This window comes from Diachasmimorpha longicaudata, chromosome 2 (genome assembly GCF_034640455.1).
Source record: "Diachasmimorpha longicaudata isolate KC_UGA_2023 chromosome 2, iyDiaLong2, whole genome shotgun sequence".
NCBI classification, from domain to species: Eukaryota; Metazoa; Arthropoda; class Insecta; order Hymenoptera; family Braconidae; genus Diachasmimorpha; species Diachasmimorpha longicaudata.
In genome coordinates this window covers 3,377,518-3,431,942 of record NC_087226.1, presented here as the reverse complement: position 1 = coordinate 3,431,942, position 54,425 = coordinate 3,377,518, and the positions used below count along the sequence as shown (strand labels likewise).

At 37.7% G+C, this 54,425-nt stretch overlaps 3 protein-coding genes and 1 long non-coding RNA gene across 5 annotated transcripts; 1 reads left to right on the top strand and 3 right to left on the bottom strand.

The window, feature by feature from the left end:
* Positions 1-2,219: 2,219 nt before the first annotated feature.
* LOC135170714 (multiple epidermal growth factor-like domains protein 11) lies at positions 2,220-10,453 on the bottom strand. 2 transcript variants are annotated; one of them, XM_064136753.1, is made up of 6 exons: positions 10,259-10,453; positions 9,572-9,668; positions 7,488-9,511; positions 4,529-4,731; positions 2,543-2,689; positions 2,220-2,444 (listed from the first exon to the last, which is right to left on the bottom strand). In XM_064136753.1, the coding sequence occupies exons 1-6, from the start codon at positions 10,369-10,371 to the stop codon at positions 2,356-2,358; spliced, it is 2,673 nt and encodes an 890-aa protein (XP_063992823.1). In that variant the 5' UTR covers positions 10,372-10,453; the 3' UTR covers positions 2,220-2,355. The 2 variants fall into 2 exon arrangements, with proteins under 2 accessions (XP_063992823.1, XP_063992832.1); XM_064136762.1 differs by having other exon boundaries at positions 4,529-4,713; positions 10,259-10,451.
* A 168-nt stretch (positions 10,454-10,621) lies between these two features.
* LOC135172993 (mitochondrial sodium/calcium exchanger protein-like) lies at positions 10,622-38,082 on the top strand. Its single transcript, XM_064139567.1, has 10 exons — positions 10,622-10,724; positions 19,134-19,297; positions 19,413-19,630; positions 21,600-21,925; positions 27,661-27,741; positions 27,857-27,976; positions 29,507-29,842; positions 29,973-30,088; positions 31,655-31,808; positions 37,724-38,082. Exons 2-10 carry the CDS (start codon positions 19,244-19,246, stop codon positions 38,080-38,082), a joined length of 1,764 nt encoding a protein of 587 aa, XP_063995637.1. The 5' UTR covers positions 10,622-10,724; positions 19,134-19,243.
* Positions 38,083-42,346: 4,264 nt separating this feature from the next.
* LOC135172831 (ribonuclease Oy-like) lies at positions 42,347-45,360 on the bottom strand. The gene is made up of 3 exons (XM_064139231.1): positions 44,554-45,360; positions 43,185-43,689; positions 42,347-42,559 (listed from the first exon to the last, which is right to left on the bottom strand). Exons 1-3 carry the CDS (start codon positions 44,616-44,618, stop codon positions 42,431-42,433), a joined length of 699 nt encoding a protein of 232 aa, XP_063995301.1. The 5' UTR covers positions 44,619-45,360; the 3' UTR covers positions 42,347-42,430.
* Positions 45,361-49,087: 3,727 nt separating this feature from the next.
* LOC135172589 (uncharacterized) lies at positions 49,088-52,130 on the bottom strand. Its single transcript, XR_010301136.1, has 3 exons — positions 51,562-52,130; positions 51,129-51,443; positions 49,088-50,282 (listed from the first exon to the last, which is right to left on the bottom strand). It is a non-coding gene; the product is annotated as an uncharacterized LOC135172589 (long non-coding RNA).
* Between the last annotated feature and the right edge of the window lie 2,295 nt (positions 52,131-54,425).

Sequence of the window (54,425 nt, the reverse complement as noted above, 5' to 3'; positions counted from 1 at the left end):
CCGGTTAGAATAGGTCCCGTAGAGATAGACCCCGCAAATCCGCGCGTTACTGACAGTGGTCGCCCGATTGAGGCCGTCGAGGATATAAAGGCAGAGATTCGAAATCTCTGGAAGACTAGGTAAGAAGAGAAGGTTTGAGCGGGCTCCAACCGGGAGGAACGTCTTTCCCTCCATCCCCGATACTACGGCGCGCCTGGACGCTAAGTGGATCGAGTGCGACCACTGGATCTCGCAGGTCCTGACGGGGCATGGACAATTCCGGTCCTATCTTCAAGACCGGCCCCTTGCCTAATCAAGCAACTGCGAGTGCGACCAGGCTGAAGAGACAGGCCAGAATTTCGTTATGGACTGTCCGATATATGCACCACAGCGGGACCGCAGACATAATCTCTCATGGCCCGAGGCGTGTCGTCGGGGGAGTCATTCGCCGTATTCGGGGATTTTTGCAGGGAGTGTATGTGACTGAAATGCGTGGACGCGTACGCGGAAATCAGAAACGACGACGACGATGAGTGAATGAATGAATGAGACCAACCAACTCTCGTTGTCGGAGATTAGAGTCTTGGGGCAAGGACCCGGTAATCTCCTCCGGGTAACCCTGGCCCGGTTGGAGATATGAATGGGAATGAGAGTCTCGTCTTCTTTTCTTCTTCCTCTTCTCCTCTATTTCTTTTAATGTCAAATACCCTTATCCACCTTTCACATGCTGGATATCAGGTTGACACCAGAGACCACCGCCCCGAGGTTCCCCGCGGGAGCTATGTCTGTGTCGATCACTTGGGGCTCGTCGCAGTCATGGTTGCCAAGTGTCCTTCGTTGATGGGAACTAGCCGAGAGTATGAATTCCCCCCCCCCCCCGCTCCATGGCAGTGGGTAATGGCCTAAGTTTTTGATATTATGTAAGTAGAGTAGTTTAATAGTCCATGCAAGGTTTTCGAAAACGATAACCTAGCAAGGTTGTTTTCACAATAACATATTGAATGTCATTACGGACCTCATATCCGAGGTGAAGGTCACCATGAACCCCCGAATCCTCACCTTGTGACTTGTCTACTTCGTGCGTTTGTTGGGGCAATTGAGTCCCCTTCTGCTAGCAAGTCCTCTGGATGTACCGCACTCCGGCCACTCTAACCTCCAAAGGGGGCGGTACTGATTTCGCGTTCCACTGCGCCTTTCCTGCGTTATTTCTATTTACCTGCTGTGTAGTAGACTTTTTGTTGGTACTTGAGACTTCTTTCACTGTTCTTCATTACTCGTAACAAACTATAAATACGTAAAAATATCGCCTTCCAAAAAAAATGCGCGTATTTACTTTCCCTATCTCGTTACTTCCTATTTCAACATACTCAATATATAAACTACGTTCCACGAAAGTTTTTTAGAATAAATTGACCGCTTTAATAATCAAAATTCGATGTTTTATTACAGAAATGACACGAATTACGCGAGACGCCAGGACGGACGAGGACGTGCAGCCACCTTCTTCCTAATAAAAATTTCAATAGGTCGATATTGTATGACCAACTCGGCTATCATAATTTCGTTTTTCCGTGGTACCTTCACCCGGTAATGAAAATTATTTTTATGGGATTGATGAAATAGTCAAGAGTGAGTGTTTTGTTCTTTTGTATAATTGTGCAGTTGTGAGAGAGCGATATGACACCAGTGAAGGGTAAAATTTGTTTAGACGCTAGGTTTTCAGTTTACATTATGTGGTTGTTCCTAGCATGAGAAATGTGAGTGTAAAAGGAGACGTGTTGCGAGCTATGACAGTTTTATTACGGTTATGTTTAGGGTTTTTGAGGATTTTCTGTGGCCCATAAAGGTAGCTTTTGTCCGGCCATATGGGGTCATCGTTAGGACAGAGCTTGTATTGATGAAGACTGAGCGAGGAAATTGGTATAAAAAAAGAAGGCAAATGAGTGCGTTTTCGGGTCTGGAAAATCAGGATGAGTGCAGTTCGGATTTGATTGATTGGGCATGATCATGCTCTTCCTTTTTTGTTTTTATAAGTTAAACTGTATTGTGTTTGGAATAAATTTAGTTACCTCTTTAAAATAAATAAATCCTATCCCTTTATGATCTTGATCCTATATTTTCCGATGAAATATTTATTCCATAACAAAATTAATTAATTGCCAACGCGTGTCATCTTGTTCTACTCCAACGTAACTAAACAGAAAAAATGCGAAGAGGATAAAATTGCAAAGAATAACACCATAGATAAAATAAATTTATTGAAGTCAGTTGCTACTCTGAAAATGTCAAGAGATGTAAGGTCGTTTGTTCTGTTAATTTGGTACGGTAAAGCAGCCGTGCGATTATCACCGTAAAAATCAACTTCAATTATTCGGTTCACAGGTAAGAAGAGTCGTCGCTGAGAATCAACGCATCCGTAGCGTCTGAGTGCTCCAACAGGTTGTCATTATTATTATTCTCGATAACTAAAAAATACAGAGAAGAGGAGATAGAATTATGCCGCATTGTCGTCAAGTTCGTTAAAATCTTGATCCTGTGATGCATTAAACCAAAATCTACTCACCACTACGATTGGATTGTCGGCGTCTTTTAGCAAACAGTAAAACCGCTGCTACCGTACTTGCAAGAGCAATTATGAGGACGATAGTACCGGCTATTCCAGAGTAGAGCAGATTATCTGAATGTAGATCTGCGGCATTACAGAGTGAAGCTGAAAATAATTGAAATTTTGTAATTATAGGGATATAAAGGACTACTATCCACGCACTGACAAATTCTGAAGGAATTTCAACTTGAAGCCCATTGTAGGTAAACTCAAAATGAAACACATCGGGAGTGTAGTATTTTTTGTGTTTTTATTTTCCACGTGCATACGCTTGCCGCCCTTTACCCTCTTGCTCCCATCCTCTGGGGTGTCATGAGATTGAATTTTGCCCCAACTGTACTGGAATTGCACGAGGGGTGAGGGAAACCATGGAAGACCCCAACGGTACCGTCAGTTGATTACGCAGGGGCCTAGTGTATCCTTCTAGTCAGTGTGACAGAAGGATACACTAGGCCCCTGCGTCCTATCCTTCTGTCACACTGACTAGAAGGATACACTGGGTCTCGTACAGAAAATTCTAATCCGAGATACGTCATTAAAACAGAAAGTGACTATTTTACCCTTACTTTGTTTAACTACGCCTCATAAAAATTCAAACAAAGGCTATGGAGCAAATATTTTAAATGATCAAAACCTTAATAGTTTCACGAGTATTCTTGTGTTTTTCGTATGTGACTGCTTTGACTCAGCTTTGAAACCAGTGAGAGGAAGTAGGAACGTTTTAGAAAATTGGCTTCTATGTGTTTTATCAGGAAATCGGAGGTGTTATGATTATCATCGCAACCAAGCCATTTAAAATGATACCGCGCTGATATCTAAATCCCATTAGATGTTTTAATAATGAAACATCTGTTATAGATTCGGGAAGTGGACCATTGAGTGGCACTTTTCACTACTGTAGGGTCCTACATATCTGAGCCTATACCATGGACTACCTTTCCGAGGTTTCCCATAGGTGCAATATCGGCACTTCGGAAAAAGTGGCGCCATCGTAGCGAAAACTCCAGAATATTTTGAAAAAGAAAAATTGAAGAGAATTAGAATGAGAGAGAAAAAAATTCCGCATTAACTCAGCCGAGAATGGAACCCAAGTCTCCCCGCCTAACCTTCTTTAGGCATCAAATAATTCGAAGAGCATTGGAATTAGAGAGAAAGAAGCATACCTCCAGCTTGCTAGCAGATCTGGATTTTTCCAAGACCAACGAGATCCTGTAGGAGTTTCGTTGATTCGTTGGAAAACTCTGGCCCGCGAGTTTATTCTCATATACGGATCGCCCAATCACACTTCCATTTAAATGAACTCTCTTCCATGTAGTATCACGAATAATTATGGGGAACTCCCCAGTGTAGAAAGAATAATCTGGCAGATATTTTAGACGGATGTTCTTCGTGTTTTAGTAAGATAGTCTAGGGCTATAAGTTTATATAGTAGTTTTAGCGTAGGTGCTATTTGTGGGGAAACCCACAAATGCAAGCCTGTACCATGAAAGCACTTAGAGGGTCATATTTTGTGGGTTTATGAAGCCCACAGACGTGACAGGCGGAGATCGGTGCAGCCAGCGTGGTCCAGGGATGCTAGGACCACGTGATGCGATTGGGGCCCAGTCCAGGGTCGAGAAGAGGGACAGGGTCAGAGTCGTGTTTTAGCAACGTTAGACGATAGACGTTTTTTAGACGTTAGACGTGTTTTTAACGTAGACGTAGAATTGGACGTTTTTGTGTTGTGTGTTGAAGAGGCTGATCAAGAGTACATTAAGTGAATTGTCAAGTGTATTAAATAGCCGATATAGAATATAGTGTAGAATCAATTGTACACCTTTTTGCTAAAAAATAAACTGTTATATCTTTTTAAAAGTAACCCTACATCCATATTGACAAATTCATTTCTATCCACTGAAACTATCGGACTTATGGACGAAGAATTCTTTGATACGCAATACTCACTTGCACTCATGAAGCACACGATCTTCGTATCGTTGTCGAATTGTTTATCATCCGAAGAGAGATGAAAGCAGCCACGAGTGGAGTTGGTCGATTCCAGTTGACATTTTTCGTGGCATGTAGATCCTTGCCACTTTATGGTCTCAAAGCTTCCTCTGGTGTCGTTCGTTTGATTCCTATCAGAAATCCTGCGAAAATGATGCGAACTGCCGAATAATATGGTCGTTCACCCGTCATGCGGTTTCGGTCCATCGTCATCAATTGATTGAGAATAGAAAAAGAAGAAGCTGACAGGAAGGGACTGTATTATTGCTCAACAGGTTAATGAATTCGAGTCTTGTAACCATCACTATCCTCATTCACTCTCTTTCAAAGGATGGAAAAAAAATTATTATCGATAAAATATCAGCAATTCCGCAGCTAATAGAAATAGTAAAATCCCATAAGCGCCAGAGAATTAAGAAATAAGCAAAAAACATACACTGAGAGAAATAACGAGTGACAGTCAAAGAAATATTTCTTCCCCAGTAGTCCTGAAACAATATTTTCCTCAATCAATGCAAATTCATTTGCTTCGATTTATTGTTAGCCATTTCGAAAAATTTGTTGCCTGAAATACCACAAATACCAGCAACATGAAAAATAATTCATTTAGTTTTCTAAAAAATATTTCTTTGCCATTGTGGAGAAAAATATTTTTGATTCGCTCATTTTTCTGCTCAATGTGTCTATTGAATTTTACATTAGTTTGATTCAAGCACCAGCTGAAATATGTAGATGTGAAGATAAATCATACAACCAATTTTATTTTCACTAGCCAATCTCCTACACCATCAAATGATGTATCCAATCATAATGATTTCAAGAAATTGCAACTAGTACATTACGCAGTATCGACAGAATTTCCCAAAACCTAACGCCCAAAGTAAAGCTAAAAATTCGGGGCTTAATCTTCAATCAAATAGTTGGCTGCAACTTATCTAAGATAAGTAATCTTTTCAGGCTATTCGTAGTTGAAATTGCACAAATCAGGGGCGTCGAATGACCGGGTGGCTATCGGTGAGTAGAATGCAAGAGTTTCGTGTTATCCCCATCATAGGGCCCTGCTCTCTGAGGTGTGCAAAATAAGTGAGGGCGTTTTCGATTCGATCATTATCAACTGTCCGATATATGCCCCGTCGTGGAAATGCATTATGGAAATAATCGAGAATCTCCCATCGCCCCAGTGGGCAGCACAAGCTCTTGTGTCATCTAGGAAGTCAAAGATATTTTTGGAAAATATCCGTTTCCTTCAGAGAAGTATCCATTTTTTGAAAATTGTATTTCTCTGATCTAACCACTGCCAAGACCAAGTTGTATTTGACTATTTTGATGAGTATTTTCTACGTGAACTTGAATGAACTCTATTAATAATTATTTAGTTTTTCTAAATTTCTGATTTTCTTGAGGGAAGAATTTCGATGAATTATTTAATGCTCATAATTATTGCAGGAGTTCACTCGAAGTTACATATAACATGATCAGGTCCTAGAACAATATAATTGACGCAACTGAAATCTAATCATGATTGTCAGGGAGTTACTCGATTTCTGATATGAAGGATTGAAAGAATAAATATTTCCCTGATGTAAATGGATATTTCGCAAAAATCATTTTTTTTTCTCAGCGTGTCCCCCGTCTATACGACTATATATCGGTAAAGGCGACCTCGTGGAAGAGCGAGAGTATGAATGGAAGCAACCAACCCCCGACGTCGGAGACGGGGGTCTTGTGGCATGGATCTGATCATCTTCCACAGGCAATCCTATCCTAGTCGGTGATATGAATGAGAATTAGCTTGAAAGCATTCCCCGTTACGGTAGTGCCGGGGTTTGACCGTGGACTATTTCCGGAGAGTGAATTCCGAAAATGTTCCCACGTGGAATGTCAGTCGTGATGTTTTCCCCAAAAAAATTTTTTTTTTTGACTTTCCCCAGAAGGATCATTTTTTTGTCTACTTTCATAAACAACCTTTCCCCAAAACTTTATTTTCACTCCGCTCTAATTCTCAAACCTCACTTCCTTTATAGTTTACTGTTTTATTGCTGAGACGCTAATCCTTTGTTTCCCCGACCTTTCGACCTCTTGGAGGTTTGGACCTCCTCTTCGCCCTCTCAATACAATTTCTTCAATGAAATAATTCCCTTCAATTCGTAAATACTCGATCATCGTTCCTAAATCTATCCCTCTCCTTTGTCCAAATTTCCTTAAACATTTCGACAGTTTCCCAATAGTTAATTAAAAATCCAAGTTCATCGAGAACAGTTCACTTTTTGTTATTCCTCACGGTTCCCTATCCGATCATTTACTAAATATTATTTCAATTTAATTCCAAAGACTTTTCACACTTCCAACAGTTCGCGTCTGATAATCGTTTCATCCAGCAAACTGAAAGCGATAACCTTAAATGGTTATTGTCATAATTATGAACTGACATTTTTGGTTCGAAAGATTTGAGCAACCGGAGGATAAAGGAGCGGGAGAAATGTGATTTTGTCACGATAATTTCTGTCCTTTCGTCCATGAGTGCATTTTTCGAACGACAAACTTATTTATGTGACACGCGTGAGGAGAACAGAGCCGTAGAATGGGGGCAACACCGATACTCTTATATGCCCACCACGGATAAGTGCCCGTCCATGCTGCGCTTTTGATTGGCATAACCTCAACATTTAATCATTTGAAAAGTGTCCTTCCCATTCAAAAGTTCCAGAGGACCTTTGATTCAGAATTATTCTCTTGACTTTCCTTCTCAGCTTGGAAGTTATATTCTAAGACATCCTGTGTTAAGTTTTATCTATCAATCAGTATAACACTATTCCAAAACTACTATGTCATGTTTGTCATAGTTCCTGAGTGTATTGATAATGACTAATCTTCTATTTTTAAGAAAAAATGAAATAAAAATAGAATAATTTCTCACCATGAGGGTAAATCCACATCATTTTCATGAAAGATAATCCCGCAGTATATCGCGGTTTCACAATTATTACCACTCCAGCCGTAAGAACAGCGACACGTCCGGTTATCCAAATGGCAAATCCCATGATCTCCACAACCACCATCACAAGCATTGACACAGGTACTTCCCTGACCCTCTATATCGGTGCCATTCTCCTTAATGAAACCCTCATAACACTGACAGTTATTTGGTCCTATGCATTCACCATGTCCACAGTCGATTTCGCAGACCGGAAGACAAAGACTTGAATTGAAAATATCCATGATAAAGCCTTCATCGCACTTGCAGACATTCGGAGCCTGACATTTGCCATTGGAACAACCATTATCACATTGTGGCTGACACATCTCACCACCTATTTCATCAACTGGAGTATAACCATCCCTACATCGACACTGGCTGGGTGCCACACAATCACCAAAAGTGCACTGACCGTTGCAATCTGGGATGCAATCACCGCGATCATTTTCCTTGTATCCAGGAAGACAAGTGCATGTATTGGGCGCTGTGCAGGTGGCATTTTGGCATTTAACTTTGCAAATGGGCTCACACAAGCTCAAAGAAGATGGATCGAGTACAAGGTCTGGTATTACATCGATAAACTTGAATCCTTCATCGCAGACGCAATTGTTCGGCCCCTGGCAGGTGCCATTCCTGCAGTCACCATAGCAAGTTGGAACACATCTTGAATCTTTACTCATTTCATATCCATTATTACAGATGCACAGACCAGGTTCCAAGCATATTCCATTGTCACAATTATTGCAGATTGGTTCGCACACGAAGATGTCATGGGAGTCAGGATTTAGTTGGTATCCACTGTGACAGGAGCAAACATTTGGTTGCTTGCAGGAACCATGGGTGCATCCTACTGGACCACAGATAGGCTCGCAATTGAAAGGATCATCAGTATCGATACTGTAACCATCATCACACATGCATAAGTTTGGAGCAACACAAGTTCCATGGATGCAGGGCTTATCACAAACAGGATAACAATCTGTAGCACCAGAACTTCGATTAGCGTTCATTTCGAAACCATCCATACATTTACAGACGTTCGGTCTCATGCATTCAGCATGCATTCCACATTGAGGATTACAATATGGCAAACAGTACTTTTCGCCGAGGCTGTGAGCTGATGTAAGCTCCCAACCTTCTTGGCAGGAGCAAGAGTCTGGAGCAATGCAATCACCACGAATACCACATGGTGGATCACAAATAGGATCACATCTGATGGCGAGGATATCATCGAGGGTATCATTTGTTGAGTGTTGCATTTTGTATCCTTCGTTGCACTCGCATTTATTCGGCTCAAGGCACCTGCCATCTTCTCCGCAGGGTGGAATACAGACTGGCTCACAACGGAACATGTCTCCTTCTATGGGGGCGTAACCAGGGTGACATACACATATATTTGGGGCTGAACAATAGCTGTAATCACCACATGATGGGTTACACTCTGGTTGACAATCAGTTGAATCTAGTGGTAGCGGCTCGTAACCAACGTTGCATTGACAAACATCTGGCTCAATGCAGGTACTGTAATTGCCACAATGAGGTGAACAAACGGGCTCGCATCTGACTGCAGGAGAATCAGCGCTGTACCGGTTCGTGATGTTCCTCAATTCATATCCCTTGAGACATTCACATTTATTCGTGGCAACACAGTGACTGTGCTTCTCACATCTTGGATGGCATGATGGTACGCAGGTGTAATGATCGTTCAATAGCTCATAACCAGGATCGCAGGTGCAGACTGAGGGTGCTGTGCATGCCCCGTTGATGCATCCGTGAATGCACTCGGGAACACATGTTTCATGAGATGAGCTGACTCGAACAGAATATCCAACATCGCAGGAACATTTTTGAGGGCTGATGCAAAGTCCGTGTTTACAATTGCTATCACAGATAGGTCTGCAGGTATTTCCCTCCTGGCGGTAACCACCGCAGCACTCGACGGTAGGGTACAATTCGGTTTCCCACTGAATCAGAGGGAAATGGAATTATTTTTTGGAGGGAGATTATTAATCGTGACTGTTTACCTCCCATCTGTAATTCCAACGAGTAAACGTTCGCCAGATGAAGAACACGCGCTTTCGGTAAGTTTCTATGTACGGCACGTACTTGGATGTTCTCCGGCTGTAAATGGAAATTATTGAGGAGATAATCACTCATAGAATCAGGTGAATTCCAAAAGGTTTTGAAAATTTATAAAATAGTAGAAGAAATTTTTCGCGCTGGGGGAAATTTCATGGACGAATTCATAACTTCAGAATTACAAAGCGGTTGATTTGTCCGCAAAATTCCTCCAAGTCGTTATCATATGTCGATGACGAACTGAATCGGATCATATGAGATGATGTGAGAGAGAAAATAATTTTATCGTGTTTCCCAATATGCCTGATGGCATCGCTGAAAACTTTTTTAAATCGTGAAATTCCACTTTAATTTTGTGACAAAAATATCCACAGTTATGCCCTATTTTATTTGAAACCCTTTGAAATGACATGAACTTTTACCGGCTGGTTTATAATTTCTTGGAACATTGCGAAATTTTTAAGGTGTTGTCACAATTTTATAAAATTTCTTGATTCCCAGTTAATCAGTCTGGAAATTTGCAGTACATTTTTAAAACGATTCTTAATGATCTTGATGGATAATTAATTGACTTCAATAATTCTACGTTTTTATATCACATTTGTAAGAGGGAATCTTAATTAATGAAGTACCTTTTCCAGTCTCTACAGACTGATGAGCCGTTCCAGTCCTCTAATTCACCGTCGGTAACAGTGATGACTGAATAAAGCAGAATCAATAATATCACCAAAGTCAGAGAATGCATTATTCAATTGCCCAAATTATCACAGCTATACTAGCAGTTCTTAATGTACCACTTCACGATGTTGGTTTAAATGAAAATATGGAATGACTCCTAGGATGTGTTCTGGACACATCGACTCTATTATCTCTCCCTATCAGACAGCCAATTCATTGGACGTATCATCCAAGCCGGATGCAGTCAACTCTTTCGTGATATATGTAAATTTCTACTTTGTTTATTCATATTAGTAAATGAATCCGAAGAATTTAGTCACAAATCACTGAATCATATTTATGTCGAATGTTGATATATTTGTGAATCGGTTTTTCCCTCTAAATTGAACATCTGTTTATGAGCAGTTTCATTCTTTTCTGGTAAGTTGGACATTAGGGGAAGATTTTGAAAGAAAAAAATTCAAAAACATTAATAATTGCAAGAGTTATGACTTTTTCACATTTCGTGTAGTTTTTTTATGATTTTTATTTCTCAAATTATCATTGCTATGTGAATTCAAATTGAAGCTACTAAGTTTTTATTCAACCTACTTTAAAAGAATGACAAAATCTTGGAAATGAGATGTCACTCGTTGACTCCCTTTGAGATTTACGAAGTTTATCTCACTCGTGATCCCGTTCTTGTGTCCTCGGTTATTCTGACAAGGAAAATAAGCCCGCGACTTGAGGATTAATCCCGATTTGGGCCTTCCGGCCGTCGATGTGGACTTTATTCAGTCAAAATGCCAGTCTCAATGACGAAATCCCTAAATATTACAGAATGTAGTATTTATCGCCAGAATATTATCATAATTATTATGAAGCTACAATAATATAGCAGTATTTAGTATAAGCAATAATGTTATTCTCATAAATATCATTTGTAAGATGATATTATTGAGTAAAATTGTATGAAGACATAATATTATTTACAAAAGATTATTGAGATGTATTGTCAGTGAGTAAATATAAACTGGTCATATCAGGCCGATGACCCGATTTATCCGATGTATAATCGGAAGGTCCCGACTTCGAATTCCGATCGGAACTATCCGTTTGTTTTTCAGTCAACTTTTTCTTGTAAAATTATATGGAGGATAATCCGGGTTCGCTTTTTACCTAATTCAAACATCCTATCCAAGAATTTTCTATGACGTTATAACATGTGGAATGCTGTACATTGAGAGAAAAATATAATTCTCCCAACAATATTTGTTTTGGACAAAAACAAATACCTGAAATTTCCCTTGGAAAATGCGCTTTCAATTCTTGTCTGAAGCTATTTTTATTGGCAAAATTATATTTTTCTCTCAGTGCATAACATTTTCTATTTTATATGTGTAAGTGTAAAACTCGGATATTATGGAATCTTTGCGTGGAGCGGCTCCCAATATTTCTCTCTAACATTTGTTCATGATTCGACGAGGGCCGTAGAGAAAGACCTCTCATATCATTTGCTTTAAAAATGCGCGGATCTTTGGTGTTGAAAGTGAAAATATTGCAATATTCTGTATTGCAATATTTTTATATCCTAATATTTCCCGCAATATTTTATCGAGTAATATTTAGAGGTGTAATCAATTTGACACCTGCATAATCCCTATTTTTTAATAAAAATCTCCCTAAATTAGTACACAACTTTTTCTCTGTAATTTCAAGTGACCGAGGAAACAAACCAGAGGACATATAATTTTTCTCTTTTTCCCTGATGACGCTCCTCAACTTCCACAATCACTCACCAATTTAATAAATTGATTTCCTCAAATGAATATTTTTCATTTGTCAAATTTTCTCTTCTTAATGCACATGGATCATGAAATTCCCATTTGTTTTGAAAGTAGACGTGAGAATCGTTTCGCGTTCCCGAATTAAATGAAGATTTTCATCTTGAAGTAGAAAATACAACAATGTGTTTGGTTAGTCAAAAGAAATTTCCATTTGCGATGCAAAAGGGTTCCTTACTGTGGAATACAATAGCCTTTACGACCAACTTATATTAATTACAGACTCGCTTTAGAGAAACCTAGCTTCCGCATATTCTTGCATTGTGTGTCTTTAGGATGTAATGACTGTGGTTGGGGGTATATACTAATTTATGAAGGTGAAATATAATTCGGTGAATAAGTACGAAGAAAAACAGGAAAGTACTGTATTTTAGGGTCCGTTGCAGGTCTCGGTATAGCCGCATTCGTTACACTCGCATTTCCTGTTCTATTACTTTTTCATTGCCTGGCACCTTCCCCCACTTTATTACCGACAGCCCTTGGAGTAAACTCTCCTACGTTATCTTCAAGATGACATTGTCTTCCATTTTCAGGAAAAACAAATTTAATACAAGTGTTTGAATACAAAATACATGTGTTGCTTGCCTTGTATTTGGGAAATTTTTCGATTTTCTTATTTCCATTGCAAATTATCTGAAATGTTATGAACCGCGAAAAAACTATGTGTTAAAATCATGTCTGTGTGTATTGGCTAAGAACTTCGCAATTTTGTACATAAATATTGAGAAAATTGTAAAAAAATACGGAAAAACTTATATCTAAAAATTTGAGTTTTCAACATATGATAACAGTGATTAATTTTTACTTTGATGCGTCGTCTCAGCTCGATCGGTTCAGTAGTTCGTTATAGTAACCTTTATAAATTTAGTTGTTCCTCACTATTTCAACAACTGCTGCAAGCGTTGCAATTTTTTTTCGAAATACTCGTCTCAGTGGGTCTTATCTATATCGATCGGAATATCAAAATTTTTTCGGGTAAAATTTCGCGATATCACCGTCTTTAGGGTGCTATCATCATAAACGTTGTGAACCTCTGAAATTAATAAAAAATAGACAGCTAATTGAGATTTTGCATACGTGTAGCTCGCATAACATAAAAAGCTGGTATTTTGGATGGACATAATCGGCCAGGCGGTTCCACAGATATCACACCTTTTAGGTCAATGTATTTTCTTGAATATCTCATGAACCACTTAACAGATTTCAACTTTTTTTCAAAATACTCACCTCAGTGGACCATACAAAGCTATAAAAATAAAAATATCCGCTGGGAAAAAACGCAACATAATCCTATACTTCCATTTCTTTATATTTACAATATTATACAAGGTGTCCCAGAATTGCACGTCCAGACTTTAAACTTAAGTTGGGGGTGAAATTCTGGATCGAAAAGTCCTGAGCGACTTTTTGATTAGACGCACCGTCTTCAACTTATTCAGGGTTGAAGTTGGACGAATCAGGGGCGTGGAATACCCGGTCGCACGACGGTGAGGAAAACGTTCGAGTGTGGTGGTGTCCCCACCATACGGTACTACTCCCCTGCGGTGGCAGAAAGAGATGACTGGCGGCAGCGGGTAAGAGGAAGGGGAGGGAAATGAAAAAAATGAACACCCAAAAAAAAAAATCATCAGTGATTGATCATTTTTTTTCTCCTTCGCTTAAAGAAAAAATGAAAATCTCATACAGGGCCAATGGGGCTTTAGAAAATTAAATCGCCGGGTTTTTTTTTCCAGCGCTGTAATTTTCAACGCTATTTTTTTCTCCTTTTCGATTAGATTAAGAGATTTAATGGGCCTCAATCGATGGGGAATTTATTCCTCCATCGAATGCCCTTGGTTTCATCCCTTGGCATTAATTAGGGGAAGAGTAAATAATTTTTATGTAGCGGGCGGGTGTTCATTTTTTTCATTTCCCTCCCCTTCCTCTTACCCGCCGCCGCCTGTCATCTCTTTCTGCCGCTGCAGGGGAGTAGTACGGTATGGTGGGGACACCACCACACTCGAACGTTTTCCTCACCGTCGTGCGACCGGGTATTCCACGCCCCTGATTCGTCCAACTTCAACCCTGAATAAGTTGAAGAGGGAGCGTCTGATCAAAAAGTCGCTCAGGACTTTTCGATCCAGAATTTCACCCCCAACTTAAGTTTAAAGTCTGGACGTGCAATTCTGGGACACCCTATATACTCAATACTTTGATGAAAAATTGGCATGGCAAGTTCAAATTCGATATGATCATAGGTTTTATGTTATGAAAGTACACGGAGTGAAAAATTCATAAAAATTAAATGTCTATTCCATAATCTGATGTTCAAAACAGTATTCAATAAAAATTACGGAACAGTTACGCATTTCTTCACTGAATGTTCGCTACCTTTTCTTGAACGTTTTGGATTTTTTCCTGAAAGTTCACTGAAAAAGTCCATAACTATTCCGTAATTTTTACCAAATACTGTTTTGATTGGCAGATTATGGAACTGTTGCGTGTCATACACGCGAAATAAATTTTTTATTTGGTATTTCCCATTCCCGTTGTCTTTAGTAGAATTTAAATTTCTACCTTGAGCAATTCCCCAATAAATCCATAAAAAACTTGAAATTTTCAAGTGCATTCCTTAGAGTCTAATAAAACTATAGAATTCTTTCGAATGTTTTTGGAATATTGCTCATATTATCTTTCAGTACTTTTTTCTTTAAGAATTTTCATCGTTTTGTTAAAATAACTCTCAATTTTTCGTACCTATAAAGAACCGTTCTAATTCCTTTATTTACCATAAACTCTGTGCGTGTAATTATTTTATAAATTTTTTCCCCATATATTATATTGTCTACTGCAATCATCATTTTTCGGCTTTGTACAACATTCATTATTAGAGTGATTATTGTTTTTCTCGACCCTGAAACATTTCAAGTTCATTTTCCCACTTCTATAATTTTTCATCGTCGGTATTGTCGCGACCATTATTGTAGGAATATGCCGCGAAGAATGACCTTTTTTTTTATCAAAACCTATTTTTTTTATCATTCCACAACTCACCTAGAAAATGTATAAATCACTTAACATAAATTACGATTTAATAAACCCTAGAATAGCCATAGATAACACAAACAGAAACATTCAGCTGCAGCAACTCTGTAATCCACACAGATTCGCAGGAAAAGGAAAAAAAACATAGATATAAGAAGTTTTTTTATTATATTTGTTTATCTTCATGTATTTTATTCGATATGTTGGGTAAATAAACAAATCTTTTTACAAACAAACATTGTAGGAATATCTCGACGGAGACCCTTCCCTTCTTTCGATATCAGTGTTATGGTTCACCCATCTTTTCGTAAAATATATGTGAAATTGTGAATTAAAAGTGTTGTGCATCATCCAAATAAATTCCCATTCTCCTCAAAAGAACATTAAAACAACTACACAAGAAAAACCTGGGCGTGTAGTATATATTCGTAATATCATTCTGTGGTGGACAGATTCCTAGAATTTACAGCTCTAGGAAATTCAAAATTGAATGTGGTATTCGATGGAATATAAAACAAAACAGGCACGTAATTTTTAAAGAATTTTCATCTCCGTGTATCCGATCGCGTTGGGCGCTACCCGTTCGGTGGTTGTTACAAAATTTATTTTGTTGAAGTTCATGTTACTAATAGGGTAAATATATCTTTCCAAACCCCCTGGCGAATGTCAGTACCACCAACTACTCACATCGCGAATGTCTATTTTTTCAGTTTTGAACTCGAATCGGTGGGAATCCATTCGGAAGCATTCTACCAATCGAATTGGTTGAAATAGAAAAAAAAATCATAATAACCCCTAAAATATTGGGGATTCACCCGCAAAATGGAATATCAAGTTATCCTCTTCAACGTTTTCAAGCAATGGACTTTTCTCGTATGTTGAGGATGATTTTATCGACAGGTGAATATTACTAATCCCTCGAGAATATTAATTTATCTAATTAGCTTAGTTCGTTATTATACGGGGGAAGGGGCGGGTCGAAGCAGCCTCTCGGTCATTTTCAAGTTACATACTAGTGCTTTTTCTTCAGCAAGTGGTAGAGTCAGAGGAATGGGTGAGCGCCAGACACTTGAGCACTAATGAGCCTCTCGTTTGCTTTGCGGACGAGAGTGGACAAGTGTTCTGTTCAGTCTCACCTTCCTGGACAGCAAGGACCGCAATGGTGAGGGCAAGGGATAAACTACTGTCTTGAATATGTATAGTCTCGAGAGACACAACTTTGGAAGCACTTCAGAGCAGAAGCGATGCCAAAGTCGAGTATTGCGGTGATTGGGGAAAATTTGAGGTGTCACGTCGTTCCATTCTGTGGGGAATCATTCATTTCAATGTCCCTGTGTTGAATTTTTGGGGATTTCCTCAATTATAAAATTCACTCTTTCTCCTCTGGAAATATGTTCTAGAGTTTTATTGCGGTAGGGCCCCGAACATATAAAAAGGAGGAAAAGTTTTCGTAGCCACTTTTTTTAGTAACATTGGACGACCAGAAGTGGTCATGGGATTAGAAATAAAAACTTTTTGGCGATGGAAATAGTCTGGTTCAAAAGGCACAAAATAAGGGTCTACTATCTTTGAGTTTAGTCTCTCTTGAGAATCTGTTGAGTAACATACCTCCTGACGAAAGTAGAGTCACGAATTGAGAATAAATGACTAGTGAATAAAATACAAACTGAAGTGTTGTTTATTTCAATCCTATAATCCAATACTCTGAATGGCGACCATATACAAATCTGATGGTGTTCCGTCACCGCATCGTTCAACGTGTCGGGGTAATTTAAAATTACAAAAAAAAATCAAATTTTTATAAACGGTACTTGAAATTGGTTTATTACTCCTCGTCTCGAAAATTTTAATCGTTTAAAATATTGTAACATTGCTGTTGTAAAGGCTAGACTTTCAAATATTTCGTCAGTTAAAAACAAAAGTTTTATTATGGTAAAAAATTTTAATCTTTGGGATATTTCTCAAAATTCAAAAATCTTTTCCTTTTCGTTCGTATTCTAGTTCTTCAGATCCGGGATAATATTTCATTATTCCCGCTCATTTATTGTGCTTTTCTAAGAATCCGAGATAAATATTTAATTATTTAACACCCTTATTCCCATCATCAACTGTCCTCTTCTTTCAAAATCTCAGAAAAAATATTTAACTGCTTCAGAGCTCGAATCATTTATTACTTGATTACGGTTACTCGGATAGTTCGGACCCACATATGTCTCAAACTTACGACGCCTTTTTTCTTCCACCCTCCCTTGATCGCCCATAGATAAACCAATGAAAATGTTCTTGCACTTTTTTTTTGACCAATTGAGATTCTAAAAATGTTTCTGCACAGTCCATGCGTACTTTGAATATATAACTTAACATTTTTCTCCTCATTTTGCAACATTCATCTTTTACTTGACAACACAGAGTACTGACTCCTTTTCCGTGTATTTACGTATAGTCGAATAGTCACATCGCGTCGGTCCTACTCAAATATATAATTTCCGTAATTTCAACTCCATTCACAATTTATTCTTAATTTATATTATATTATTCAAAAATTCAGCAAATATATATAAAATGGGGAAATATATTAATTTCTGAGTGAAGTGATTTGGTGTAATTTTTCTATTGAGCTTCCGCTCTAGACTTTCAAACAGTTTGGGTGAGAACAATTTTTCTTACCAAACTAATAAACAGATGGTAAGGGATAATTGAAGATACGACCATATATGAGAAATGGTCATCATTAATAGAGTTGCCATTCACCCAAAAGGGGTATTTTAGATTGTCATATTGCACTGTAATTAATAGGTATATTTTTGGGAGAGAAGAGAAACAATTGATCTATTATTATTAAAAGAGCGAGGGGCTTGGGATTAGTTTCGATTTTCATTTTTATGATTTTCACTCAACTATTAATTGAGCCACGATAACGCTTGCATTTATGAATAATGAGTGCTACTGCACCGCTGCAATATCGTAATATGAATTATATGACGGACTGTGAATTATGATATTTTTTTTTATGGGATCGTAATTTGTAATATGAGAAAGAAGAATGCACTTGAGTTGTACCTGATTGCGCACCACTGATTTTAAGTAAATGTAACTCCCTCAGTGATCTGGTATTAAATGAAAACTTTAAATTCACATCAGTATAATTAGTTGACTTACGTGAAGATTCTAAATGCACGAGCAGTCAAACAGTTTTCTTGGAGTCATTAATAGACCATTTTGAAGGATTCTTTACCATCACATCGTCTCATCATTTCGAATCCATTATTCGAATTTAATGCTGACTTGTATAAAGGAATCATCTTTTTGACATGAGAGCTGTTGTTCTTCTTGCATGAATCTATGACCACTTTTTCAATTAAATTAGCAATAGCTTTTAATTCCTAATTGCAATTCAATTCTAATTTAGGTAGAGTTAGATTTATGTGAAGATTTCTATTCCTTCATAATTAAACTGAAGCCCCCAAGCAAGTAAATGATTCTGGAAAGAATCCTTCTTTAATTTAAGAAAAAAACGAATATCTTATATAAATTGGAATTGAAGTCCCATAAGTACTGAAAAGGTTCTTCCAATCGAAACAGTCGAACTTAATTCATACCATAAAAACATTATCTCCGACTGTTACAAGAAAAGTATATGATCCATCTTATAATGAAACCATAATGGTTATCATGTACTTTATAATTCTGACCCTCGGCACTTTTTTGGCCAAGGGTTGAAGTTTGAGAAACAATTCCAGTAGATTAACTCGGATAATAATATTTGATACTTACTTTAGAGAAAATAATTAGAATTTTGGGAATACCTTTGAAGGGCATATTCTTAAAGGTTTAAATTTTGAAAATATGCAAAAAAAAATCGATTTTTTCGAATTTCTAGACCAGAATACCGCTTTAATTTTGGGACAATACATTAAACGACTTCCATACCATTTTGCTATGTGATCTTTGTTTCTCTATTTATTTACATAACTGTAATAAGGAAACAATTGAGGAGACAAGTTCCCATCGAATGAACCGCTACTTCACGCTGTAAAGTAATCACGCGCCAGTTTCCAAACTCATCGTCAGTAGCAACTAGATCAGGTTAAGATGAATTGGCCGATGGAAGGTGATCCAAGATACGGTGGTCTACAAATACGCGAGGTGAGTAATGATATTTTACGAGGGAAAAAAAGCCAAGAAGATTTCATTCCCACAATCGATCAAGATCAGAGTGAATCGACATTTAACCTCAATCCTCTTTTCTCTTGAAAAACAGGACGATTGTTCCTATGTGTGGCAAATCGCTCCTGCTGATAGATGTGAATGGGTCAAGGGAAGTCCCGATTGTGCATCAGATTCTGTGATTCCCTATCCAATACTACTCTTTTGCACATTTTCTACGGTATATCCACCATTATTTGCCCTTGGAATTGTTATATTCCTCCTGTGGCTGCTTTATCTATTTATCATACTTGGAACAGTCGCTGACAATTTGTATGTAAAACTTACGTCAATTTTAAAAATTATATTCCATTTTCTTCTTTGTTTTTTGTGTGCTTTAAGGACATCCAAGTAGTTCCATCAAATGACCTTCTCTTTGTTGCTTCGCATCTTCAATAAACCGTGCAGTCATCATTATTCATTAATGTTGATTTTTCTATAACGAATAAGAAAAATTCTGAAAAATCTTTAGAAAATATTTTGATTCATTTTTTGACTTGACTCTGGTCATTGTGTCGTATGATAAATAGGCGGCAACGCTGCGTGTTGTTGATATGGTTGACGGTGTGTTATGAGTCTATCATAACCTCATTTACCATTTTTGTGAGATGCGAATTTGATGAATGTCATGCAGCTTCATGACTTACGTCAAGTGAACGGAAATGAAACGGGCGTTTGGCGAGAACTGGATCGCAGAAAAATTTTCTAAAAGTGCTAGTGGAAAAATACCCAGCTATCCAGCGCTGTCGTTGGGTGATTATGAGGAAGAATAAAAAAAAGTATCGTTGTCAAAGGGTCCATCCTTAGGCCCCTCATAAGCCTTTTACTACTATTGCTTTATGACCTTTTGCTCTGAAAACCTTCCAGTAGATGACGTAGAGTCAATTTTTCGAATCTCCACGTTCTGGTCGCCGGCGGTCGATACACCAGAGCGTTAGTTGCAGGCGGGCTGCTTGAGTAAACGGATGGACGCAGGGGTGTTGGCGATTTTTCCAATGATTCCTCATCCATTGTTCTTCCCTCGTCATACTGTTTTTCTTTTTCTATTCATCTAACTCATTTAGCAGCCCTCTTTCATAACTTTTGTAAGAATTTTGCTAAATGAAAAACGGACCCCGATTTTTTCCCCACCATCCCCCAACCTACTGTCATCTACTGGTCCATCGAAATTCACGGTAGTGTCATCTACCGTGGATCTCTCAAAAAAGGGTCTACCACCCCTTCTTTATGGGGCCCCATAAAAAAACGACCCTCGAAATTAATCCGCTTACTACTGTCGATGTACTGTCCATCTTTCTACTTTGCCACTGTCGACAGTGCCAGGACAGTGGGTCAGCAATTTTTGTCGACAGTGACAAGGCAGCAAGTCGGATTTTGGCTAGCTGGGTAATCTCAAAAGGATTGGGGTTGAGAGCTGATAGGCATCACCAAAATTCGTAAAATGGCTATTTGTTATTGTTTATAAATCAATTGTTCAGTTAAATATTTGAAATATTCCACCCGACAAACTGACGTTCATATTGAAAACACGTGGCGTAGTGTGAGGGAATATGTTGCCAAATCATTGGAGCCGTCGCATTCAAATCATGCAACATGTCCACCGAAGGACAAATCGAAGAATTTTCAATTAAATTTTTTCCACTTATTCATCCGGAAACTTACATTTGAAATATTTGTAAAATATCTTGAAGGCATAATGAACAAACTTGTGTAAGGTTATATATGTCTACAAACGTTCTAACACTACCCAAAATGAGATTGAAGATGCGAGGGCGCTCCTCTTATACGATTTGTGTCTTATAATTTCTTCTTCGGATTTTTTTTTCTGAATAAGATGTCCGGAATCTTGGGCTGCAATTGCACTCAAAATAAAAGTTTGACCCCCTCCTCTCCTTAAGTGTTGAGAGGGGTGTTGCGAAACAAATTTTTTTTGTAATACTTGGATATCCTTAACTATGATGTAACAGGCTCATAAAGAATTGCTCGAGCTACCGTGATAACTGGGCAAATACCTCTCGGAGACTCGAACATTTCACCTGGATAAATATCTCATGCAATTTTTCACAGCTCCTCGTAAAAAGATGAAAACAAGACTATAACCAAGTTGTTTATTTTCATAGACACTATCTCCCACAAATAGTTCATAAAATTTTCATGTACTTTGAGAGAGTGACAAGATTTTACAATTTTCATGCCATTCATATTTATCAAACAAGGATTTATATCATTTTATTTTTGACAGCTTTTGCCCATCACTCTCGGTGATAGCAAATGTTCTACATCTATCGGAGAACATAGCGGGTGTTACAATTTTGGCATTTGGAAATGGAGCGCCGGATATATTTACATCATTGGTTGCTGGTGATAAAGAGATGGTGATCATATTCACTGAGTTAATTGGCGCTGGAATTTTCGTCACAGCTGTTATTGCTGGTTCTGTGGCTATCGTTGCTCCATTTACAATTTCACCGAAACCATTCATCAGGGATTGTCTTTTTTACATTTTTGCGGTTTGCTGGATCTCGTTTATCACGAAGGATGAGACGGTGCATCTTTGGGAAGGACTCAGTTGAGTTGATTAATTGTAAAGGAGATGGAATGCGCGCGCCCTATTTATATTTCCCGCCTCGAATGTGAATATATGGCGATTACATTGGCCCACAAGGAAAAAGTCTTGAGCGTGAACTTCGTAAACGGCTTACGTATTTGAGTTAATTTATGTGCTTCTGTTTTCACAAACGAGACCGAACGCGCCGCATTTGAATTTCCCGCCTCGAAAGCATTGACAATGAGGAAAAAGTCTTAAACAGGAAATTAACAAATGTCTTACGTGGATAGCTTAGTTTATGTGCTTATTCTTTTATAAATAGGAATAGGGAACGTGGGTGAATTAGGCAACTTAGGAAATTGCAAACCTACATCCCAGTTGATAGGCTTGGAATTTCCAACCTACATCAACTGGGAACCTCCTGACAGGCTCGAACACATTTGAAATACGATTATACTTCGTGTGCGCCTCACTGGGGACCAAAACCTCAAGATGGTTCAACCACTACTAGCTGGACCCCACCTGAGGTTGTACAGAAGTACTTGAAATATGACAATGCCAAGTGCGCGGTCTGTGTTCCTGGTGGCGCATGGTGGCCAAACCATTCAAAATGGCACTCTACCCAAAAAGCTCAAACTCCACAAATATTCTTTATGTGTGTTTCATTATGTAGAGCATTGGGACTCGAAGATATGAACCAAAAATAAAAATGGAAACTAAACCATGGAAGTCGGTACCTCGTCGAGTTCTAAATTCCATCAGATGTTCTTCTGATTGTAACGGCATCTTTTGTGGATTTAGAAGATGGACCATTGAGGGGCAGTAATGCTTGAGGTCCTACATGTCTGGGCATATGCCAGGGACTACCTCCCCGAGGTTCCCCGTGGGTGCAATGTCGGCACTTTGAAAGAAGTGATGGCATTGTAGCGAAAGTCCTCCAGCTTACTGGCAGATCTGGATTGTTCCAAGACCGAGGAGGCCCTGGCGCGGTTTCGCACTTTCCGAAAACTATAACCTGGCAAGGTTGTTTTTATCAAAGGCCTCGACTGTCCAAAAATGATGGCGTTAAAGATTATTTGTATGTAACATGTCTCGTTCTGTAGCGTAGTTATGCTGGAACTCATCGGGATTGTAAGGACCGATATAACCTTTTATAGTCTCACTACAAGGACACGAGAACTACCAAACTATCGTGTTATCACTTGGCTAGTTTGGGGGTTTTGGCGATAAAGATACATGCAGGTTTTTCTTTGAATGAATAATGCGTTGAGCCACTTTAACCACTGTTTCATAAACCAAGCACTTATTCTAATATACACTAATCACTAGTATATTTGATTGACTTGACACCTTGGCTAGGACTTGCTAGGACTCGTGGGTGTGGACTAAACTCTAAGATTTTTGGGAGAAGGTAGCTTCCCTGTTTCTCTCAGAAAAATGGGAGAGGAGGGAAAAGCAATTCCCCAATTATCATCTACTAGGCGGGGTATCGAGGGTAAGTGCCTATGGATAAAAAAAAAAGAGAAAACGCCTAGGTGCGCGTGGAGGGAGAGTGGTGCACACGTGTTGATCGCTCGTTCGGGCTGAAAAGATGCATCCGGGGAAAAGAGTAAAAAAAACGGAGAATTTCTCCAGTCAAGAATTTCCCTTTCAAAAAAAAGATCTTTATCGAAATTCCCCCGAACGTGACTATCTGTGCCGAGCCAAAGGGTTCAATCACGACGAAATGGTTAAAATATTGAATGCACATTTCTACGAATATGTTGCAACGCAATATAACACCTAAGATGGGAAATTTATATAGTGTTCTATATCTTGTGAAGTCATCGGAAATTCTCATATAGGATTTAGGATTAGGTAGGAAGGGAACCGCGATTATTCTGGATATGATTTTAGACAAAAATTTTGCTGGAAAAATGGACAGTTCTGACCGGATGTGTGCACGCTTGTGGTCATTTGCCTAGAACTGGTATTATTACGAGAATGGTGGACGCAACGACGCGGAAATTTGGGCTGGCAATTAGTGCTTTTATTACTGAAATTTTGAGAATAAATTCAGGCTTATTTGTTTATCGGTTCCGCAGATATCGCGATTTCTCAAAAATCTTTTATCGCCGATATCTTCTTAATCCTTCGACTAATGCCATAATGTTTTTAATAATATACAACTGAGTCGAGGGAAGAACATTTCACCTGCCATAATTTTTTTGTTTTATTCTATTGTTATTCACGTTTTTCCATTTCTTTCCTCAAAAATTACTTGTGAGGGTCATAACTCGAAAAATAATCGAGATAAAAATACGATATTCTGTACGCTTTTAGGTTTCACAATAGCCACAAAGTCTGGTATTAGATACGAAGGAAATCGGATGAGTAGTTTTTGGAGTATTCCACTTCATAAGTGAAAATTCGTTCTTCGTTATCTCAAAAACTGTCGGTCGGGGTTTTTTTAATGCTCATCTTAATGTTGCTTATGTGAAACCAATCAAATATGAATACCTCCCCATTGAAAAGTTCAGAGATGTCCTCATTCGTTCATTTTTTAGTAAAAATTTACTTTCGAATACTTTAATGTGGCTGAAAATCGGGATAAATATCTGAACCAACGGACAGTAGTTCGAGTTGTCGAGTCATACTTATATATATATCCAATTAGTAGCGAAGTGATAAAACGAGGTAAGTGAACTCATCCCTAAGTTGAGTTTTAGGGTAATATCTCCGAATCCGGGAGAGATAGCTCAATTTTTGTCATGACAATTATTGTAGTATTCCACGTGACCCACAAAAAAAGGGTTGTTTGAGGAGTTGCTAAGTTGAGGGTGGATGTGGGATGGAAAAATCTAGTGAAGGAGGAGGATGGAAATCGACTCTAGCCGGTGTGAAATCCTATTTATAAAAGCAGAAGCACATAAATGAAGTTCGTCCGAGTCAAAATCGCGTAAGGTCTTTCCCATTGGCCGATTAAATGAATGAAGTTTAGCGTTAGTCGAAAAGGCGAAAACGTTCATGTTCCTAAAAGCATCCATTGTGAATCAAGTTACCTCTCTCATCATATTTATACCAACGACTTTCACATTCGTTCTTTTACGGTGTGATCGCCCTTCATCAGTCTATGAAAGCACAAGCACCGAAATTAAATTAAATTAACCACAGAAGTCATCGACTAACTTCATGTGTAAGACTTTCTCCTAATTGGTCAATGTGTTTGAGGCGGGAAACCAAAATAGAGCGCGCGAAGCGCGCATTCGGTCTCGTATTAGATTACTCGAGTCACTGGTTGAAAAGCTTTTATTATAAGATCGTATTGGAGGCCACGTGCCACCAAAGTCTAATAACTATAACTAGTTAACTTTGAATGTTGATTTTAAAGTCGTATAAGGAAATATCGTTCTTATACAAAACTACGGAGATGTACTGGAATTTCGTGATGTACTCGATTTAAGGGGTTATTCTCATGTGAACGCCTATATTTTACCACTTTTTCGGAATTTTTTTTTTATGCGACAACAACCTTCAATCATGTTGATTTTTCAATATATTTTTATTTGTATTTTGAAATATACGAAAAAAATTTTTTTTTTCGTTTTTTACATTTTTAACATATATTTTTTCTAAGTCAAAGTAGTCCCCAACAAAAAAAGGTAGTTCACTGGTCAAGGTGATAGCGGCTGTTCATGTTGTCTGAGCTAAAAAAATCGAATGGATTATTATTCAGTAGATCTGTGGCTATCGTCCCTACCAAATATAATCGATTTCATTCAAAACAAAAAAAAATATCGAACTTCAAAAAAAAAATCACGAAAATCTCGTTCTTTTTCGTTACAAATCGTTTAAAAAAAATATGAAGATATTGTCGAAAATAAATAATTGTGGTAGGGACGATAACTATAAATGAGTAGAAGAACATATGTAAATTTAAAAACAATCGGTTGAATACTTTTTCTTGGAGGACCTTGACCGTTTCAGAAAATGATGATTCGAGAAAAACGCGTTTAAAGTTGAAAGCCTGGTAGACAATCGCTTACGACACGTCGGCGACTATGAGCTGTAACTTATCAAATACTATGAATTTCGGTCTGAATTTTTCACAGCATGTTTTCAATAGGTTTTACTGTCAAAATATAAAAGAAAAAAAAAATCGATTTTTTGAAGTGCTCACATGAGAATAACCCCTTAAGAGATTAATTGATTTGACACTATCACATTCTGAGACTGACGAAGACCAACTGACTCATTTGAGCTTCGGGAGTCAGCTCGTTGAACTACTGACCGGATGTGTCGCTCGCGATTTTTGGGCATTGGTCGCCTGTCATCTTGTACCGACTGCCGTTAATTATTCACGTTTCAAACAAGGTTATTACAAAAATAGTGCTATCTCTCGTATATTCAGAGATGTTCACCAAACACCTGATTTCGTTTCACCACTTCGCTACGGGTAAAGACATTATTGAGAAAATTAGCCCTTTAGAGGGCCAAACGGGGAACAAAATGACAATTCACCACTTTTTGAGTCAAGTTTTATTGGAGAAATTCGAGTTGGGAGGCTAATTTTTATGAAAAACTAACCTTTGCCCCTCGTTTTGCACCGTAGAAATCTAATATTTACCTAAAATTTCTGTCCGTCAGCACTCAAATAACCGGTCAATATCTTTATCATTTTATTTATGAATGGTTTGATTATTCATGCTACAGCTTATGTGAAGATGAATTTAATCGAAGCTACTCAGAACCAAATGCTGATGCAGTTGGTAAAAATTCAAATAGGAAAAAATTTATGAACACAAAAAGCAACTTTCATATAGCTACGGCCACACGTCTTCATCGTATCATTCATTTTATTTTCTTGTGCAAAAAAAAAGTTTTCTCTTCAAGGAAAATTAAATTTTATGACCATTTTCACGGTAACTCCAAAGAGAGCAACGTTACAGTCCACATCGAGGGAGAGGTCTATAACATTTTCAATGTTACTCCGATTTTACGGGAAAATGTCACAATTCATTGGAAAGTCGATGCAGTTAAGTTTTTTTTTGTGACGCAGGGAGTTGGAAAATGCGGTTTTCATGGCGCTGGGCCCCACGACAATATAGATTCTCAGGTTCCACGACATGAAACATAACATCTATACTTTTCCATGAAAATCATATGACTCTCCCCCACATACTTGCGAATCTTGTCTTCGGGGTAGAGGGCAAAATGATCCGTTATTCAAGGCTCAAATGTTAAATGTACTATTGACAGGTCAATCAAAAATTCAACATTGAATTGACAGGTCAATCGAACCGAGATAATAGTTAAGAAACCACATTTGGTAAGACTGAATTGTTCTATCAATGACAAAACGACTATCTCTATGATTACCTTCACGATTTTTATAAATTATATTTAAAAAATTCCCTAGTCATTAAAAAATCCAGTTTCTTGAATTGCACTGTTTAGAATATAATAAATACTAATAATATAATAAACAATAAATATCGGCTTCTAACACCTAACGCATGAATCAGACGATATTTCACCCCACCTCCCTTTCCGTCCCTCACTCCGATTTTTTTATTTCATCATCAGAAAATGAACGTCGTGATATTCTTCAAAACGGGGTTTGTAACGCATCATATGAATTAAATCAAAATTTTTGATGTAGTAAAATCATCGTATTATGTAACTATTAAAACCTTTACATTATTTAATTTGAATTTTTCGCTTTAGACAGCATCAAGGTGTCGAAAAGCAACTAACAACGTAAATTCCATTCCAGGTTTTATCTTCATTTATATACTATTTATTGCAACTGTAGTTGGTATGCAGTACTACGACAACCGCGAAGAAAAACGAAAAGGTAAAAAGTTAGCCAACAATGCCGGAAAGAATAATTAATGACGCTTACCGCATTGACCACATGAATGGAAAACATTTCCGAGATTAACTATTTGTTTTGAATTGTTTGGTTCAAGCAAGAATTCCTGGCTTACGAGATCCAGAGATGTTGAAAACATTTTTGGCCTATCAGGAAACAGACACCGAAATACATCTACCAATGAGGTCAACCGCATTCAGCGTCAAGGCAAAATTAGGTGAACATTTACTGATGAATTCCAAGTATTCAAATTCTGAATGAGCTATCAAAGATATCGATAGACACATGAGCTCTATTATTAACGGCTCAATACTATATCAATGACTAATGAACTTCTTAAATTAGATATTCTTCGTTGAAATTCCGATAAGCAATTACAAATTCGATAAGAGCAAATAATTTATCAGTCAGTCATAGCCCAAAATTGATTGTGAAATTATATCAATCGAGCAGATAAAGTGGAAAATTCCGAATTTTTTTGAGTAAATGATGAGAGAACGTTATCTAGATTATTTTTTATTGGATATTTTATCTAAAAAACCGCGACGTTTTGAACGGATTTTTACTTCCAACTGGAAATATTATAATCCTGATTTTGTAATTTGGTAATTTTTATTAGAAATCGTTGGAAATGTGAATTACTTTCCAAGCTTTTATCTATCGCCCTCAGGCCATAATCTACTATTTCAGTCAGAACTAATACTATGGTCATCACTCATTCCATTAAAGTCAGCCAAAAAGTAATGGAACGTGGCTGGTTTAAAGCGGATTTTTCTTCTTTCTAATTCTAATTCTCTTTTTTAAAAATAATTTTTTTCAGCTGAAAACTTTCATTTAGATATTCTATTTTCCAAGTCTTTTCCTGCAGTCCTCATGCTATAATCTACTATTTGAATCAGAACTAATATATCGTCAATCACTCATTCATCAGAAGCGGCCGAAAAGTGGAACATTCAATAGAATTTTGGAATGATCTCACCCGATTTTCCTCTAATTTCTTTAATCCATGGTGATTCAGCAAATAATATGTATCGCACGAATGGAACTATTCACTGAAAATTCCTCATTTTTCCGCAATTCAGGAGTGAAGTGCGATCGAAGAAAATTGTACGGAATTATCACGTAGACCGCTGCGTCAAATTTTCATACGAATACTTCGTGAAAAATGACGATACTATTACGTCAAAAGTCCCAGTGAACGGTGAATTCCGTAATTTTTCCTTAATTTTCTTAACATCTCCATGCGAAAGTAGATGGAGAGCAATGTTCAGTAAAAATTATGGAACCTAAGTTTACTTATAAACTACAAAAGTGGCTAAGAACATTTACACGACAGTATCGCGATTTTTCAGAGAAACTTTTGATAAAAATTACAAAACGCGGTGGAAAAATTCCGTAATAGTTCCGTAAAATTTTTATTAAATATTTCTCTCTGTATCCAATAGTATATTTCAATACAAGTGCGAGGAGGTGGCAACGAGTGCCAAGTTGGTGGCTTGAGACAAAGTCGAGGGCTGCCAATCACATGAGTTAAAACACCCCGTTGCACATGTATCTGAACTATACGTTTTGTTAGTAATGTTACGTTCAGGAAGTGGCAAACTGTGTCATTTTTCATTTACTAGTAAAGGAAAAGTCTTTTCGTTCATAAGTTTCCACTTTTCGTTTACAAATAAACGAAAAGCCACTTTTCAACACGGGATGAACGCAGCTGCAGTGACAAAAATATTGATAAATTCGTAAACAGATGTGGCTATAGCGGCTGAAATTACGAGGGCTCGAGCCAGAGGCGAATCGATTGGAATCGATAATCGTACAAGTTCCACTGATTCATCCCAGTCACGTGGATCGATGGGCGTCCTCGATGAATTTTTCTACGACTTGAATCCCGTGAATCTTCACGATTGGCACAAGTCCAGTATTCCAGTTCGAGCTCTATTGGCATTACGTGCACCAGCGATGTTTCTCCTTCAGCTGTTGGTACCTGTGGTTAATGAGACAGCAATTAATCATGGATGGTCAAAGTTACTAAACTGTGTGCAACTCTGTCTAGCACCAATTGCTGTGCTAGTTAAGTTAAATGGTAAAGCACATAACGATGGATAAATTGGAGCTGTAAAGTTTCATTATACCTACAAATTATCGAAACTCAAATTTTACCAACCATTTTGAACAATTTTCTCCTGTATGTAAACCCCATCGTTCACCATCAGTCTGGAGAAGCAGTTTTGGACCTGTGCCAGTTGTGGTGATTTTCTTCATTCTCGGTACAATTCTGGGAATTATTGTTTTTATCATAACTGGGAGAGATACCCCCAAGTACCATGATGTAAGTAGCCATTCTTTATTATTAACAGAACAAGTGGCTTTGTATTTGTTTCGATTTTCGTCTCAATGTTTTTCCCTCAAATATAAATTGAACCGAAATAATGCTCGCGTCTGTGAACAATTAGCGCTTTAGCGCTGACAATTAATCTTATTATAAAATAAAAATATCACAGAAAAACCAAGTTACGATATTGCTCTTGTTATGATCGCAATTTGTAATCTGGAGAAGAAGAACAGGAGTGCACCGTCAGGTGCACTTGCGTTGCACCTGACGGTGCATCACTGGTTTTCAGTCAATTTAACTCATTCGGTGGTCTTGTACCAAAAGAAGACTTCAAATTTACATCAGTCTATTTAGTTGACTTACCTGAACATAGTAAACGTAAAAGCAGTCGAACATTGCTCAGTACTAAGTGGGCACGATTGGCGAATTTATTTTTTGAACCGCGTGACCCTCACCACCTACTTCCTACCGAACAAAAAAAAGTTTTTTGGGGACCCTGACCCCAGGGGGCCGTCTAGAGCGTCGGTGTCCTCTTCAAAGGACATGCCAACAAAAGGAAAACCTGGTCGGACACGTATGGAAAAAAGAGGGAGAGGGGGGGGGGGAATTCTGGGAATAAATTCGCCAATCGTGCCCACTTACTACTTTCTTCTTTGAATGATTAAGAGGCTACTTTAAAGAATTGTTGATCATCGCCTATTCTTGTCATTTCAAATCCATTGCTCGAATTTAATGCTGACTTGTAGAAAGGACTCATCGTTTGTTCTCCTTGTATGAATCGATTTCCACTTTTTCGATTAAATTAGGAGTAGCTTTTAATTACTTATTGGAATTCAATTCTAAGTGAGGTAAAGATAGATTTATGTGAAGGTTTTCATTCCTTCGTAATGAAAATGAAACCTCTAAGAAAGTAAATAATTTTGAGAACAATCCTTCTTTAATATGGGGAAAAACGAATATCTTCATATAAAATACACTGGAATTCCCATAAGCAATTGACAGGTTCTTCTAAGTTGATTAAAACAGTCAAACCTAATTCATACAACAAAAACATCACGGCTGTCTGCAAAAAGAGGAATACATTGTAAAATAATAATCGATAAACATTATGCAAATAATCTTTCTGCCATTTTCCATATAGATAGTATAATTATCAAACGACCAGAAAAATGATTGCGTACAATTTTTTTAAATTTGTCACATTAAATTTTTTCAACACAAGTGGATTTCATATGTCGACTAAACGCACTATAAACTATTCATTTTCTCATTTACTATGCGTTCTTAAACATATCAATGTCCAATGCATGATAAATCGTACTCTAATGTATTAAAAATTCATAGCAGTCTCCCCTCAATCCTTTCTTCATTCAGAATTTATCCTTAAATCGCTCTGTAGGAGTGAAATTATTGAAATGGATGACCATTTGATAATCACTGAAACTTTAATCTTCATAGAATTCGAAATGCGATTTAGCATGCTTCCATTGAAATAGCATAATCCCTCTGAAACCCACTTTCCAATTTCCCAATGAATCTACTCCCCCTATTGATAAATTGCAGGCATTCGCGTTTCTGGGTTTTCTCAGCGCTATGCTAGTGGTGTACGTAATCGCCAATGAAGTAATGGCGGTTTTGCAGTGCATCGGTTTTGCCAGTGGAATATCAGATGCCATGTTGGGAATAACATTACTTGCTTGGGGTAACAGCGTAGGCGGTAAGTGATCCCTTACTACAGAAAAAATTGAACACACAGTAAAAATGGAATAAGTCAATTTTCAGGTATTTCATATTATCAATTTACACTAAAAATTGAATATGTCTGAAACTATCCTTTCAACTAGCCTCATTCTTAATACTATCCGTCGTAGTAATGAATGGAAAATCCCATCCAAATTTCAAGATGACGTCTCTATTTTAAAAAACATAAACGTAAGAATACTTATGATTATTTTTCCCACCCAAATTTCAGCCAATAGAATTGCACCATTTGTTGATATTTTGTATAGCCTACCTCGAATATCAGCGATTATTTTTCCCATCCAAATCTTGGCCAATAGGATTGCACCATTCGACGTTATTTTGTATAGTCAATACGGTATTTCAGCGGATATTCTTGGAAATTTCACTGGAAATTTTGCATGTTGATATATATAAAAAAAAACAAATGTTGAAGTAACCCTCAATTGTATCTGACAGATTAATGGCAATTCGTTGAAAATTATGTCTCATGGTGCAATTCTATCGGCCAAGATTTGGATGCAAAAAATAATCCCCCGAATACCACTCGAACTTCGAAATTATCTGATATTTCCCTCAAGGTTCCCTACAAACAAATAAGCTCGTCAAGTTTTCCAGAAAAATCACTCGCGCTTCGCGCTCGTGATTTTTAAACTGGAAAACTTGACACGTTCATTTGTTTGCAACGAACCTATCGGGAAATATCCGATAATTTCGGAGCTCTTGTGGTATTATATGCGATAATTTTTTGAATATTTTGGTAAACAAACGACACTTAACCAAATAAACCTCTTTTCATGTCATGGCACAATTCTCTTGGCCGAAATTTGGATAGGAAAAATAATCCCCTGAATACCACTCGAGCTTCAAAATTATAGAATATTGCCCTCTAGGTTCCCTGCATACAAATGAAGTCGTCAAGTTTTTCAGGAAAAATCACTCGTGCTTCGCACTCGTGATTTTTTAGCCTGAAAAACTTGACTCCTTCATTTGTTTGCAACGAATCTATCGGGAAATATTCGATAATTTTGAACCACTTGTGGTATTATATGTGATAATAATTATAATTATTAATTTTTAATTGATTCCCATGCATCCAATCATAAAGAATAAAATGTTTATCTTTAATCGGTGGTATATTTTACGCGGAAATAAAGATTCAGTAAAGGCTATGGAACTTTCGGTTCACTGCCCCATTATGGAATCGACTGGGAAATTTTATGTGATCGTATCAGAATTTTTCATTGACGATTCACATGAGACTTACGAATCGTTCAGGAAAAATTACGTAAAAGTTTCGTCAAATTTCCCATAATAGCATTTCGCTCTAAAGTTACGGAAAAGATGCGTAATTTTGATTGAACTAGGTATAATCGCACGCCTTTTGTGCGTATTTTATGATATGTGGTGAAAGAAAAAGGAGGATGAAATTGTTTGTAGACACATAAGTAAAAATTTTTTCCTAAATGAAATTATCTATCCAAAAACAACGAATCCATGTCTCGGTTAAAAAAACACATTTTCCAGTTGTTCTGTTGAGCACCGAAGTCCTCGCCGACTCCCACTCTGTTGCATTGCTGAGGCGGGTTATCGGTAAGCGCGCACAGGTGACTTAGCACCGGAGATCGGTGATAATTAATTTGAGGTGCCACCTCCTGGACTGGCCAACGATCTTTCTGGAAGGTTGCAGGGAGATCTAGTGCCCCAGAATTCGGGCATTTGCAATCGCTGGGGTTGGGACCGTTAACAGTCCATTTCCGGAACTTCGTGCGATAGCATCTCATATAATTAGCTGATATCTCGTTTTCTTTGCTTCGCTCTCTATAATATTTTCAACCATCGCTCCTTACAATTCTAATGCGCTCAATTGTTGTTTGCTCAGCTCTTTTTCATCGCGACATTAGTTGTAATTTGTGCAGTGCGCGATTTGACATTTATTTTAATAACAAGTAACTTTATTTGACCGATGTGCACGTGCAGTGATTTCTCGACCTTCGCATCATTCTCCCGTAATTCACTTTTATGTCGCCCATCCCTAAAAAATACTCTCTACACCAGATCCCTCATCGAACACCAGTTTTCAATATTTCTATTGAATTTACAAACATCATGCAAGCTTTGTATTACTGCCAAACAGCATTGCAAATTACAATTTTCTCACATATTAAGCTGAATTGATATTTTAGTTATTAGGAGTGTGAATAAGTCTTTCCCGTTTTTTTTCAAATTTTCAGCCTTTATTGTGAAAAAATGGTTACAAATGAATTATTGAAAGTATTGGCCATCGTCTTCTTGCGTTTGACACAAATCTTCATCAAGCAAAGTCGCCAATTCTTGATCTTCAAAGATTTGCGGCCGCCCGGAACGCGCCTTGTCTTCCACGTCGAAATCACCACTTTTGAAGCGTCGAAACCATCCGCGAACACTTGAATCATCGACACAACCTTCTCCATAAGCTTCCTGAAGCAATCGATGCGCCTCGGCAGCAGATTTCTTCAAATTGAACCAATAAAGTGAAACTTCTCGCAAATGACGTCGACTCGGCTCAAATTTCGACATTTTCACGATATCAAAAATTTATGATGCGAAAAAATTTCAACTAATGTGTTAGTGTGGAATTTTTGACAGATGAACAAGCTTTGATTATGACATATGTAACCATTGAATACTCGCACAGTATTGGTGGCGGCATCTCTTACAAAAAACGGGAAAGACTTATTCACACACCTAATACTTGGGACCTTTCACCGATATTCTCTGTAAAGTCAACAACAAAAAAAAGATTAATAAATCATAAAATATATATTTTACTCATTAAAATAGGCGTTCAATAAAATTTAGTGAAATTTTAGAAGTTGAATTATGAAATTAAATTGAGGCTTTAGGCTTTCAGTGAAATAGCTTTCCTCACAAATGTGCGGAAGTGCAATGAGCCTTCCGGCCATTTTGCACTCTGCCATTGACAGCCGGCTAGTCCATAGCTGCCACTATGTTGGCCCTCCGAGCAACCTCGTAGAGCCCTGCAATCCCGTCCCCATCAACATATATATCCTTGATGCAAGTGGTCCTGAAGACATCCCACCGGATATCGTCCCGAGCTCTGAATCTAGTACTTAGGTGGTATGGATCCTCTACCACGAGTTTGCATTTCGTGCATGTGGGGTGATCCCCCCCCCCTCCACCAATTGTCACCAGATAAAGACTAGGGGCCAGTGCCCGATATCATAAGGCCACTAGCAAGCAGTGCTTCACTCTGCTCAGCCCCATCGGCTCCTCGCCCATCTTCTTCGTAGGCTCACGTCAAAAGGCCAGTGTGTGCCTTGCACCCCCTGCAGAGCGCCATCTCTCCACAACGTCCCCCTCCGCTCCTTGCCGGAACATGTTCTTTACAAAGTCTACATGCACGCCCACCTTAGGTCCTTCCCTGGTAGGCGCACCTTCTAGACAACCCCTCTTGACCAGCTCATCGGCTTTATTATTGCTGAGAATGCCGGCGTGTCCTCGGATCCAGTCCACGTCTAGCTGATTATGCACAGCCACCCTCTCTATCAGCTCCTTCAAGCTAATTCACTAGTCGCGAGCAACTCTCACATCTGAGCCGTGTCCTCAGCGTGTGTTTGCTGTCAGAGCAGATGTATATTTTCTTGCCCTTTTCGCCTCCCACAGGCCCTCAGGGCAGCAGGTTCTGTCTGGAGTGCGGTTCCAGCCGCGGGGACCTTGCAATTAAATGTCCTTTAGACCTGATCCCTGCACCCGCTTGGTCGCCAGATTTGGAGTTATTTGTGTACCAGACTAGCCCCTTTGGTGGTGCCCACTGCGTACAATTAAATTGTATTACATATATGTAGGATCAGGGTACAGGGGACAGCAATAATTTTAATTTAACTTAAAATATATATTGATAATGAAAAAAATAGATAGGGTAAAATAAAGATCTACGATCTTGACTGTTCAAACTTCATCCTCAGACTGACCCATACCTCGTCCTCTCGCACCATCCATACACAATTGTTTATTATATTTCTTTTTCTCACTCTGTCATACTGTTTCTCTCAAACTCATTCCACTCATACAACACACATAAATACACAAAGACATACCACACACGTCGCACTCATTCCCAAAAATCATTTCTCTTGTTCCGCTCAATCTGACAATGGTTGTTTCTTCTATCACGCAACAGGCATTCGACACATTCATATAAACATTCAAATCTTTGTAAATCGTTGAAATATTACAGTCTAGGTTTATACATTCTGGCGACATACTTTCATCTCACTCATACCCACATTTGTCCATCTCTCATTTCACACAAAAAATCAGTCATCCTACATACATATATGTATTTAATTAACTTTTTAAATTACAAATTTTTTAGTTATAATTGAAATAAATTTTATTGGATGATAATTTTAGTGTATAACACATATTTTATACATATCATATATAGTATAGTATACAGGGTGTCCCAGAATTGAACGTCCAGACTTTAAACTTAAGTTGGGGGTGAAATTCTCGACCGAAAAGTCCTGAGCGACTTTTTGATCAAACGCACCCTCTTCAACTTATTCAGGGTTGAAGTTGGACGAATCAGGGGCGTGGGATAACCGCTCGCACGACGGTGAGGAAAACATGCGAGTGTGGTGGTGTCCCCACCATACGGTACTACTCCCCTGCGGCGGCAGAAAGAGATGACTGGCGGCGGCGGATAAGAGGAAGGGGAGTGAAATGAAAAAAATGAACACCCACCCGCTACGCAAAAATTATTTACTCCTCCCCTAATTAATGCCAAGGGATGAAACCGGATTCGATGGAGGAATAAATTCCCCATCGATTGAGGCCCATTACATCTCTTAATCTAATCGAAAAGGAGAAAAAAACCGCGTTGAAAATTACAGCGCTGGAAAAAAAACCCGGCGATTTAATTTTTTAAAGCCCCATTGGCCCTGTATGAGATTTTCATTTTTTCTTTCAGCGAAGGAGAAAAAAAATGATCAATCGCTGATGATTTTTTTTTTTGGGTGTTCATTTTTTTCATTTCCCTCCCCTCCCTCTTACCCACCGCCACCAGTCATCTCTTTCTGCCGCCGCAGGGGAGTAGTACCGTATGGTGGGGACACCACCACACTCGAACCTTTTCCTCACCGTCGTGCGACCGGGTATTCCCCTCCCCTGATTCGTCCAACTTCAACCCTGAATAACTTGAAGAGGGTGCGTCTGATCAAAAAGTCGCTCAGGACTTTTCGATCCAGAATTTCACCCCCAACTTAAGTTTAAAGTCTGGACGTTCAATTCTGGGACACCCTGTATATATGCTATATGATAGGTAGATTGAATTGATTTGAATTTCACGATATTGGAGTTTACATTTTAAACTGTTTATCAAAAATTAATTCACAGTTGGATTGAATTGGTCTTTGTACGATTTGTATTTCTTTTATTCTCGTGTTTCCACTTGAGATTGGAAAACATTTTTATGTGAGAAAATTCCGAGAAGTTTGGGGTATGATGTGTATGCTCTGTTTGCTCGGGTCTAAACAGAGGTGCATGAGTGGGATAATTGTTAATGAGAGTCATTAGATCCAGGGTATTGTGGCCCTTGAGTGTTTTTAGTTAGTTCCTCTAAGGAAACGAACTAGAGCGGTTGTGACTTTCGAAAATAAAATAACATTTATACGTTTAAATCATTATAACTATTCCATTTCTAAAACACGATACATTTAGAGTATATTTATATTATCATATATCATGATATTCAATTTCTTTGAAAACGATATATCATCCAATTCCTTAGCAAAATAAAACGGCGACACAAAACATTAAGGAATTTTTAATATTAAGGATAATGTTTCTCCGTGTAATGATATGATCATCTTAGCCATCTGTTTCTAGATCTCATTGCGAATGTGGCAGTGGCACGTCGTGGCTTTCCACGAATGGGATACTCCGCTTGCTTTGGTGGACCCCTATTCAACACACTCCTTGGCCTCGGTCTGACCTGGACGATTTCAACCCTCGGTAAATCCGATTATCGTACGAAAATCAGGACCAGTGATATGATGCCTGGATGCTTGGCCTTCCTTCTGTGTACTCTGATCAGCTCTCTCATTTACCTGAATACAGTTGGCTTCAGAGCAAGGAAATCCTACGGTTTTCTTCTCTTTTCGATATACGGTGTCTTCATACTCGTTAATTTCCTCAGTGAGATACACTATATTCATCCCCTTGGCACAGATCATCGGGAAGATTAATCTCCCAGCGTTACATCCCCTCTATTATTCAAACTAACCCCAAGCATTGCCCACTGTAAAATTCATCAGGTAATTAAAAGTGTTTCAGACAGAAAATCCGGGAGTTACCGAAGATATTTCCATAGGGCTTTGACTAAGCTCCAAACTTATGTACTTTTTACATCCAAATTTACTTTTTGAGGTTTCAGCTTGAGTTTGAGGGTAAGTTTAACTTTTACTTGGATTTATTCTTCGGTTTGTTTGACGAGGGGGGAAGACAATTGAGTCCTTCACGGGCTAGCCACTTAATGCCCGAATTCATTAGAATATGAATGAAGAGAAATAAAATCAACGGGTCCCTCTCCCATTCCTTTCACGTTTTTTTATTTCATTTTTTTATGGCTTCGCTGTCTCTCTCCGTCCCCTGTTTTTGCTACTGACCTCACTCTTGTTTTATTCAGCCTCGATTCTATCACTAGATACGCGCTATACCTCGTATCGTCAACCAAGGAGATAGACTTATGCATTATTTATGGAATAATGGGAATCCCGATTGGGCTTCAGTTGGCAGACACTTTATTGTTCTTATTTCGAGCGAGTGTAAAGTGCTATTTTTGCCATCAACATTTTCGGCGCACTGTTGAATTATTCGTTTGGGAATTTCTATGTTTCGAACATTAGTCCTACGGGTGAATAAAGTTGAGGACTAATTCTAGCGTAATCCTGCAAAATTGCATTACCAGTACCAGTCCCAGTGATTTATATACAATAAATGTTTTTCTATTATATTAAAAGAGAAGAGATTCGACATGGAGAGAAAAATTTGATAATTGTTATATTGTGGTTCCGATAAAAATTAGTGTAATGTCTTACAATTCTATCGCAAACTGCAGGTCTGAGCAAAATTATTTTGCCACCGAGTAAAATGTCTTTATAAACGGCTATATTCAGCGCCAATCATTAACCAATCAGAATGAGTTGCCGAAAAATGGCTGCGTGGCACAGTAAAAAATGAAAGAAGGCCCAATGAACTAAACTGACTTTGTTGCGTCAGGACACGCAATATATACAGGGTGTCCGAGATAAAATTGTACACCCAAATAACTATTGAATGTGGGTAGTAATCGAAAAATCGTTCGAATTGAAGTTGTAGGGCTGCAAGTGGGAAAAATAATGAGATATGTTTTGAGCATTTAAGTCTTCATGTTTTTATGCTACAAGCATAAGTTCATTTTTTTCATATGGGATCAACAATTTTCTTGTAACAAAAGTTGTTGTACTCGATGAGATGAATCTAATGATGTCACACATAATGTGTTTTTTATGCTTTCTGAGCTCAAAAATACTAAAAATGGAACTTGTCAACGATATTCCAAATTCAGACACGATAAACAGAAAGTGGCCTTTAATAAGAACCAGTAAACACCAAAGTGTAAATACCAGAGCTATCTGGTGTACCTTAGTGTTTATTGTTTCTTAGTTAGTACGAATCAGGTCATTTTTAGTTCCATTTTTAGTATTTTTGAGCTCAGAAAGCATAAAAAACACATTATGTGTGACATCATTAGATTCATCTCATCGAGTACAACAACTTTTGTTACAAGAAAATTTTTGATCCCATATGAAAAAAATGAACTTATGCTTGTAGCATAAAAACATGAAGACTTAAGGGGTTATATGGGTTTCCTCGGGCAAAAAACGGCCTTTTTTCAATAATTTTTTTTGCATATAAAAAATGAAATATTTAGATGAAACTTTTTATTATTTAAAAGATACATATTTAATAAACATTTTGTGAAATTTTCAAAAAAAAATATCAAGATGGCGGCCATTACGACGCCATTTCCGGCCGTCCCTCGGAAAAAAGGTGCCTCCGCGTTGTCAGCAGAACTTCTTTCAGGATTATCTGAAATGAAAGGAAAAAATTCGTGTTTTAGTAAAGACAACAAACTAGGTATTGGACGAAAGAAAAAAAAAATGAAAATTCAATTTTTGGCAGACATTTTTATAAAAAAATGCAAATTTTGATGAAAATTTCTCGAAATTTTTTTATTTTTAAATAGTTGTAATTAAAAAAAAAATCCTTCGTTCAAGACCTTGTAAATGATATCTCGAGGACTTGTGTAAAATTTCATTAAGATCGGTTGAGTAGTTCGCGAGAAATCTTGACAACCGACTTTGAAAATATAGTTTTGAGAAAAACGCGTTTAAAGTTTTGGAGACAATAAAAGTGGGAAAAAAAATCTTTTTTTCAACTTACATTGAATCGTCGATTCCTGGGCCATAAAGTAGAGAACCTGCTGCAGCTGCAATGTCCAGGGCATCCTTTTGCTCCTGTCGATGACGAACCCTGGCTTATCTGGGCTCTAGACACTTTAAACGGCTCTAGACACTTTGAATTACCTGACCTCGAGCGTCCGTCTTTTCAGGGCTGTATCTCCGAAACTATTACTCGGATCAACTTGAAAATTTAGGACAATATTCTAGAGATGTTATAGAATTTAATAAGACAAAAAAATCGATTTTTTGAAACCTTGAAACCCATGTAACCCCTTAAATGCTCAAAACATATCTCATTATTTTTCCCACTTGGAGCCCTAACATTCTATTTGAAAGATTTTTCGATTACTACCCACATTCAATAGTTATTTGGGTGTACAATTTTATCTCGGACACCCTGTATATTGTCGTAAATTGGGTAGATATTTTGGACAGTATAGAATCCTCTTTTTATTATTATATTCGTACTCTGTTGCCTATAACACCGTCCCAACCTCTCTCCTTTATTATTGTATACAGCACGGGGAGAAACGTCTCTACCTTTCCTCGAACTTATTACCAAAAATTCCCCCAGCTATATTTTTAATCCCAGACAATTTGGCTATGCTGACAAAAAAATTCTTCCTCTTGACTTACCCACGAGTCCTTCATCATTTTACCATCCATTCTCTCTGGTGATTACTGGCAATTTCCCGTTTCTTCATAAAATTCACCTATATAAAATCGCCCTAATCCGCCAATCTTTTAAATCCATTTCAATTTTTACCACCTGCTTAGACAAGCCCAAACCTCCCCTATGTTCGTCACCTGACTCACCAGCAGCCATGCGTTCCTCCACCCCCACTCTCCAGTTTTCAGGATTTTTTTATAGGACACCCAATTGAACGAATCCCTTTCCCTATTTTTCGAAGGTACCCTCCTCTTTCTTTCATTTAGCCAATAACATTTTCGCTTTCATCTTTCATCCTCGAAATGTACTTCCTCTTCCCTTTCTCCTCGTCAGATTTGTACTTTTAAGATTTTTAGTCTCTAAGTTAGTTAATATTCAACCCCCAAAGTGTCTCGTTAATTTTCACCACTATTAAGTGTATCTCATTTCTAGTGAATAAATCGTGATATTTAATTGTTGAATGAGTGTTACATGTGCAACATTTTTCATTCTCCTAGTTCGAGTGTTACCTTTTTTCTCCGTATTCCCCTTTCGATCAGTTTCATATGTAGTACAAAGATTTATTCGGCGTATCACGTTTCTCACGTTTAATTTTGTATAGTCAACTTATCGAATTTACAGCTCGATTACATAGACTTAGATAGCAATTTTTAGAAGATTCCAATCAATTTTTCATTGAACCTCAAATAAAAAATTGACCTTTAAATGTGATAGTGCTGTTTAGTAAATTTTGCGAAGCGACATATCATGTATTACAAAATTTACGGTAATGATAGGAAGTTTTATGTGTGAGTAAAACTCATTCAAGTATTGCAGCATGTTGCACCTCGATTCTAGTGCCCGATACATTAATTTTTCACAGGCTTTTCTATCCGTCCAGAATCGATTACTTTTGATCGAATTATGAGACCCATCTTACCAAAGAAAAAGATGCGGTATTCTCAATTTATCGAATATCAGGATGCGAGAATGGATCGTTTTCAATAGATTTATGAGAATAATACTGAAGAGAAGAAGACGGTATTCTCGTAAAGTGATGAGTGAGGCTGGGGTAATTAGCTCGTATGATTAATAATACTAGGATCCTTGTAATAAGTTAGTTGTAATGAAATCAACTATAATATTATTGACCTGTAATATGTAGAGGTGATATCTTGTAAATGGAGTTGACAGGCTGACCATTTTTTGTCATTTTTTGAAGGGAGGTTTTTTCGGCTACCCCTATTATTTATTTAGCAACAGGTCTGGAATAGAGGAGAAGAGGGTGGAAGTAATCTAATGTCTGGTATCGGCCCACGTATTGCTTTGTTCATCCTTTTATTTTTTCGTCTAAACTACATAAAATAATTCATATTATCATTTTGCAGAACATTCAGGTACGTCGTAATCAGGTACAGTAATAAAAATACAGCATCCGCATTAGTATTTCGGTAATGTATCGGGATAGATGATGTTCATCGGCGATGCACAGGTTTTTACTGGTGGACAATCGACTACCTTCAGGAACTTGTTGAAACAGATCCGGATCTCCCGAAGATAAGACGCCCCCTGTAACATAAAGACGTAAAATAAAAATTTCTTAATGTTTATTATCTGATTTTAACTATTACTGATATTAGAAAAAATCATCGTTAATAGTATTGATTTCGAGTGGAAGTTTTTTTTCTTCCTATTTTGATGGTGTAAACGAATCGTAAGATCATATCAATCACAATGAAGAAATCATTCCAAAAAAATCTTTTTTCGAGGGAATTTCTGGGAGAAAATGTGTTTCGATATTTTCTGGTTAAAATGAAATTAAAGTGGCCACAATATTTTTGAATTCCTCCAAAATTTCAGCAAATTTTTCAATCTCAAGGCACAAAAAAGATGATTTTTCAAACCCCTCGACTGTTTCATGTCAACAATGCACCTTCAGTACCAACTTTTTCATGAAAAACTTAAACTCAAACATCTCTTTGATATTTTTCTCAAATTATCCCTTTACAATGAATCAAATTTCTTAGAAATGCCTTGAAATTTCAGTAGAATTGTCACATAATGAAAGTTTTCAACACTTGACTCAGCAATGTGTGGTTATAGGGCCACAAGACAACAATAATCAGTGCCATCAAAAATTATGTCATCATAATGATCATGAGCGATCACTGGTGGAAAGAAAGTGAGAAATTACCGGAGTTTCATAGCAGATAATCTGACTATGATATTTCAGATGTCTTCGGAGTGTATTGGTGATGTCCTGATAAGAGTAAGACTTTCCGGGGATGATCTTAGCTTTCTTCAATATTATTTCAATGTCATATTGACTGTTGAGCTCTAGCGCCTTTTTGAAATACTTCTGTGGAGTTTCCAATTTCGTTGCCGAAGTGGCGCACACGCCGTGTTTCTTCCATTGATAGTCCCAGAATGATTCGGGCGATATTTTTGAGTTGATAGTCTTCCACTTCATTCTGAGTTCATGGATCAGTGGGCGTACACTGTTCATATTGAATTCTGGTCCATTTTTGCAGTATTCTGGATAACTCCCGCGGATACTCGACGGCCAGAGCCCGTGGATTGACCATCGGTTGTACTTAGTAAAAGTACAGTCATTTCCGTTTCTCTGCTTAAAAGCGTAACAGCTCGTTTTTGGCCAGTGCTGGGCATACACTAGCACATCAAAATTATCGGCTGGGGCACTGTGGAAAAATAAACCTTGAATTTTTCAAAATAACATCTCTGATTGTATTTAACAGAAAACTACTATTTAGTGGGAAAATAGCGAAATTTTATTTAATCGAAACCTGGAGTTTTTAATACTTTTTTCTTGCATTTCAGACGTTTCTGCCCTCTTTCGTCTAATTGATCCTAATATTGATAGTTATTGGGCGAAAAAAGGTAAATTCGGTACGTGAACTAGTGAAACCTGAGGACGAGTGTTCAAGCCTTTGACTTAAATGTCTCATTCTTCAATTGATTATGGTGATAATCGGTTTGATAAATGCGGCTTTTATAGATGAAAAAGTATAAGAGAATTAGAATTGGAGAGAAAAAAATTTCAGTTTAACACTTGCGGGAGTCGAACCCGAATCTCCCGATTTCGCGTTAGGCACTTTTACTTTTTCTTTAACGTTTGTTGAGTGTTGATACCTATCTTTATGATATTGGTGACGAATATACTTTCAAACACAAATGAAAATAATTTTTCACCAGTATTTAAATGCCATAACAACGAACGAACTGGGTAAGATCTTTAATATTCAATTCATGATAATCATAATGAAAGGAAATCATTATAATTATCATAACGTTTGGATGAATCAATAGATCAACTTCTTAATCGTAGATGAGCATATCTGTATTGCCAATCCATCAAACTTATGCTTGCGTATTATAAAAATATAAATCTATTGCATTCAAAAATATAACACATATTTAAATAACATATCGTCACATTCAGGAATAAAGTTTATAGAAGATTACAAATCAAAAAGGATGTGATGGATTAGAAAAATAATAAATAAATAAAGAAATAAAGCAATTAGAAAATAAAGTTTACTCACCTTATGACATTGGTGGCCATAAGAACTCCCCACAGAAGAAATTGAAGATTTCGAATGGTCGACATTATCGAATAAGCAAATAGAATTGAGGACCACACACAATATTTGTATCAATGCGCTATTTTATAGTTCTCCCTTTTTTCAGTCTCGGTTCACTGCGATTTAATGTTGATCTAGTGTCGCTTCACTACGATATTTATACTGCTTCTTTTTGTAATTATCAAGGAATGATGAAACAACCATTAACGAAGATAATGCACCAGCGATAGTGGTGCCGTTGTTCTATTAATTATCCATTAAGACACAATCATTTGGCGATCCATCGATTAGATAATTACTACGGGTTCAAACCAACTCAAAATTATGCGTATAACCGCTGTCTGATGCAATAATTGCACTTTCTTATTTTATTTCTGGTGGAATTGATTCATACAAAAGTCAAATATCTTGAAAAGTGATTGGAGGGCAGTTACGCACGACCTTTTTCCTTCTCCAGGGTAGTTCACCCTGCACATTTCAATCACCCAGGTCATGCCGGATAGGACAGGCCGTGGCAGAACGGCTATCTGGGAGAAGAACAGCCAATTGGGTTCATTCATCATGCTCAGATCTCCGTCTTTTCACACATTGTTTGAACCCAAAATGGTTAATTCAGGTTTCCCATGTACTGGGGTGGCACAATCTCATACTCTTAACAAACAAAATGACGGTAGAGTTCGATTTTTTTAGTTTTAATTGTACGAAAGATGATAAAAGGGTGTTTTTAATGTACAAAGGGTTGAATGTATTGATAGTTCAATCAGGGGGAGAGTGGGTTACCAACAAAAATAAAAAAGATTTTTTTTAAATATGCTGATGTATATTAATTCAACGGTTTTTGTTGTCTAAATTGTTGTCGATCATTGAGGAGATTTTATCACATATAATACCACTCGAGCTTCAAAATTATAGAATATTCGATAATTTTGAAGCTCGAGTGGTATTCAGGGGATTATTTTTCCTATCCAAATTTCGGCCAAGAGAATTGTGCCATGACATGAAAAGAGGTTTATTTGGTTAGGTGTCGTTTGTTTATCAAAATTATCAAAAAATTATGGCATATAATACCACAAGAGCTCCGAAATTATCGGATATTTCCCGATAGGTTCGTTGCAAACAAATGAACGTGTCAAGTTTTCCAGTTTAAAAATCACGAGCGCGAAGCGCGAGTGATTTTTCTGGAAAACTTGACAAGCTTATTTATTTGTAGGGAACCTTGAGGGAAATATCAGATAATTTCGAAGTTCGAGTGGTATTCGGGGGATTATTTTTTGCATCCAAATCTTGGCCGATAGAATTGCACCATGAGACATAATTTTCAACGAATTGCCATTTAATCTGTCAGATACAATTGAGGGTTACTTCATCATTTGTTTTTTTATTGTATAGGCAACATGCAAAATTTCCAGTGAAATTTCCAAGAATTTCCGCTGAAATACCGTGTTGGCTATACAAAATAACGTCGAATGGTGCAATCCTATTGGCCAAGATTTGGATGGGAAAAATAATCGCTGATATTCGAGGTAGGCTATACAAAATATCAACAAATGGTGCAATTCTATTGGCTGAAATTTGGGTGGGAAAAATAATCAGTAGTAATACCCCAAGACCTTCAAAATTATCGGATATTTCCCGAGAGTTTCGTTGCGTAGCAACGAGAGGGATAAGTCTCGCAGGTTAAAAAACCCGAGCGCGAAGCGCGAGGGTTTTTCTGCGAATCTTATCCCGATCGGTGCTACGCAGGGAAACTGGAGGGAAATATCCGATTAATTTTGAAGGTCGAGGGGTATTTGGCTGGATTATTTTTTTCATTCCAATTGCAAACAATTAAATGTGTGGCATTTCACGTCATATAGTACGGTTGTTCACTCGTAGTCGTGGCTTCTCCAGCGTATATTTTTTGTCTGCACAAAATGCAGAGAATTATTTCCAAATTGTGGCTTTTGTCTTCACTGTATTATTAGGAACATTTTTTTAAATTTTTTGATCAATAATCTCCAAGGATTCCCGTCCAAATCTGGTCATGTCGAGGTAAAGTCTTTGAACTTGATTTTTTGTAATGACAGTTTTGGGGTTTGAAACGCGTACAAATTGTTTATCGGATATTTTCATTGCTTAGCAACAAACAGGGAAATATCCGAAAAATATCCGAAGTAAAACTCTCTTACTTGTACCACGTGACGGGAAATGCCACCATTTGATTGGTTGAAATTGGGATGAAAAAAATAATCACATATAATACCACAAGTGGTTCAAAATTATCGAATATTTCCCGATAGATTCGTTGCAAACAAATGAAGGAGTCAAGTTTTTCAGGCTAAAAAATCACGAGTGCGAAGCACGAGTGATTTTTCCTAAAAAACTTGACGACTTCATTTGTATGCAGGGAACCTAGAGGGAAATATTCTATAATTTTGAAGCTCGAGTGGTATTCAGGGGATTATTTTTCCTATCCAAATTTCGGCCAAGAGAATTGTGCCATGACATGAAAAGAGGTTTATTTGGTTAAGTGTCGTTTGTTTACCAAAATATTCAAAAAATTATCGCTGATATTCGAGGTAGGCTACACAAAATATCAACAAATGGTGCAATTCTATTGGCTGAAATTTGGGTGGGAAAAATAATCACTATTATTTTGAATAAACAAAATTTAGTTTTAAAAACGGGAGAACCCGATGCATAAGCGGAGGGTCCCGGGTTCAAACACCGGTCTGGATTATCCATTTTTTCAGTAACTTTTTCTTGTAAAATCACGGGGAGATAAAATTGTTTTAACAAAATGTCATATTCGTTTGAATGTTTCTGGAGATGTCGGAAAAATCCAGCTGAAGACCTACGTGACTGAAAGGGATTTTTTTTTTGCGCCGCAATATTCGTAATGAAAACATCATTAAAATCCAATCAAATAATACGAAACCTACGTGACATTACGGAATTCTTTCACCTCACAGTATTCCTTATCTGCACCTGAATTTAAATAAAATTATTTGAATATGCCTCCTCTATAAATCATAACGACGCAATACAAAGTCATTATCGTAGTCTTTAACTATCACTAATTTTTTATCACCTCAGATTGTGTCTAATTACTCTATCACGAAGAGGTCAACATTTTTTGCCGACTTTTCGTTTAATTTCCGGAGTATATCTTAGAAGCGAAAGGTGATCGTAATATTTTGCAACAAGTTTTGTTCAAACAAAAAAAATGTATAGAAACTGAATCTAATTGTTGAGCAATATCTCCGAATCGAAAAGAGATAGTAGAATTTTTGTCAAGAGATTTCTTGTAGCTGTCAATTCGCTCCGTAAAAAACGTTCTAATGAAAGTTTTTTTATCTCCTCTGGATTCCGAGATATTCATCAAAAACTGGTTAAGGGGTTACTCTCATGTGAATGCATTCATTTTACCACTTTTTCGGAAATTTTTTTTTTATGCGACAACAAAATTCAATCATTTTAATTTTTTAATATATTTTTATGTGTATTTTGAAATGTACACAAAAAATTTTTTTTTCGTTTTTTGCATTTTTGACATATATTTTTTTTAAATCAAACTAGTCCCCAACACAAAAGGTAGTTCACTGGTCATGGTGATAGCTGCTGTTCATGTTGTCTGAGATAAAAAAATCAAATGGATTATTATTCAGTAGATTTGCGGCTATCGTCCCTACCAAATATAATCAGTTTCATTAGAAAAAAAATATATCGAACTTCAAAAAAAAATCACGAAAATCTTGTTCTTTTTCGTTAAAAATCGTTTAAAAAAAATATGAAAATATTTTGGAAAATAAACAATTCTGGTAGGGACGATAACTATAAATGAGTAGAAGAACATATGTAAATTTTAAAGCAATCGGTTGAATACTTTTTTTTCTAGGACCATGACAGTTTCAGAAAATGATGATTCGAGAAAAATGCGTTTAAAGTTTAACGCCTGGTAGACAGTCGCTTACGACACGTCGGCGACTATGAGCTGTAACTTATCAAATACTATGAATTTCGGTCTGAATTTTTCACAGCATGTTTTCAATAGATTTTATTATCAGAATATTAAAAAAATCGATTTTTCGAAGTGATCACATGAGAGTAACCCCTTAATAGTCAGAAGTGATTTATCTATTTACGTATGACTCATGCACTACCCAGGTGCGAATGGACTATGGAATGAAGATTGGATCAAGCTTGATTGACAATTGACTAAAGTGAATGGAGCCGACGGTCTCAATGTTAAATCAAGTTTGGATGAAGTTCGATTCAGACTGGAATTTCCAGCCTCGATTGACGCTGGACCTACAATCCTTGATCAACCTTTCGAATTACCCGATAATTCCCCAATAATTAATTATCATTGATCACTTCTTGAAATATTTTAGTGGAATAAAATTGAGTACATTGAGGTACCCCATTTATGAACCTATCAACTACATGGGCTGAATGGAAGATTTACGTCTGGGTTTGAATCTGTCTTGGATTCGTCAATAACATCAAGCTCCATTCAACCCTGGGCCCTCCAGCCTGGAAGAACAAGACTCTTCCAAGATTGGATTGAGAAGGATTCGAAGGAGCATGTGCGGCTTAAGTGGGATCTATACATATGTATAGGATTCACCGATGGAATCAAGATTGCTTCCGCGCTGGATCTCCCAGGATGGAGCTGTCGCACCTCGGTATTTTCTACCCAGGTAAGAAAAACCAAGGCTGACGATCGAAAGAGGCCTGTACACGCCTTGTTTAGACAAACCTACGTACCACAAGCCTGAAACAGACCTGACCTCATTGTCAGAAACGGGCTTGAATCGAGGACTAGTGATGATCCAATTCTCGAGGGTCATTTCAAGCCTGGCTAGGGCCCTGAATTTGCAGGCTGAAATTATCAAGGCTTCACAAAGGCTAAATCAATCCTCATTTTTCCCTGCTCTTTAGTTATTTATTTTTTATTTATATTGATAAGTATTAACCCTTATGGATTCTTTACGACAAGGATGAGCGATGCAAGGTACCTTATTGTCAAGATATGAGTGAAATTTCACCGATTAAGAGATTGATTTCGGATTACCTTCTTAACAATAAAATAATGTACTTATTTTTCCTCTCTTGAATTCCGATGGTAAATTTAGCTAATAAATAAATTCCATCTCATTGGTATCATTACCGTCAATTATCTTTGGAAATTACAGCAGTCATGGACCCAAAATTTCTTCAAAGTTACTTTGCAATTGTTTCACCTATTTTGCAGCTATCCACTGTTATAAATAGTGGCCCAAAATGTGTCAAACGACACTATGTGTGAACGAAGGTCCGGCTTAGATCACCCTTAGAACGAGACTGGCGGAACCCTCGTTAATAAGGCCGTGGAGCCTTCATAAATCTTAATTTGGGCCTTATTTCAGCCCTCGTAATTTGATTTTCCGATGCTTCGTTCAGGCCTCCCCACGAGGCTTCAAACAGGCCTCGCATTCCCAGCCTGAATTCGGGTTATCATTTGCAAGGCTGGATGAAGCCTTATCCACGTGTGAATCCCAAGCCTGAGTAAGAGATTGTGAGCCTTGTTTCAAGGCTTGATGAGTCCGGTTTCCACCGTCAATTCCTACCTGGGTAATACCTAAAAAATCTCCGATCTCTACCACCGTAAAAATTCGATACGTCACGTCCGTCGACATGGTCTTCGCTGCAATAAACGTAAACTCCATCTAGAACAGCAATATATATCAAATTAACGTCATTTAATGACACTATGGTTCCCCCCTGCACGTGTCAAAATTCAATTTTCAATTGTACTTCCGCGTTGTGTAGAATAATTTCGTATAACCAGCAATGAATAAATACTATCGATACTTTCCATACTCGATTTATGCGGCTACTGCATATGTTAACCAGTCTATTATCAGAAATTACTGCGTCAATATTGTTCAACTCGCCATCGAGCATAGAACTTTTACCGCCGTTAATCCATTACTCTTCATACCATGTCAGTACGATTATATTTCACGTATTTTTTTGACGTCAAATTTACTGCTATCGATTCTATATTTCCAATTGATGCCGAAGAGATAAAAGATTGAAGGCCAACAATTACTGACTGTATCTATTAAATTCATTCTTTGCGGGACCCCTTTTTTGCTAAATTAGGCAGATATTAGTCAACAGCCAAGATAACAAAGATTTACTTCACAACTTCAACTGGAATTCACTTGTATTGAAATTCACGTAAGCATTACTGAACTTAAAAAGTCTGTAAAACCAAATACGATTTTTTAAAGCTACTTTTCACCGTCTTTCCTCCGGCATAATTCTTCCCACCAGTTTCCTGCGTACGCAAGTTTCGACAGTTTGGGCAGAGGGAAAACTTTGAGAAACGGCCATTGCCGACTAGACGCTGACTACAGTACTATTGTATACATATATGTACAGGGTGTCTCATTTAAAATAGTCCACCTATTATAAATAGTTGCTGAGGGGGGCCAGTGACAGGAAATGTTTTTAGACATTAATTTTAGGGTGTCCAGGACGACATTTGATGCATACATTTTTTTCACCTTTCAAGGGCATGTTTGCAATCTGCAAGTGTGGGGAACTTTCGTCACCCCACTGAATCTTGTTCGTCTTGATGAGTTCATGAGTTGTTTGATGATGCCACTGTTGACTGGCAATACGTGCATAAACCTTCACACATGTTGACGCTATTTTTTCTCACTTTTTTTTACCGCAAGGGATGCGAGTAGACTTTTCCTCACGTGGTGCATCCTGAGTCACCCTAAGAAAGTCGGAATCTTCAGTTTGATACCTTGAGACCTTATCTTCGTCACATTTTCTGAGTAACAACGCAGGAATTGACATGAATGATGAGGTACCTGAAAATAACAAATCAAATTTCATTGGAGGCTGACCTTGAAAGTTGAAAAAAATGTATGCAACACGTCCCCCTCACAACCCTTCGACTAATGTCTCAAAATATTTTCTGTTACTTGCCTTCCTCCGGAGGTATTTAAGTGGGTTGATTCGAGTGGGACACCCGGTATAAGAAAACGAGAAAAGAAGGCATTTTCTCTTTCGCTTTTCCACCTCCTTTATACCAACTATATACAGACCTAGATGGGTTACAGTTGGATACTTGGTATGGATAAGTGTGGCAATCAGTTCAACGTTACCATGCACCAACCCCATACTCCATATTCCCATACTTCCACCATAGAATTGGCGCTCAGCTCGAAAGCATTTCAGTGCGTAATGCCATGATCAAACTTGAATGCATGAGGCAACCGGATGTCTGGGCGCCAGACGTAGTAGCAAATATTCTCTATCGCTGACTCACTTGAAACGAGGCGATTCTCAGCGGTTATTTATTTATCTGTACGTAAAATTCTGAACGTGTTTTTGTCGTATACACGGTATCACTTCCACGTAGTGAGGATAAAGACAATCATAAGGCAAAAAATCACAAATTTAATTACATGAGTAAATGAAGATGAAATATTTTGTCGTAGTAACAAATCCCCACGTAGACATCGACGAGGTAAAGAGGGCTCACGGAGCGATGTTCAGAATAACGGGGATATCGCCATAATATATGATTTAGGTCTTCCTCAGAACAACCACACGAACATTCTCGAGAGTTTACTATGAGTGTCCTCGCTAAGGAGATGACCAAACTGTGGTACTTCCTTCTTGGTTGTGTTATCCATGTTGTCTCGTTCTGTAACGCAGTTATGCTGGAACTCGTCGGGTTTGTGAGGCTCGATATGGCTTTGATAGTCTCACTACAAGGACGCGAGAACTGCCAAGCTACCGTATTTTTCACTTGGTTAGTTTGAGGGTTTTGGTCATAAAGATGCATGCAGGTTCTCCTTTGAAAGAATAATGCGTTGAGCCCCTTTAATCACTGTTTAATAAAACAAGCTTTTATTCTAATATACACTAGTCACTAGTATATTTGATTGACTTGATATCTTGGCTAGGACTTGCTAATGTTTCGCAATGTGAATGCTACGATTCGTGGATGTGAACTAAAATCTAAGATTTTTAGGAGAAGGCAGCTTCCCTTTTTCTCTAAAAAAATGGGAGAGAAGCAGAAAAAGAATTCCCCAATTATCATCTACTGGGCAGGGTAGCGATGGGTAAGTGCCTATGGATTAAAAAAGGAGGAAAACGCCTAGGTGCGCGTGGAGGGCGACTGGTGCACACGTGATGATCGCTCGCTCGGTCTCAAACGATGCATCCGGAGAAAAGAGTAAAAAAATGGGGAATTTCTCCAGTCAAGAATTTCCCTTTCCAAAAAAAGATCTTTGTCGAAATTCCCCCGAACGTGACTATCTCATCTATGCCTAGCCAAAGGTTTCAATCACGATGAAATGATTAAAAGATTGTATACATATTTCTACGAATATGTTGTGACGCAACACATGTAATAGTTCATCGCGAAAAATTACACTTGTTGAACCATGCTTTCCTACCTTTTTTATAATATCAACTGAAACATTCCTGGGTTTTATCAGCTTTGACTTACTCGATTTTGTCTTCAGTTAAATCCTAAGAGTCCTTCTTAAAAATTTCAGTAAAATCTGGGAAAGAAATCTTGTATTCTTGATTTGGTTGTAATTTGGTTGCCTCATTTACCAGGCGATCAATCTCCTATTCTTGGATAATAAAAAGATTCAATATTATTGTTGATGGGAAAATACGAAGATGAAGATATGATTCGGTCACGAGATATTGTAAACGTAAAAATTGGGCTTTTCTTTGGGAAACTACACAAGTAGAGACGGACAACGCAAAGAGAGCTCACGGAGCCAAGACTCAGAAAAGCTTTAAGCGGGGCTGTGGTCCGCGCGAGGACCAGTACTCCTTAAGACCTGAAATGATGACACCGTCCAAGACCTCTGAAGTAGTCTGTCCCAAGGCTCTCAGGGAATATTTGCACAGGCCTCGGAAAACAATGCAAGACCGAAGATAAGCCTTGATGAGTCTTTTCCCCTGATAAGAGGGCACCCATAACGAGCGTTACCTAAGGTTTCCGTCTTTCACATGGAAGACGAGAAATTTATATAGCGTTCCATATCTTGTAATATCACACAAAAGTGTTGGATAGGATTCTTCGATTAGGGAGTGTTTGAAACGTGAATTAATGACAGCAGTCGGTAAACGAAGACAGGCGGCCAATGCCCAAAATTCCCGAGGGACACTTCAGCTCAGTAGATCAACGAGCTGACCTCGGAAGCGTTAGTAAATCTTAGCCAGTCTCAGGATGCAGTAGTGTCGAGTTAATCAATAGAAAATCTCTGTCCTTAATCTCAGAACATCACTCAGTACATCACCAAGTACATCTCCAAGTACATCTCCAAATACATTACCGAAACTTAGGTACATCACCGAACTTTAAGTACATCGCTGTAGCGAATATCTGGATACTTTATCCTGATATCCAATCATTAATAATTTAGAGCTACTCAGCTTAAAACCAAGCAACCTACCATTGGTTAGAAGCTTAACCATACTGAAGTAATCTCAATTATAATTATCTGACTTTGGTGGCACGTGGACGTCGTTAACCGTTTCAAATAATAAAATCTCAACCAGTGTAAGGTGTCATTAAATTTTTCCCACCGGCTAGCTCTAATCAATCTTGCCTTGATTTTCCCATCCGACATCCACCCTAAACGTAGTCAATCCTCAAACAGGTAGGGAATGAACCTGGATTATTCTCGATACATGTGTCGATGTCCTGACAACAAGTACCTGGAAGAGATATGTAAATATCTAATAGCTTGTAATTAGAAAAATTGAAATACTCAATATTTTTAGATGAAAGAATGTACATAAAATGTAAAATCAGAATA

Coding starts and splice junctions, on each gene's coding strand:
- LOC135170714 (XM_064136753.1), bottom strand. CDS start 10,371: ATGCATTCTCTGACTTTGGTGATATTATTGATTCTGCTTTATTCAGTC. Junction 9,512..9,571: donor GTTGGAATTACAGATGGGAG/GTAAACAGTCAC, acceptor CCTCTGATTCAG/TGGGAAACCGAATTGTACCC. Junction 4,732..7,487: donor GATGTGGATTTACCCTCATG/GTGAGAAATTAT, acceptor ATTATTCGGCAG/TTCGCATCATTTTCGCAGGA.
- LOC135172993 (XM_064139567.1), top strand. CDS start 19,244: ATGAATTGGCCGATGGAAGGTGATCCAAGATACGGTGGTCTACAAATA. Junction 27,977..29,506: donor CAGCGTCAAGGCAAAATTAG/GTGAACATTTAC, acceptor ATTCGTAAACAG/ATGTGGCTATAGCGGCTGAA. Junction 30,089..31,654: donor ATACCCCCAAGTACCATGAT/GTAAGTAGCCAT, acceptor GATAAATTGCAG/GCATTCGCGTTTCTGGGTTT.
- LOC135172831 (XM_064139231.1), bottom strand. CDS start 44,618: ATGTCGACCATTCGAAATCTTCAATTTCTTCTGTGGGGAGTTCTTATG. Junction 43,690..44,553: donor ATGGCCACCAATGTCATAAG/GTGAGTAAACTT, acceptor ATTTTTCCACAG/TGCCCCAGCCGATAATTTTG. Junction 42,560..43,184: donor TTATCTGCTATGAAACTCCG/GTAATTTCTCAC, acceptor TTTATGTTACAG/GGGGCGTCTTATCTTCGGGA.